Source organism: Manacus vitellinus, unplaced genomic scaffold, assembly GCF_001715985.3.
Source record: "Manacus vitellinus isolate BGI_N305 unplaced genomic scaffold, ASM171598v3 scaffold_1_pilon, whole genome shotgun sequence".
Taxonomy (NCBI): Eukaryota; Metazoa; Chordata; class Aves; order Passeriformes; family Pipridae; genus Manacus; species Manacus vitellinus.
This window is the reverse complement of record NW_021939396.1, coordinates 2,203,882-2,275,970: the sequence shown is the minus strand read 5'-3', so window position 1 is coordinate 2,275,970 and position 72,089 is coordinate 2,203,882.

Genomic DNA, 72,089 nt, shown 5'->3' with positions numbered 1-72,089 from the left:
TGCTCTGTTTGTTCTATTGTTGTTAGGCCAGAGATCTTTTGGGACTATGAAATCCACACTGGCTTTAGATTTGCAAAGTCACAAGTGGAAAGAAAAATCAAACACCCTGTCATTTCACCATATTGCAGCACTGAACTGGTGGTCTGCTTCAAAATTATATAGGCTAAAACCCCTTCTAATATTTGGAACAATCAAGATACAGAAATTTATATCCAGTAACACATTTGTTAGGTTTTTATTGTCACTGCAGTCTAAAAGGATTTAGGATTTATGAAGTCTTAAGGGTAACACTGGTCAGGACACAAAGGCTGTGGAAATTTAACAGTGTTTGGGCACTGACCCAAGCAGGTGAAATATATCATTGACACTTGATCTCAAAAGTCCTTGGCAACCTTTGGGTCTCATCTACTTCACAGTGTTCTAAATAACAGCAAGGCAGAGCTCCAGAGTCAGTCCAGTCCAGGACTATTTGGGAGCTTGGATGTAGGCACCATATTGAAGGCTTGGAGAGTTTAGTATGTGTGCGTGGTAAGACTATTTGGGGGGATATCAGGGCTGGAGGCCAGACCTTGGAAAGTCCTTAGCTGAGGTATAACTAAGGTGAGGACAAACATCTCATTCTATGCACCTTGGACACTCACCTTTAATCATGGAATCATGGAATGGTTTGGGTTGGAAAAGGCCTTCAAGATCATCTTGTTCCAAATCCCTACCATGGGCAGGGACACCTTCCACTGTCCCAGGTTGCTCCAAGCCCTGTCCAACCTGGCCTTAGACACTTCTAGGGATGCTGGGAGTCTCCTCCTTTGGGGAGTGCTTGGCACTGTCACCTGACAGAGGCAGGATCCTCTGTGGTTTGCTCAGTCTACCAGGTGTCTTGGAGGCTGAGGGATAACAAGGCAAGTAATGCCACTTGTAGGATTCCTTGTGTCATCTTGCACAAATTCTTCAGACTTTGTGTCATTCATTTTCCCCAGTTAATGAGAAGGGATAATGTCTGGCAGACTTTGCAAATGTCTGGGTTAGAAGGGTTGTGAAAGGGGGTTTTAGTGTGTCTGTGATCACTGCTTTTTTAATGGTTTGGGTTTTTAAAGCCCTAAGTTCCGGTAGAGATAATTAGAGCTTACCCAGATCTAGTTCAATAGCACTGTACTACAAGTCCTAAAGGCTGTTTTTTCAATGGGGAGGGTATTTTGCCCAAATTTCCTTCAATAGTTCTGAAATCTATATGCAGTCACCTAAAATACGTGTCCTGGTTTTGAAAGGACTGAGCTTTCACCACTGCTGGTTAAATGAACTTCTGAATCCTCCCTGCCATGGGAAATGAGATCATTTGTTTGTCAGGATTTACATTGGCTTTGAAGGATCAATGAAACCAGGATTTCTGGAAGCCATGGGTGATTTTTGTGTCCCTCCATTGTAAAGTGGGGCATTCAGACAGAGATGTGACAAAGGAGTTTGAATTCTGAAAGGTACCACACAGTAGCCCTAAGAAAATCAGGTCTTTTTAAGGTGTTCCAAGTCAGACATGCAAAAAGAAAGGTCACATTTAAAACCCACCAAAGATATCCACAGGTAATTATCACCCTCACAATTCTCCAGTTTTAATTAATAGAGAATGAATTATTCCATAGAGGGTGAGTTTAAAAAAAAAGGAAAAATAGATGCAGGGTGGGAGTGACGGAGGAAATTAAACTAAATTTCAGCAATACACAGATACTAGTTCAGGTCCAGGAAATATAATTATTTCAAATCAAACCCAAAGTTAATGATAACAACACAATGGAATTTGGTTTTCTATAATAATTTCAAACTGAAGGTATTCAGAAGCTTCTTTTCTCTTTCTTCTTTTTAAATTTATTTTTATTTTTAACAAAGTAAATACATGAACTGCATGCTTAACTACCATTGAATGCTGTAAAAAATATTTATGAATTTATTTGACAGTCAACAACATGGCCTGTGGCAATTAATATTTTTTATTTACAGAACTCAGTGCTTATAATGGACAACTAATAGGCATGCTTAATTGGCTTTTAACTACTGGTATCTTGTTAGAGTATTTTCCTGTTTGCCCAATGGCAGCAACATTCCTGAGGATTTCGATGTGAGTTTAATATGTTGCTGGCTTTTAATTACATTTTTATTGCTTATGCAAATGCTGCTCATTTGTATGGCAAGTGAGGGTCAGTAACAAGGACAGTTTGGGCACGTTTCTCTACTCAGTGCCTGCACTCAACAGCATTGGAACTTCTTCGTGTTCAATTTTCCTCAGTGTGGGAGAACTGACCCCTTCTCCAAGTCCTTGTGGAAGAGTTCATGTCAGGAGTGCAGACATCCTCACTGGTGGGTGGTGATCCAAGCTTGGATTGAATTGTCACTCTAAGAATTGTTGTCTTTGCAGGCAGCAGCCATAAAGTAAAGCTGGAATCCCCTGGAGCTACCAGCTTGTGTTTATGGACTGACTTCACTGTTGCTGGTAGATGTGGATTCCCCATCCCTGGAAGTGTCCAAGGTCAGATTGGACAGGGCTTGGAGCAACCTGGGATAGTGGAAGGTGTTCCTACCCAGTGCAGGGGGTTGGAACTGGATGAACTTTCAGGTCCCTTCCGACCAATTCTATATTTCCATGAAAAACGCTGGCCAGGCAGAGGCAGAAACTGCCATTGAGGTTGTATACTCTGTCCTCAGAGCTGAAGGGTCTGGCACCATTATTTTATGGCCTATTTCTCTCTCCTCTTTCCCTGCTTTCTTGGAAATAGCATCTCTGGAAAGGACATAACCCAAACAAACAACTGTGCAGAGTAGGTTCCATAAAATCATTGAGGATGGAAAAAAACTACAAGATCAACAAGTCCAATCTTCTACCAAGTATCTCCATGTCCACTAAATCATCACAAAATGCCACATCTAATCCCCTTTTTTGAAGTCACCAACCAGTGGAAGCTGAGTTATGTCTCCAGAGCATGTTGAAACAACTCAAAAGTTTGGACACAAAGCCAGAAGAGAGAGAAGTAAAGTTTCTTGTGAAGTAGAACAGAGATTTTGGAATCTGAGTCGGGGATCTCCATAGCTATGAAAAGGTTCAAGTGGAATAGTCATCCTGTCTCCCACTCTCTGAAGCAGACAGTCTGTTCCTGAGAACAGAATAGTCAAAAATTCCTCCAAGGGATCCATCAGCAGTGATCCTAAGTAATTGAAGGAGAAGGTGACCTGTTCTGATGTCAGTAGATGGCACTGTTTCTATGAACTACTGACACACACCCCCAGAAATGCAGCTGCATGTCCTTTTTCATGTGTTCTCCACAGGGAGAAAAAAAAAACAAACCAAACAAACCAACCAAAAAGAAAACACAAACCACGCCCTCCCCCAAGCAAAAAAAGAAAAAAGAAAAAAAATCAATAACAAAATAACATTTTTAAAGTTTAAAATTAGTACCCTGAAGTTTGGAAATGCCTGAATTAATCTAAGGTTGCTCATTATATTTTATCTTCCCCTTGCAGGCTGTGTTCAGTGTGATACTGTCTTCACTCATATGCTCATGTTTTCCATTTCCAGGGGACTGCTGCCTTAGTTAATGCAATGAATAGAGTTGATTTGAGGATAAGACAACTGTATAGGATAAAGAAGAATATCCTTTATGGAATTCCAGGCTTCAGTGGTTTTGTGTATCGAGGAATGGATGGAGGCACCGCATTTCTGCCCTGAGAAAGGGTGCGTGGGGATGTTCACTGAGTAACACCTGAAGAGAGGCACCCGTATAGCACCTTCCAGCACCTCCAGGGGACCTACAAGGGGGCTGAAGAGAGACTTTTCCCAAGGGCATGTAGTTATAGGACAAGGGGGAGTAGCTTTAAACTGAAGGAGGGTAGATTTAGATTAGAAATTAGAGCAATTATTTACTATAGGGGTGTCAGTGCAGTCGCCCAGGTTGCCCATAGAGACTGTGGATGCCCCATCCCTGGAAGTGTTCAAAGCCAGGCTGGATGGGGCTTTGAGCAACCTGATATAGTGGAAGGTGTCCCTGCTCATGGCAGGGGGTTGGAACCAGATGATCTTTAAGGTCCCTCCCAACCCAAACTACTCTATGTTTCTGTGATAAGAGCGAACTTGCTGCACTCAAAGTGAGCTGGATGGATTGTTCCCTGGTTATCAGACACACTGATGAATATCTGGAAATACCCATATAACCAAACTCCTAAAATGCCTGCAGGATAGAACTTTCTCACAGGCCAAAAGTGAAGATATATTGGAGGAGCATGTCTTGATCACATGGACATCCCTCACAGCATCAACAAATGAGATCCATCTCATTCAGGTATCTGTGGCATGGCTTTAGAGTGCCTCATTTACAGTAATTTCATGTCTTTTTAGAATGTGAGTCCCTGGTTTGTTTTTGAAGCAATACAGAATTGCAGAGCAAACACATACTGAACATCTGTCCTGCATCTCCCTGATCTTGGGGTTTGGTGATGCTCCTATTTTTGTCAGATTTGTTATTTGTCATTTTTGTCTTTTTTTTCCTAATTAGTCCTTATCTCTCCTTTCTGGCTCAGTTCCTTGTCTCTCTCCTATCCCCCTGCCGAATTCAATGCTCCATTTCCATATCAATGCTTAATCTTTTTTCTCTTCCCAGTGAATTTTCTCAGTTTTTCCCTTCCTCCCCAGCATCCCTCATCCTGTTATCTGCCTGTCTTAGTCCCCTCTGTCCTACCAGATGCTATTTCACCCTGATAATTAGCCTCTGTTGGACCTCTTATTTGCAGCTCATCCTTTCCAAAACTGGGTTCACTTCCAGTGTGTTCCAGCTTTATGTCTCCACCCAGCTCACCATCCCCTTCATCACCATACTGTTGGATGTATTCAGTTTAATTCTTCCCAGTCTTTCTCATCCTCATTTGTTTTGTGTGTTTGTTTGTTTGTTTTCCCCACTCCTATATAACAAATTTTCCTCCTTTCTATGTCTATTCCCTGTATTTCATGAAAATGTGAGAGGACAAATATCAAGAGAATATGAGAAACATGTCATTGGTGTCCCCTGAAATGTCCCTTTTCCTGACTTGAACAAGTGTCTCAGAAATACATGAACAGTTATTTACAAATTTTCTAGGAATATTAAAGGTAGATAAGTTGTAAGAAAAATGTTTCCCAAGTGAGAAACTTAGACAAAATACCAGCAATCTAAAATGCAACTTAAAATGGAACAAGACAAACTACCTTATTATAGGAAGAATTATAATTTTCTAGGGGAAATGATAACTTCTTGAACTTAACAATCTTCATAATTTCTTAGAACAATTTGTGGTGAAAGAGAAGAAGCAAAACCAAGGACGACACAAGGACAGATAGAAGGATTTTCTCCTGCCCTTCCCCAAACCAGTTGTCATTCTGACTCCTGTAAGGAGCAAAATCACTTCAAACTCAACATTTCAGCCTCTGAGGTGTCACACTGGAAATGCCTCCCTGCTTTAACCTGCACAGTGAAAAGGAACTGGAAAGAAATGAGTGACTTCACCTGCTGGTTTCCAACGTTGACATTCAGGGCTTTCTCAGGGACAACAGTTTTTCTAAAGAACATATTTGTCTTTGGCATCCACTTTGTGATTTCTAGACTTGCTTTGAGGTGCTGACAGCCCCTCTGGGAGGTGTTTCTCTGTAGAGCCACTCACAGTGGTCTGGAGTGATCCCAACTGTCCTTGGAGCTGCTGACAGATCCCCTTTGCAGCAGTGCTTGAAAGCTGTCACACCTCTGCTGTCAGCCCCTGTCCCACTGATTTAATGAAATCACAGCAAGCAAAAGAAAGAAAAGATAAGATAAAAGCACTTCACTGGTAACTTTGAATGTGAACTCCTTTGTTTGCCCACAAAACAGGAGCTGAGCCAGTGACACCACACAGGTTTGCACTGCCTGTACTGAGAGAGGATGCCCTCAGGCTCAGTGGAACCCTGGGAGAACCTGAATCCGGCCTCGATAACATGCAGAAGCCACCACACAAAACATCTGATTGAAATTATCAATCCGATTAATTGTCCTAGAAACAGCAGTTTTGACTGTAGGAGATTGAGTACAATCGGGGGAAATGACTTTTCTGCTTTCACGTGAGGGTCCAGCTCTAGTTTTCTCCACTAAACTCAAGGGAAGTTATTGCTTATATTTATATAAAAGTAAATGGTCCAAGGAGTTACCAATCTTTATTAATCTGAGCCCAAATCCTGGTCCCAAAAGAACTCTGGGGCTCCATATATTGTACATATGATGCACAAAATTATTGGGAAAATGTACTTCCAAATCTTCTTAGTTTAAATACTGCTTGAAAGTTTTCTGGGGTTTAATAAGTCCTCCACTAGCAGTGGAATAACAAAAGAAAAACCTTTGGGATCATTGCATTCGAATATTACAGGGACCTTTTTTACATTTTTAATGACAGGCTGAAAGAAGACAAAGCTCTGTATTTTCCTCCTTGCAAAGCACTTTGGAATCTATGGATTTACAGAGCTGCTGCAGAACTGAGTATTGCTGTTGTCACTGTGGGTTGCTACCGGGGAAGATATCATGCAACTGATCCTTTTTTATGATGTTGTACTCAATTACTACCCATTCTAGTCTTTCTCCTTCCTGTGTTTCGACTTCTGTATGTTTTAAAAGAAGGTGGGGTCCAGGGAAAGGGAGAGGCATTTTCTCTGGTAAATCAATTAACTTCTCCAATCCAGCAAACTGTGAAAAAATACAATAACTCTCTTTAAATGTTCCATTAGGGTCCAGTAACAGCTCATTAGATTATACAAGGTATGTGTAATTGCCCAGAAAAGATGCACTACCTTCCTCCAATGCTTAATTTAATCTCCACTCTTTACATACAACTATAACCACCCACTAAACAAGATTCATGGCCTCCTGCCCAATGGTATGTGTGTGTGAGTCTGTGTTTTAAACACAAGAACGTGTTTAAAAGTCAAAACTGGCTTTATTTGCAGTTGCTTGCTAGAATCCTACCAAACAAGTCTGTGGAGGGCAAGCATTGTCCTTACAAGACATTTTCAAGTTGATTGGAAATACCTCACTGCATTTTGTGTTTGCTGCACGAAGAGATTGCCCCCCTGTGTTGGGTACTGGTGAGGCCACACCTCTAATCTTGATTTAAGTTTTGGGGCCCTCACTACAAGAAAGACATTGAGGGGCTGGAACGTGTCCAGAGAAGGGCAATGGAGCTGGGGAAGGGTCTGGAGCACAAGTCTGAGGGAGTTGGAGTGACTCAGCCTGGAGAAAAGGAGGCTCAGGGGAGACCTTCTCACTTTCTATAACTACCTGAGAGGAGGGTGTAGGGAGGGGAATGTTGGTCTCTTCTCCCAGGTAATAAGCGACAGGATGAGAGGAAATAACCTCGAGTTGCACCAGTGGAGGTTTAGATTGGATATTAGGAAAAATATCTTGGCTGAAAGCGTGATCAAGCATTGGAATAGGCTGCCCAGGGAAGCAGTGGAACCACTATTCCTGGAAGTGTTCAGGTGTGTGGGTGTGACACTTGAGGATATGGTTTAGCGGTGGCCTTGGCAGGGCTGGGTTAATGGTTGGACTGGATGATCTTCAAGGTCTTTATCAACCTTAATGATTCTCTGATTCTACATGAGATCTAGAAGATACCAAACTCTACTGGAGAAATCCATGAAAACAAGATAACTGTTTTATGTATAATTCTGCTGTTAGATTTTTATGTAATACATGTAATTTGGATTTGGGTTTTTTTTTGTCTTAGCTGCCATGGTAGATGGAGAGACTTTAATTTCCCCTACACAGCCTTGGCTTTACCTCTTTCTGGGTTCTTCCCCTTAATATTATAACATTAATTGTTAAATGTCCTTCCACTTTCCTCCAACACAGAAATGAGGTCCCCATGATCAGCTCTGCCTCTATTCACCTCTGCAGCCTTCACAGCTGAGTTTCTGAGCACCCTGGAGTCCTCAGGGCCAGGGTAGTTCACACTTCCAGGCTTGAGAGTTACAACACTTCCTGAACCCTAGTCCCTCATTTTGTGCCAGGGAAGATCATTTTCATGGAGAGCATTGAAAGCATTGGAACAGGCTGCCCATGGAAGGAGTGGAGTCACCACCCCTCGGAGTGTTCAAAAATGTGTGGAGATGACATTTGAGGAGATGGCTTAGTGGTGGACACGGCTTAGCAGGGAAGAGGGTGAGGGTTAATGGTTGGACTTGATGAACTTAAAGGTCTTTTCTAACCCTAGCAATAGCATGATTCCATGATTCAATCTGAAAGGGATCCTTGGGATAAATTCCTGATTTTCCAATATTAAGAACTCCATCTCCAGATGAATCAGGATAACAAGTAGTATTTTTTTAATTATCCTTACTATTATTTTCACTTTTCTGCAAATGAAGAGACTCAACCAACTTGCCCAGAGAAGTTGTAGATGCCCCATCCCTGAAACTGTCCAAGGCCAGTTTGGATGGGGCTCTGAGCAACCTGGGATAGTGTAAGGTTCCAAGCCCCTTATGACCTATAAGATCCCTTCCAACTCAAAGCATTCTATGATCCTATAAAATCTCTCACAGGAAAACCTATTTTCCTACGATCAACCAGATAGAAAAGGAGAAACAGCTAAACATCTCTGTTCCAGTAAGAGTTAGACATTGGACTATTTTTTTTTTAAGTAAGCATATTTTACTAAAAAAGAAACTTCTCCTGCACCCCCATGTCTCCTTCATATTTGCTGATAACTATAAAAAAATTATTTCTTTTTCTTTGTAAAATCTGATTGGCAAAATTTTGAGTGGTCAGAACTCCAGGCCAATGCAAGAATTTGGGAGGGATATAACATTGTATTTCAGTCCCAGTTCTCTAAAAAGTGTCTCTTCTGCTACTCTGCTTCATTCCATGTTTTCCCGTTCCTGATTTAAGGCCATTTTTCTTTCTGTGCCAGCCTGTACAGCACATCAATCCTTATTTGGAACTCCTGTGATTTCCAGACTATTGGTTTATAAGAAACAAATAGAGGTTTCAAGTTCTCCCTGATGCAGCATCTGTTGGACAGTCACTGACTTTGCTGGGATGAAAAATGTTAAAAAGGCACTGGGGCAGAAAATACAACACTTTCTGAAGTGGCATGGTGGGCATGTGTCACACATACAGCTGGGGATGGGAAATTAAAACAGGCTGGAAAGTACTGATTTACTCTCTGCAAAAATAATCCTGTGGAAGTTTAAAGTCTTCCTACAGTTTATCGTGTAGTGATTCATCCTATGAAAAGTGGTGTTTCACCATGAAAACTTTCTTCTGGGTGGATGAGATTTGCTGAAACAAAGAGAGGCACCTGGACAGTAATACAGGCTCCAGTTGAATTAAGGCAAAAGGGACTCATCTTGCACCTGGAATAAAAACAAACACTTTCCCAGACTCTAGCTGGGAATATTTTCAGAGATCTCTGACAATTTAATGTGCAGGCTGTATTGAGAGGTAAGACATAAGGGGAAAGCTGACTTATAGAGCCTTATTTTTCTGCCTGGGTGCCTCAAAGATTTCATAGAGTTCAGTGAGAACAAATGTTCTTAATTCTCCAGTCAAGATTAAAATATTGGAAAATGGGGAAACATTGAAATAGACTTATGAAAAGAAAAGGCTTTGCTGTTAAATAGTCTCACAAAATGAGCTTCCTGGTTTCACAGAACATTTTTATTTGCCTCCAATAGAAGCATCTGGTTTAGTGTTGGTTTAGAGTTGGTGAGTCTTTAAGTAAATTTCAGAAGCAAAAATCATTTCAGAAGTAAATTACGGAAGAACTTCATTATGAAAGTTCTTCCCTTCCTGCCTTCTTGTCTCCTTCTCTTCCTTCTCCTCCTTCTCCTCCTCTCCCTTTATTTCTTCCTCATAATTTCTCTTTTACTTTTTCCTTTGCTCTTTCTCTTAATTACTACCAACTTGTAAGATCAGCACAAAACTTTGCAACCAACTAATACGCAACAGTAAAATGCTCTGTAGTGTCTTGTGGAAGAAAATGTACAAACTCACGAGCAAAATCAAAAAATGAGTTGGTAAAATTCACACAGGAAAAAGCAGGGAGGCTCAGTTCTTCCTAATCCCAGGTTTGTATTTTTCTGCTTCTCTTTTTGCCATTTCCACACAACACAATAAAGGACAGAGACCACTGAAGTGGGGCATAATTTTGGAAATCAGTCTTTGCTTGTCTATTCATCTAAACTTCCTAAAAGTTTAGATGAATAGACCAGAGGAGATGGATGTTAGACACTTCTACATGGAAAGTGCTTCTGTACAAAGATGGTAAAGGGTCTAGAGGGGAAACCAAACAAGGAGCTCTCTCTGGTGACAGAACCTGAGGGAGTGGCATGAAACTGCGTCAGAGAGATTTAGGTTGGATATTAAGGAAAAGGTCTTAGTGGCTGGGCACTGGAACAGGCTCCCCAGGGAAGTGGTCACAGCTCCAAGTCTGACAGAGCTCAAGAAGCACTTGGACAATGCTCTCAGGCACACGGTGTGACTTTTGGGGATGGTCCTGTGCAGGGCCAAGAGTTGGACTAGATGATCCTTGTGGGTCTCTTCTAACTCAAGAGTCTATGAATCTATGATTCTGTGTAATTCTTTACTAGAACACTCTTTAGGAGTCATTTGTGCCTAAGAAGTCATCAATCACAGTGGTAGCCCACAAGGCTGTCAGGGAATTTCCATAGGAACCCTTGGAGTGGTTTGGTAGATCATAGAATTATAGAATCCTAGAATCCTAGAATCAACCAGGTTGGAAAAGACCTCTGAGATCATAAAGTCCAACCCTTCATACAACACTGCCATGGTTCCCAGACCATGGCACTGATGCCACATCCAGTCTCATCTTAAAAATCTCCAGGGGCAGAGAATCCACTATTTCCCTGGGCAGCCCATTCCAATGTCTGATCACTCTCTCTGTAAAAAATGTCTTCCTAATATCCAACCTAAACCTCCCCTGGCACAGTTTAAGACTAAGACTTCTTGTCCTACTGCTGGTTCGTGGGAGCAGAGACACCCCCCCCCCTCCCCCGCTTCCCCCTCCTTTCAGGGAGTTGCAGAGAGTAAGGAGGTCTCCCCTGAGCCTCCTCTCCAGGCTGAACAACCCCAGTTCCCTCAGCCTCACATCACTTGCACTCCAGACCCTTCCCCAGCCTTGTTGCTCTTCTCTGCACCTGCTCCAGCCCCTCCATGTCCTTCCTGAGCTGAGGACCCAGAGCTGGACACAGTACTCAAGGTGTGACCTCGCCAGAGCTCAGTACAGGGGTAGAATCACTTCCCTGGACCTGTTGGCCACACCGTTCCTGATCCAGGCCAGAATCCATTGGCCTTCTTGGCCACCTGGGCACACTCTGGCTCTTGTTCAGCTTCCTGTCCATCCACACTCCCAGGTCCCTTCCTGCCTGGTTGCTCTGTCCCAGCCTGGAGCTGCCAGGGGTTGTTGTGGCCAAAGTGCAGGACCCGGCACTTGGCCATGTTGAACCTCATCCCATTGGAATCAGCCCAACTCTCCTGCCTGTCCAGGTCCCTCTGCAGAGCCCTCCTGCCTTCCAGCTGGTCAATGCTCCCCCCCAGCTTAGTGTCATCTGCAAATTTGCTGATGGTTCACTCAATCCCCTCATCCAGATCATCAATAAAGATATTAAATAGAACTGAGCCCAACACTGATCCCTTGGGGACACCACTGGTGACCGGATCCCAGCTGGATACAGCACCCTGCCCCACCACTCTCTGGGCCTGGCCCTCCAGCCAGTTCTTAACCCAGCAGAGAGTGCCCCTGCCCAAGCCACGGGCTGCCAGTGTTATACAGAGACCTTACCTGGGAGGAGTTTAAAAAATAGCAGGAATTTGAAAATTCAAGTAACATGTGCAGAGACATACGAGAAGGTAGTTTCTCTTTTCCCAGATGTTATGACTTTACAAGTTTTAGTAAGGGAAATACAGCTTCCATGAAATGTGCAGATCTGAACATGTTTCTGTCCTTTGAATCCTTGGCCCTGGAGAAGTGAAGTACAACCAATTCTGATTTCTTTTAAAGGTGGAGATACAAATTGATTCAGGAAAGAATTCCTCTTCCAGTCCATGTTTAAGGCCACTCTGGAAATCCAGCAGAATCAAGCAAATGCCTAATTGGTAATTTAGTGAATGAATGTCATAACAAATAACAGGATAAATATTGGGGTTTTTTCCTCATAATTGAGTTATTAATTAATATAATAATGTAAGTCTCTTTAGTAAGGTATAGATATGGCTCTACTTCTTTTAACTGATCTAACTCCCACCTGACTTCTTTGAAAGGCCAAGGCTACTCTTGCCAGGGCCAAGTGTCTCCTGGAGTTTGATACTGGTTAAAAAAATCACTCAATTTAATCCTGGACAAATGTAAATCTAATATCCTGCAGTGGATGTTAGTGAGGTTGCTTCACTCCAGCTCAAGTCTCATCAGAAGTAATCAAGCACAGCAATGGAGAGATTGTTCTCTGTAAGACAAGCGACAAGCAATCTCTGAACCAAAGTTATATTTCCATGCTTGGTATAAAAACACAGCGATGAAAAAAATGATAAATATTGGGAGCACAGTGGTGGCAAATTGAAGAGCATTAGGAATTAAATGGTAGTGAGAAATGGGAGCTGACACAATTTAAATGAAATTTTAAATACGGGTTTATTCACTGCGAGAGGTGTTTGGACATAAACCACTTCTCTCATCTTATTTGACACCCTCTTCCCTCTGAAAATGTTTGAGAGTGCTGTTTTCCAACTCTATGGGAGCATAAAAATGCAAAGGTAGGTGTGTTCATGGGAAAATTTCACATCTGTGTTTGGTCAAAATCTTCTATAACACCTCAGCATCTTTATCATCCCTCAGAGTGTGAATAAGTGATATCTTCCTTTTTTATTTTCCTTATTTTTTTTTCTTGGCAGAAAACAAAGCCCATACATGAAATATGACTTAAAATATTCTGTGACCTGGGATGAATGGACAGATGAACAAACCATCTTATGGAAGCAGTTTTAACAATTACTAAAACTTGTACCAATTTTTCATAATAAACCCCATCATCTACTACTAATAACACTAATACAGGCACTTGTGGTAATAATAACACAAATGTAATAACAAGGCAGCAATCATAGTTTGCTCTGTGTATGTGTTCCAACCACTTTACATACATTATAAAGTCATGGATCATTTGAGAGTGCCTGAGGGAAAATAACGTGGTAAATGCTGTATAAGTATTATCTCCAAGCATTGAACCCGTTCACTATGAGCTGATGCCACGTTCAGCTCATATTAAAGCTTAACTCGTAAAAAAAAAAACAAGAACAAGGAATTTTAAGCAGGACTTGCTTTACTTTGGGTGTGCATCTGCAATTCTCACACATAATTAGAGCACAGAAATGCCACGAGTGACCCCTGTCTCATCAGGAATTCAGACATCACAATGTTGAACATGAAGCCCTCGCAGTATTACTCCCCAGCGAGCCAAGTGCAATATTACAAATCTTGCTAAAGAACATTGTTCCAAGCGTAGAATACCTCTGAGACAATTAAATCACCATTTGTGATGAGAAGAAAGAAAGAAAAAAAAAAAATCTAAGGATCAAATAAACCATTTGAACTGGAACTTCTTGATCTGTTTCATGTGGGCAACTTGTTGCATGGGTGGGAGAGCTCAGGGACATCAGAGAGGAGAGCAGCACTTCCAGGGCTGTGCTCAGGTGACAGCCCTGAAGGGAGATCAGCTGAGGGCTCCCCGAGAAATAAAAATTTCCCTTTTTAGCATCAGTGGAGAGCAGGGAGTTAAATCTCTAAGCAATTTCAAGCATGCAGCTCAGGTCTCTCAGCCCTTTGCTTGGCACATCAATCACGGGAATCAGGTACTTAAGTCAGTCCAATTATTTCCGTTGATGTCCTTGAGCTTGATTAAGATCTGAATTGCGACTTCATGTATTGTCTGCTCAGAGGGGGAGCATTTAAACAATCAAGACTGGCCTCAGAGAACAAATAGATGATATGAGAGTTGAGACTTTGCAAAGCCTTCGGAGTGGTCTTAAGGCTGAGACTCCACAGCACTACCTGCTGAGTACTCTGAGAACTCCTCCAAAGAGGCGGGGATTCAAAGGGAAGAAAACAGAAAACAGAGCATTTCCCACCTTGGCTGTTAGCTGACTTTCTGGAGTGGGGGATATGAGTTTTAAGCCCATGAACTAACAGGAGGATACAGACAGGAGCCTGGGGGAGTGCTCTGGCACAGAGCAGCAGTAGCAGCATGGACTTTGCATTTGAATGTGTTTTTAAAAAGAGCTCATGACTGAATTCGGTGGGGACCTGGTCCTTACTGTGTCTTGGCTGTGTTCTGAGGAACTCTGGGGTGCACAAGTCCTGTTTGGGATCTGACCCTTTCCTTTCCATGAGTAATCCTTCTGTTCCCTTTCTAGGAAAATTATTTGAACCAGAATTTATCTCTGGACTGAGGTGTGGAGGGTATTTGCACTCTTTCTCTCCGCAGTTTAAAACAAACTTTCTCGTTGTTTCTTCTTGAGTGTAGATGAGGACACAGAGGGTAAACAAGATTTGTGAATGGGATTGTGACTTGCTGACTGTTTACACATTTCACATTCTAATTTAACTAAACCTTGCATTTTCTGAATGGTTGCAAAGATGGCCTCTCTCCACTCTATCCAGGTCTTACTCTCATATCCCAGAAAATTTAACTGCTTTGTTTTGGTGTTTTGATTATTTGTTTGTTTCTTTTTAGTTTTGGTTTTGGTTTTGTTTTACATTTATCTGAAGACAATGTCTTGGAGTTCCCTGAAAGTTCCAAGAAACTTCATCCATATCTGGGGTGGAATTCAGATGCCTACACAGAAATGCCTAGAGGCAATTTAAAAGCCCTTGGTATCTGCTGGTAGACATGAGTATGGAAGCTGCAGTGCTGCCTTGAGTTTGAGTTTGCAAGCGGATGTCAGACAGGATACACTGCCATTTTAAATGGCACCAAAAAACAGTGTTTTGGCACTCAAGTTAATTTCTTGGAGGAACGGAGACACAGAGTTGTCATGGTTTGAGATAGCCCCAAAATCCAATTCCCTAGCTCCATTCCCCCTCCCACATCTCAACCTAATGTGAGATGGGTTTTTCCAGACAAAACACATCAGACTCAAAGTGGGGGAAAGGGAATATATTACAATGACTGTACAAATAAATACCATATCACATTATACACATGATCACAACTATTTCTACCATGACATATAATATTTACAGTGGATCAGATCTCTTCTCCCCTCCAAATAAAAGTCCAGGAGGGAAAGAAGGACAGATCCCTTCCAGTCTCTGAACAGCAGCATCTTCTGAGGCAGCAGTCTGTCTGTCTTCTTCACATGCAGCAGCTTTGGCTGGCTTTCTGCCAGCACTCATGAGGGAGGTATCCAACCTCTCTCGGCCCCATCGCCTCCAACCGAGGGGTCTTCCGTGGGCTTCGTAACCCCAGACAAGGTCGTATCACCACGTCATATCACGAAGACACAGGGGGGTCTTCGTGACGGTCTGGTATCTCCAGGAGACTCAAGCTCCTTGCAGGGCCTCTGTGCCCTGTCTTCAGGCTGCCACCGTGGCAGCAGTGCGAGGGGGGAGCCAAGGTCACCCCCTCTGCATTCCTCTCGGAGCTCTCTAGCTCCTTTCTGCAGTGCATGTCGCACTTCAAGGCTCTTTCAAGTAAGAGTCCATCATCTTCCTCCTTCCAGGAGGTCTCAAAGGAGTTTTGGGGGGCTGGTACAGTCTTACCCCCAGAACTCTGTCTCTCAGGCTGCTGGCTCTCTTTTTCCCGGATCTCCTTCCAGGAGTCCTTTCTCTGGTGCTGCATGTTGCTTCTGCTGCTCCTTCAGTTCAGGTGTTATCTGTCCTGGCTCTCTGCCACCGTTTCTCTGGTCAGTGCCGGCTGCTGCTCTGTGCCCATGGAGAAAACATCTCCCGGCTTAACTACAGACACTTAGTCCAGTCTAAGACTGTTCCAAGTCTCTGCAATTTGCCCCAGCCGGGACTGGGAGGGCCCAGAGGCCCCGAGGGGCTCAGAACCCCTTCCTCGTGGCTCACAACATGACCACCTCTCCTACAACCAAACTACAACTCATCTCGTCCGGTGAGCTTGTGGGATGTTGACATTTTTGCAGGAGCGCCCATTGGGCAGAACTCCAAAACTTCCAGGGGTTTCCACCCCTTGGGGTCTACCACTTTTCTTAACCTCTGAGGGAAAACAAAGTCCAAACCACTACAAGAGTATAAATTTCTAGTTGCTTAAGGAAAAATAGAAATTAAACTAGTATTTCCAGCAAAACAGGTGAATTATTCCTGTGGCTGTGTGATTTGTAGGAGTCACAGAGGACATATATTTAAGGAATCCCACAACTTTGCTATTTAAGATGCTCATTTTAAAAGTGGCTAAAGCAGACACAAGGGAAAGGTTTCATTCCCTAAAAACCAAGTAACAACTAGAAGAGTGACCAGAACTACTTACTCCTTTTTTCTTTGTACACATAATCAAGTTTTTCCAACTCAGTGCAAATAAACATCCAATATTTGAGTTCACTAAAGATATCTTGACACAGATACTGCCTCCAGAGTGTGGCATGTCACCTTGGTGTGACCTGTGACCTCAGCTCTGCTCCCTCACTTGCTGTGGGTTTGGGTTCAGGGTCAGAAGCTGTAACCACTACATGATTGTGGCCTTTTTTCCATCAAGTAGAAACATTTCTACCAGGCAGTGAAATACTTATTTGTTGGTTAAAACAAGGCAGGTACGAGAACAGGGTTGTTGGGGAGCTGTATGGTAATTGAAGGAGTTTTTCCCATAGGATTTATTTGTTTCTTTGTTTGTTTACTGTTGCAGAAACCTTTTGCCAGAGAAGAAGTGAAAGCAGCTTGAAACAAAGAGCTGGAGCGGGCTGAGCATTCCTGGAAATGCCACAACCACTTAGGATGACAAGGTCAGTTTATATGTGCTCCCTTTCTTCTGTTTGTGCTCTGATCTAATCAGCCAAATCCAGGCAAGGGGAAGGAAAACATCCCTGCCACAAACACTCAATTTGTAAACTCCTCCACTTTCTCTCAGCCAGCAGGGATGTTCTCTGAACTGATCGGGACTTTTCCAGATGCCAGGATTCATGTTGTCATTGCAAGGCTTTAGTTTTCTTTGGCCCCATTTTGAGGGGGAAAGAGAGGAATGGGGCAGAATGAATGGAAACAAGAGGCAGATAAGGAATACCCTTTGAGAGCCCTCAGTGCTTGACTACAATCTAATTTTCTAGAAGTCAGAAGATATTGAGGTGTCTGTTCAGGTAGTGGTAAAACAGATCTTGCTCCTATTTTCACCTTTGTAAAACAGAGTTCTCAGAGAATTTCATGTCATTAGAAGCAGCCTGGATTCATACTGATTCAGAGCTCAGTTCATGGGAATTTTGGTCCCTATGATGTCTGGTGGAATTGATGTGGTTTCCTTTCCATATGGAACCTACACACCAGGTGAATTTTAGATTGGATATTAAGAAAAATTTATTTACTGAGAGGGTGTTCAGGCATTGGAACAGGCTTCCCAGGGAAGTGTTGGAATCACCATTCTTGGAAATGTTCAAAACATGTGTAGAGTGGCACTTGGGGACATGGTTTAGTGGTGAACATGGTGGTGCTGAGTTTACAGGTGGACTTCTGATCTCAGAGGTCTTTTCCAACTGAAACAATTCTATGATCCTGTATCCAGCAGAGCTGGGATCACAGTCTTTGCCTGAGAAGATCATGATGAACTCCCAGCCTGATATTTGCTATTTTGCTTTAGTCATAACTGGAACAAAATAAGGATATTCTGGGTTGAACATGTCATTTATAACATTTAACAGTAATTTATTTGTATAGGTTCCATAAGTAAAGAGGAGATGAAGTCTCAGACATGTATCTCTTCCTTCAGGTAAGCACTGATTGCATCAACTCACATCCTTTAATACCTCAGCATGAACCTCATAGGCCTCATCATTAACACCATACCATTAGCATATTTTTTGCATGGAAGGGGATACACCTCCCAAATATTTTATCAACATGCTGCAAAAGTTTGAGTATACTTCCACACTATTTTTTCCCCACTCAGGTCTTGGTCCCCTCACCAGATACACATCCTGTATGTGAGTTCACTCTTGGATTATTCTCAGCAGTAAATAATTTTCCCCCAAAAGAAGAGAGGGAAATTCCCCCAAAAGTCCCACTGATTGTGGGAATAGGCAGCTCCATAGGCATTATGGTAAAGGCTGCACCAGCTGGAACTCACAGAACCTTGTACAATCCTCCAAAACCAATCCAACAAGCTACTGGACTCCCAAATACCCAACAGATGCCTTCATGCCCTGCTCTAAGGCAACACCTTAGAACTTAAGTCATGCTTTAATAATGTCTCTCTGGTGGGTTGTGACATCCTTTACACTGTTTCAGGCACTTCAAGCAGGGAAAACACAAAAATTCTATCATTCTATATTACCACTAGAGGTTCTGTAACTACCCAAGGCTCAGAAGAGACACTTGTCTGCATGTCTAGGACTTATTTTGTTAGGAGAGAACCCAAAACCTTGCATTGAAAGGCCACATTTTACCACTAGTACGCTCACCTGAACAGGATAAACTGAGAGAAATTGCTAATGCTGATGTTGGAGAGCATCTCTGCAGAAGATTCCTCTGCCATGCTCTGCTTGTGCTACAGTAAAGAATGAGCATGTCCAGCTCACAGAAACTTTGTGATTACAAACAGTGACAGGCACAGAAACAGTCTTGTGAACAGGAGAGCTGAACGTCCCAGGAAGACCCAGAAACCCTGGATCTGAATGTTGGAGCACCATCTAGTGAACACAGGAGCTCACCTTTATTCTGTGTTGGTCTATCACTCAGCAGAAGAAAAAAGTATGTGGGGAAAGGTCAACATATTCATGTTCTGTGCTGACTGCCATGCTTACACTAACTTCTTGCAAGTTGTAAATATTCAAGAAGAAGAGATTGTCCTAAGGTTTTTTTCTTCTGGATATTGGAATATCTTAAAGAAATCCTCTCTTCTTGCTCTGCAGAAAATATTTAAGAAGGTTGTCTACACTGATGTCAGCTGGTGGCAATAGAGAGGCCTCTGGAAGAAAACTGGTAGGACTCTAATACTGAATGCAGAAGCTAATGTACAAATGCCAAAAGAGTGTTCCCTGAGAGAAGAGAGACCTTTGTACTCATAAAAAATTTCTCTGTAACTCTTAGATGATCAGATTCTGTAATTTCCTGAAAAGTGCTAATCCGCAGGGTTTTCTCCTCTTTTCCCCCTTAACTTGGAGATGTAGAACTTCATTCCTTATTCTATTTAGGCTGGAGGTGAATTAGGCTAATGTCTTCTCAAAATGTGAGCAACTTTGGATTTACAACACTACACTGATCTGGATTTACCTTGTCAATCTTTTAAAAATACCTCCAAACCAATCTGTACCTCAAGAAGAGTATCAGAAGGTTGAGCTTTACAACTTCTTCCAAAATATACAGATTCTACCATCCTAATAATGCACTCTTGTGGCAGGACTTTCTGCCCAAGTCACAAAAGCCAGTGGGTTATGATAAGGAGGTCACCAGAGTTAATCAGGAAAGCAAAGCTGAAAAAAAGCCATAGAGGGTTTTTCTAAAGGAGCCTTTTCCTCACAAGTAATTTATGAATACCTTGTCCTCTCCTATGCAAACATCTTAATGAAAGGTGACAACATTGCACTTAAACCAGTGGAGCAAGAGGTAGGGTATGTGTCTTGTTTGGAAGAAAATAGGAAGCAACTGAGTAGCAGAAAGTTGAGCTTTACAGCCTATCCCAAAACATGAGGATGTGAAAATGTTTGTGCATAAAAATGTGGCTCAGCTACTGTGGGAGGTGAAGAACGTCAGAAATTCTCAAGATGATGATGAAAGAACTCTAGTACAAGGAATGGGGTTCATCTCTTCCTTCAGGGTTGAGATTCTCCTTAATGAAGGCACTGATGGCACAGACTTGAACAGCTCACCTTGGGCTCCCTTGATAGTCAATAAGAGTGCAATCAATAGAATAAATGGAATTTATTATATGATTTGTGTGACCTCATAGGGACATTTAGACTTGGTCAGTTGAAGCCTAAGTAACACAAATCATGCCACCAAGAACAGTACTGGACAACTTGACACTGCATAGACAGATCCTTATATTGGGAACTAATAAAATAATAATAATATTTAACTTAGGCTGTACCTGGATAGAATATCAAGAAATATCTTGGTCTGTATATAAACTGTGCTTCCTTTCTGTGCTTGAAAAAATTTTAAGATCCACACATTTTACAGAATATTTACTAGTTTTTACTAGTTTTCTTTCCTTAAATAAGCCCTTTTTGACCAACTGCTGATGACTTCCCTCTTGTTCATTGATCAAATTTCACTGAATCTGAAGATTTTTTTTGGTCTCCTTCACTACTTTCATCATAACCTCCCAAACTCTTTGCAGTTCAGCCTGGCTCATTCTGCTCTCACTTTGTCTCATGCCCTCTGTCTTGTGAGTTCAGATCATGCTGTGTGAACCTTTTGCCTTTTTATCTTACACTCCTCCATCAGAGAATCACAGAATGGTTTGGGTTCGAAGGGACCCTAAAGAACCTCCCTACCATGGGGAGACCTTCCACTAGATGAGGTTGCTCAGAGCCCCATCCAACCTGGCCTTGAACACTTCCAGGGATGGGGCAGCCACAGCTTCTCTGTAGAACCACACCTGTTCCAGGGCCTCACCACCCTCACAGAAAATAATTTCTTCCTAATATCCAATCTAAACCTGTTCTCTGTCAGTTTGAAGCCATTTCACCTTGTCCTGTCACTCCAGGCCCTTGTAAATAGTCTCTCTCCATCTTCCTCATAGGGTCCCTTCATGTACTGGAAGGCTGCAATTAAATTAATCCTAAACCTTCTCCAGACTGAACAATCCCAATTCTCTCAGCCTTTCCTCACAGCAGAGCTGCTCCATCCCTCTAATCAACTTGGTGGCCTCCTCTGGACTTTCTCCAACAGCTCCATGTGCTTCTGCTTCCTTTGCTGGGGACCCCAGAGCTGAATGCAGTGCTCTGGGTGGGGTCTCACAAGGGAAGAGCAGGGGGGCAGAATCCTCTCTCTCTCCTGCCCACACAGCTTTGGATGCAGCCCAGGACACGGGTGGTTCCTGGGCTGTGAGGGCACGTTGTCGCCTCATGTCCAGCCTCTCATCCACCAGCACCTCAGGTCCTTCTCCTCAGGGCTTCTCTGCCTTTGTTCATTCCCAGCCTGGATCGATATGGGGGGTTGCCCCCAGTTGCACTTGATCTTTTTAAACCTCATGAGATCCCCGTGGCCCACTTCTTGAGCTTGTCCAGGTCCCTGTGGATGGCATCTCAGTCCCTCTGGATCATCCTGAATGACTTCTTTTCCATTTGATTTCATGACAGAGCTTCCAATCCCGAGCTCCTTGTCAGCAAAGAGTCCCACGGCACCACTGACCAGGGCAACTAAATACAACCAGGGATTTCCATTAGCCATTCCAAGTCATCATAAACACATCAGTTCTATTCATAGTTCTAAGGTCTTCATAGCATTGTTGTCCAGATGACTCATGGGATAAACAGGGCCATATTTTAAGCCCTGTCACAGCTCTAAAGAAACTGAAATCTAATTAGAGGACAGTGAGTTATCAGCAATTTAGGCTGATGCTGACAACATATGACAGTAAAGAGATGGTTTTGATTGACCTGACAGAGAAGAGAGGATCTCTTTTATATATATTATGGAAATGCTAGTAGTAAAATGAGAAGGAATAAGAAGAGAGACCTCCCTAATGTCCCAGTTTATAGCAATTCAGAGAGACACACTTATGAGTCACATTCATTGGAGTGGGGTGGAAAGAAACGGCATTTCCTGTGCCATTTGTGTATTTTCAGCTCTCCTCCACAATACTTAAGTTTTCTGCCTGAATAAATCATTTTGGAAGTCCCAATAGCAGGAGAGTGATGAATGGGAAGGCAGAAGGAGAGTGAAAATGAGCTAATCTCCCCAACACATTAGAATAATAATTCTTTGTCAGGTCTAACATTCAATGAAAAATGACTCTTGCTAACACATTAGTCTGGAAAGGAGGTTTTGATAATACAGTAGTGGAAAGCAAAGTTTCATCTCTGAATTGAAGGAAAGTGAGGGGATTAGAGGATCACTCAGAATAATTCAGATGCAATGAAATACAGTTCATGGCAAGAGCTAACACAATAGCCCCAATCAAATCTGATTTAGGCACAGTTAGAAGTAGTGCTCTAATTACCGGCAATTGATTTAACTAAAGAGTTTCCTGCAAATCTGTAAGAGTGAAAAAAGGGATTTATTTGATTTTTTTTGCTTTTACAATGAAAACCATGCTTTTCCAATGGTTTCTACATTCCACGGAAAAGAACTAATAGTTCGACTGGGAAGTTTTTACAGAATAAATCAAAGATATTTTGCCATCAGCAAACCATCAGGAATGGAAATACTTTTCCTAGAAAGTGGCTTGGGATTGTATGTGAACAAATTTGTCCTCAAATACCAAACCAGTGCTACAAAGAACATAAATGGAGTTCCCAGACCGTTTTTAGCTACTTTGGAGTTCTTTATTTTCAGGTAACACAAATTCATGAAACCAGGTTAGGTGTTGAGACAACCTCCCTGAGGCTCAGTGACTTGAGCCTGGATTTTGTCATTGCTGACACAAAGTGCCCTGAGTTGCAGGAATTCCTCTAGGAAATATAAAATATCTACAGGGAGACAGGCAAGAAAACTGGAGGCCTAATTGTCCCCTTGTGTAGATAGTTTAAACAAACATGTCTCCCTCAATTTATGGGAACCAGGCTGATGCTGCTACCTGTCCTCACTGTGAAGGAAAGAGTGAGTCTTCCAGAAAGGAATCAAGTAGCAGACGTGACACTTTCGCCTCCATCCTGAATCAGAAACAGAGTGGCCAGCAGGACCAGGGCAGGGATTGTCCCCCTGTCAGCACTAGTGAGGCCACGCCCCAGGTTCTGGGTTCAGTTGAGGGCCTCTCACGATAAGAAAGAAATTGAGAGGCTGGAGCGTGTCCAGAGAAGGGAACAGAGCTGGGGAAGGGTCTGGAGCACAAGTCTGATGAGGAGCAGCTGAGGGAGTTGGGGGGGCTCAGCCTGGAGAAAAGGAGGCTTCAGGGAGGACCTTATTGCTCTCTACAACAGCCTGAAAGGAGGGTGTAACAAGGTGTGTGTCATTCTCTTCTCACGGGTAACAAATGACAGGATAAGAGGAAATAACCTCGAGTTGCACCAGGAGAGGTTTGGATCAGATATCATAAAAATTTTTTTCATTGAAATGGTGATCGAACATTGGAACTGGCTTCCCAGGGAAGTGGTGGAATCACAGTCCCTGGAAGCGTTCAAATGAATGCAGATGTGGTGCTGAGGAGCATGGTTCACTGATGGCCCAGCAAGTGCTGGGTTAATGGTTGGACTCAATGATCTGAGAGGTCTTTTCCAAACTCTAGTGATTCCATGATTCCATGATTCAATCCCAAATCACCTAAAGACACAGCATATGTATTGTGGGTGCCTAGAGATAAATTATGCCCTTTCCTGTTTTGTCTCTGGATGCATTCAAAGTTCAGAACACTCAGCAATCTGTTGAAGTATATTTTGTTTTTAACCCTAAACCTGGCAGGAGCTGATGTGAATATCCTGAAAGTACTTTGGGCTTTGAAGCAGCAATTTTATATACTTGTAGCATTAGTTGACATGAGCTATGAGAACTCAATAGGACTTTTACACAGGTGTAAAAAGGTGAGGGGACACGTCCTTGTGCATCAGATCATGGTGATAACAGGATGGTCTTCAGGATGTGTCTCCCTGAACTCTGCTTTCACTGTTATTATAAGTTGTATGAATGTTGATGACTTCATCCTTGGGAAAGGCACTTTTTGCTCATCAACCTTCATTCCAGATTGGCCAAGGTTTCTGTCATTGGAAATAATGACAGACAATCTACATTCAAACAGTTGCTTTGTCAAAGTGCCCCCTCCGAATAATCCAACTGCCAGAAGTCACACACAGATGAAATCATTTCAAGGCTTATATTAACCTTAAGTGTTTCCTTTTAAATGAGTAGGAAGGTAGGAAGAAGGGTTGGGCACCTCGACTTTGAGCACAAGATGAAGTAAAGATCAAGATAATTTCTAAATTGTTCTAATCTCATGCCTCAGTGCTTTAAAGGAGCCCTTTAGAGTCAATTTACTCTTTGATCATTGACTAAAATCTAATAACTGTGGCAGCAAATGAGGTGTGAAATGCTGTCAAAATCACTTCAACAATACCTGTGTGGTACTAAACATTTTCATCTCCGTGGTAAGAGTTTGTAGAAAAAGCCAGAGTTTATCAATTGATGGCTTTAGAAATCAACATGATTTTGCATTGAAAAACACTTGCATTGTCCACCAGGCATTTTATTTAGAGTCCAAATCAAGGGAAACTCCGACATGGTGGCAAACACATTGATGGATATGGATATTCATTTTTGCCCTCCAGAATATTATAAATAGTCGATATGGAACAATTACAAAGTTTTGTAAATGTAGTATTCTTTTTTCTTACAGACTTCCAGAGAGATTTTAAAAGTTGATATTAATAGGTCAGAATGTTTGCTTCATTTTTTATCTCAAGTCAATATTTAAGTGCTTTTTTTTTCAAGGAGATACCAGGTAATGGACTGCAAGTAGCAAATTCCAAAATTGGCTGCCGAGTTTCACTCTATAGCTGGAATTATCTCTTGGGGCTGCAGCAAACAGTGTGTGTGTCAGCTTGGATGTAGCATGGAGAGAAGATTGATTTTTGTATTCAGGAGTCCTACATTCTTTGTTCAGCTTTTGCCTCAAATTTAATGTGTGACTTAGTGCATTCTCTGATATATTCAGTCTTCAAAATCTGTGTAACCTGAGGAATAACACTGTCTGACAATGTTCTTTTGTGCATGAATTGGATGATATGTGTAAATACGGATGGTTGCAGACTTTCCAACAAGTAGTGCCTTAAAATTAAAAATTTCATAAAAGTCCTTCAAGTTTAAAATTGCTTTTTTTTTTTATCAAAAGCAAAATCATATTTTTAGTTTCTTTTCCACCCAACTGAAATACTCTATTCTTTCTGAAGAACCAAAATAAAATATGGTTGAAAATTTACTTCCTTTTCCACTCTTTTCTTCATTTTATATTTCCCCTTCTTTTATACAGGTCATTAATACTTTATACCTCTTTCTGAATTACTATGAGATCTTTGAATGTGAGGCACAATGTAAGCATGAAGTACCAGCTCATGTATATCACAATTACAGTCCCAGGCAGAACTCAATAAGCAGAGGGCATATCTGATAATGTCTCATATTCTGTCAGAATAAGGAAAAAGTACACAATAAAAAAGCTTAGAGGTGACCCACAGGGAAAGTAATAACTTCTAACAAATCTGGCATTTGTTCCCAGTAGAAAAATAATGAAGGAAACTGAAAGATGAAGAGAAATTAAAGGAAAAAGTTATGTCTTGTAAAATATTTAGAGAGACAAGTTCAATTGCTAGTGAAGACAGGGGCATTTTACAGGACCAGAATTGTTCTCTTAGTTTTTGGTTTCTATTCAGATAAAGAAAGGAATTACAGGATGTACCAAAGGCATATTTCTCCCTCTTTGTCAGCAAAGGCAACAGAAGTTTTGTGACTGAAATTGAAACACAGCTATTTTTTTTTCCTCTTCTTTAGGTCACCTCCATGTCTGAATGAATTTAAATGGCATTATTTGGAAAATGCTGAACAACGTATTTCTTTTTGTACTGAACATGTTCAAATATGTTTATTCTCTATGTCCAAGTAGAGATTAGAGACCATTGCCACTATATCCTGCCCAGTGCCACTGACACCATGCAGGGTGATGATAGACCAGGCTGCCTTGAGGAATGGCAGTGGCACAATGGGGTGAAACTACCTGTTAATCTTTACAGCTGTCATTATTGCTGTTGTTGTTATTATTATTATTACTATCCTGGAGGAAAGTATACTGAGCTAAGCACCCTGTCATGCTGCTGTTGCTGGTATGACTCTCTGCACACCCAGCACCCCAGGAGAAGGTGGTTGTGACACTGCTGTGACACTCCTGTGACACTGCTGTACAGGCCAACTGCTCATTTTATGGTCTGTATTCCATCCCATGAAGCTCTGCCAGCACTCACCCTGTTTTGTTATTCCTGCTTATATCACCTTGAAATGGGGCTTTGATGTTCTGCTATCCCTGTTGGTGCTTTTTGAGATGGATTCAGCTCGTGCTTTGCTTTTGAGCAGTTGGCAAGTCTGTTCCACAGAGCTGTGGTTGTACTGGGAAGAAAAGATGCTTTAGGTCAGTCTGTGCTTTCCTGTCACCTCCCTGTTGCTCTCAAGAGCAGGTCCTCTCCTGTTTCCCAAGTGGTTACACTGCCACTGCTTCTCCAGTGAAGATACTTTGTGGTCTTCAGATCCCCATCAGGAACAATTCCCAAAATTTAGGTGACATTTTCTCTGTTCTAGATTTCTATTTCTAATTCTATTTCCACTCCCATTTCTATTTTTATTTCTATTTCTATTCCTATTCTTTTTTCTGATGCACGAATTTTATTTTATATTTTAATACAGCTAAAATAATTTGTGTCTGTCTCTGGTGTATTGCCCTTTGATCTGAGTTGTTCTCAGTGATTAATCCATTGCACATACTCAGGTTGTGATCTTGTTAAACAGTTGAGCTATTGTTTACATATGAGAATGAGAATACTTACCAGATCTTGGAATGTGGGTACAGTTTCTTACAAGCCTCTGTAAATATATATTCCAAGGTGGGAACTATTCATTTAATCTTTTCTTGAAAAGACAACCTCTGTTGTTTTCTGATTATTTTCTTTTTTTAAATTTTTTTTCCAAAGTCCCTTTTTTGATCTTTTGATCTTTTTTTTTGGCAGGCAGAGGTATCTACCTTTAATCAAGAAACTCTTTCCTTTTTTTGCAGTCTGTTCAAAAGTTCATAAAATGGTCTTTCCTTAGTCAGATCAAAATTAAAATCTAAAAAAATAGAATGAAAAATACCACATGAGCTCATTCTAATGATGGAAGTAAGATCCACTAACACCATCTGACTGTTGCATGACTCTTATTTTTGTTGCTGCCCTGGGGGCCCATAAACTCCCACATCTGCTCTTTGCTTTCCCTTCTTAGCCTCCTGAATTCCTTGGATGGTTCATCTGTCCTGCTGAAAACTGAGTGTTCACCTCCTGTATATCCATTGATCAACACAATTATCCTGTTTACTCTTCTTTCTCTTCCTCACAAAGTGAAATAGGAAATAAATAAAACAGAAATCACAGAAATTTGTGCATTATTCAATAAATGCCTCCTCATAACCTGACACACAGGATACTTGGCAGTGTGAATATATTTTGACTATAAGGTGATAGTGAGACACTTTATTAAGCATGAAATATGAGTGCTCATCATGCTTCTCTCATGCACGAACATACAGCCAGACAATCCCGTGTCTCTGAATAATTCATCTCTCTCTCCAATAGACATTTAGTCACCCAGCCATGCGTTACTGGCTACTGTTCACATTTGTCACGCGATGGTTGGTCTCTTTCTGAAGGTCTCCTCAAGAAAACCACCAGCCATTGCAGTGTTTCACCTTATTATGATCTTATTTTTGCTTTACCTGTGTGCAGCACTCTGAGATTGCTTCAAAAAGCCTTGCGGGAGGTGAAACTTCCCACAACCTGTTAGGTGACTGAGCTCATTTTTCTACCACGACTGTGCTTTTGTAAAGTTGTCGAGCTCGTCAGAGCATGCGGCGAGGAGCTGGGATGGACTTTAGTTCCTTGGGAATTAATTACCTTGCATTGCCAGTTTCTCTAGCAAGGGTTGCCTCTTCTCTTCTGAGATTAACTCTCACAATAGAATGTCTGCTGTTACAGGTTGAGAATTATTGCCTGAAGAGTTATGGGTGTTGCTCCAGAGGAGCCATGGAAGGGTTAACACAGTGACAGGAAAAGGGGTAGACACTGATAAGTGTGTGGATTAACAATTTAAATTATATTGCTGATAGTTTAACTTGTTCAGTTTGGAAAAGAGAAGGCTGACTTGTGACCTCATCCGAATCTACGTCTTCCTCGAGTGGGGCTGTGGAGGGGAAGGTGCTGATCTCCTCTCTCTGGTGACCAGCAAGAGGACACATGGAAATGTTGTGAAGCAGCTTCAGGGGAAGGTCAATTTGGACACTAGGGAAAGGTTCTTCAATAAGAGGGTGAAGAGAGTCAGTCACTGGAACAAACTCCTCAGGAAAGTGGTTATGGCACTAAGGAGCTTTTAGATGATGCTCTCAGCCCTATGGTTTAGTTTTAGGTATCCTGTAAGGTGCAGGAAGTTGGACTCAGTGATCCTTGTGGGTCCCTTCCGACTTGAGATATTCTATGGTTGTATTATTGTTACCTTCTCTGTACAAAAACACTTAACCCACATCATTATCTTCTTTATTACTAGACTAATAATGATACTTGAGTTAGACTGTTTAGATGAAAACTATACTAATAATAAATTCTTGAATTTACTTAATGTATATGTGAGGTGTGCTTCCCCTCTGCCCATAAACAAAATTTTGAACATAACAACCATGGCTGCCTCTTCAGACCTGCATATGTTGTCATAACTTCCAGGTGACAGCTTGGATTTGGGCTATAAAGCATCTTGGAGATAACCCTATAGACCTCTTGCACTGTTTGGTATTCAGCAAAATATCTGTGTAGTGAGTAGAGGAGAGGTTTGATGCCATCACAGTAGTCTGTGTTCCTACATGAGTGTTTAGTTTGAAGCAGGAGCGAAGTTTTGAGAAGGATCTCACAATAATTCAGATTAGAAGCCTGGGGCTCACCCATACCAGTCAAACTGTAAGTGGGCATTCAGAGCACACCACTGGGTTAGATCCAGTATTAAGTAAAAAACCTGAGTTGTCTATAGTTTAAATACATGGTCTTTAAAATACCCACTGCTGCTGCTGCTCTGAATAATTTCTTAAAGTAGAAACAGCCTTTATTTGTGAGGAAAACTGTGAGCTGGGAATCAGAATTAAATGGCCTGAGTTGGGACAAGGAAGATTTCCCAATATGTCAGCCTGCAAAGTGACATTTGGGGCATCTCTCACCAGCACCTGGAGGTTGTGCTGACACTGGAACCACTGGAGAAAGTGGTATGTCTTCCAAATCATCAGCCATGCCTGGTGCCTCTCCATGTTCCCAGAAAGGTGAATAATTTGGAAGTAACACAGGGTGCTAGTTATGAAGTTTGAGCTCGAAAAACAAAACAATCAGGTTTCTGAGATCACTTTAAGTGCTTCCAAAGCAATATCTGCACTGCAGCACTTTGCAGACCAGTGGTGTATTCTCCATGTAAAATTTCTCATGAAAATATTCTACCAAATACTGTGTCTTTGACCTCAGTCTTATCTGAAAGCATTTTTAAGCTGGAGTATTTTGGAAGGGGAGAATACCACTGTTATGACCTCAGAGATCTAAATTACTGTTTTGCCAGGGGGATAAAGAAAAGAGGAACCATTTCTAAAGAGACAATGGAAGTAGGATGCAAACATTGTTGCTTTACCAGCAATATTCAATCATTTTCAACAAATGCTTAAAAAAGGGAAGAGATTTCTCTGCAATAGAAAGGAAGAGAAATAAGAAGAAAATGCCATAAAGCTTAATTTAATTTTTTACATTTTAAAGGAAAAAAAAATGAAAAGGCAAAATTATGCTAATTCCATAAAATTCTGTGGCATTAATCAGGCCCCACACATTTGGACCCCAGAAAATGGTGCACCTTGAATATACCATTGGGCACAACGTCTTTATTTTCCCAGCTAAAGGCTGGCAGTACTTATACATGTTGAACACCAAACAGCAGTAGGACGTGTTGTTATTTTGTATAATATAGCTTGTAAAATACCTTGAAACTTCCTTTATGAAGAGCAGTTTATAAACATTTCATACTCTGTCCACTCAGAAGCAATGGTTAAATAATAAATGCTATATTTGCTATATTCATCTTGTAATGTGAAATATTAATGCTCATTTTTTTCATCTATAGATGAAAACATTTGCTTACAAATATTTTTCGGGCTTTATATTCCTGAAGCTTTTGAGTACACATGTCAAAGTGGCCAAGAAATCTATTTGCTACAGTTGTGTTTGCATTAGATGTCAGTCAAATTCTCTTAATCCAGCTAAATTGTTGTATGAATGGAGAATGGGAGGTTAAATTGTTGATACGGAGGAGCAAAGCAGAAGACATTAAATATTTAATGCACTGGCAGGAGGACTTTGGTAACATTTCCTTTATTGAACAAACAGGCTGGCTCACCCCATGTGTAATCAAACACACAATTATTTCTGGAAAATCTGTTTCAAACTTCTAAATATCTGCATAGCTGTGGGAAAGAGCTATTTGGGAGATCTTGGGCTACAAATGTCTTCATACTCATGTCTAGAATAAAACCACGTGCTCCTTAAGATGATGATGATGATCAAAGGGACTTCTTAAACACTGTCCATAGTCCAACTTTCATGAACTGGCATTTTCCCTTCAGGTTTCTGGTCACACCATTGTAGTGATGGACATGTTGGGAGACAGGACCCCACATTTCCACCAAGTGAGCTCACTTAGGGGCTCCTGAATTCCATCCTTCTGAGACTCCACATGGCCTGAGGAACCCTGAGCATGTTCAAGACTGAAATACTTTGCATGACACAACATTTTTCAAGTCCTGTGGCAGCAACTACCCATTGACATTAGAAGAAAAGTAATGAATTAATGGTCTGATCTGCTACACAGACCCAGAACACAAATCCCTTGGCTGATGTTTCAACATCTTGGCATTAAAACAGGGATACATGATCTCTTGGGAATTGTAATACAGCTACCTCATATTCTCATTCTCCCCTGACTGAATAATATATAATGATATAGTATTTTATATATATATTATGATATATTATTTTTACATATATTATAATATATATGTTACATATATGTTATAGAATAATATATATCTATAAATATATATAATGAAAATATATAAAGACTAAATCCTCCAGATTATGATTTCTGTAATATTTTAAAGCTTCTTCCTGAAGGACTGTGTGGGAATCCAGTGGCTGCTCTGCACCCAGAAAGAGTTTTGTTGTCCTGCTTTAAGTCACTGCCAGCAAGATCCCAATTTCCATGGTTGTCCAAGCACCTAAGTTGAGACCTTATCAGTTCTATGAGGTTCAATCTTTCTTTCTTTTACTGGTATTTATTATTGAATGAATTTGTGCATGTTCACACAGCTTGCATTATCTCAGCAGTATCATTTTTCCATAAATATACATTATGGACCACTGCTGGTGTCAGGAACTCTGGGCTGAATTAATATTTCATCTAATCCAGTTCTTCTGCAGTTACAGCTCTGAAGTTTCCCTACTCTGACACCTGTCCCTCTCTTCTGAGGGGATGAAGTCACATTGTTATCATAGCTCACAGTCTGTATCTTCTCTGCAACTCTCCCTGCAGCATCAAGGAGTGAAAGGAGAATATTTTCCTTTGGTACGGATTTTCTTTGTGCTGATCTTTGTTACAGGGATGGAATAAACAGAATTATGTTTTATTTGGAGCAGAATATGATAAGTTTCATGTGTGTTTTCTGTCACCAACATGTAACCCTGAAGAAACAAACCATGATTATCGAGTTCTCATGAAGCTGGGTCTCTTGGAAAGGATATTAAAACAGATCTTCATCACAAAGAAGAGTCATACTAGTCCTGAGTGTGGTGGCCTTTAATGACACCGAGAAAAAAGGCAATATTTTTATTTAATTAGACCAAGAAAGCTTGAGTTGCTACACTTGTGTGAACATCTCATAAACTGTGTTCCAGTGAAGGTGTTGGATAAAGTCTTCCCTACTATTTCATTCGGTGCTATAGGAATCCAGAATCAATGGCATTAAACAGTTTGCAGATCAGGAACTAACCTTTCTCCCTTAAATATTTAGGGACATGAGGGTCCTGTCCAACACACCTACATTGGGCACATAAAAACCAGACAGGCATTATGAAAACATCAGAATCAGTAATTCTAATCCCCAGATTGGGTGGACACTCTTATTCTGAAGTCAGTTCTGTTCTTTAATTTTCATTTCTCCTTCAATTCTTTCCTAAATGACATAAACCAAGTTAAAAAAAAAAAAAGACATTTTCATAGCAGAATAAAAGCAGCTACCAGCTAATTATCCTGCTTTCCTGTGACACAAATGCCTGTAAGGGAACATGGAATATTTAAAAGACAGAGAAAAATTATCAGCCATGGATTTGTGAGTATTAATTCTCTTCCTCATTGCAAGCAGGTGAGAGTGCTGCTCTAAACAATAGCACGGGGTAGACCTCAGAATAATTTATATTCAAATTTTTTTTGTTCAAAGATTTCTAGAGGATTATGCAAAGTAGATCTGTGCCTATTCTTCACTCAGTAAATAGGTTATGCAGAATTTCAGTGATATTTCACTATGCATCCCATTCTGCTGACCAATAAGGTGAGTACATATGAATAATATTTCCTTGGAACAGACCTGAGTATAATGTCATCCAAAATAAATTCTGCTTTGCCAGGAAGAGACAGTAGAGAAACATTCCCTTCCTCTGCTGCTGTCTGAACAGGGGGAGGAAGACCCCAGATATCTGTATTGGTTCATCCAAACTAGGGCAATAAATGAACTTGACATTTCTTGCTGTCTACCTTTTTATGTTGGAAGATAGAATTAGAACAAATCTTGCTGCACAAATATATTGAACCAGTGGCAAGACACACAAAACTTGGATTAAAGCAGAATTTCAGAAAGTTTTGAAAGCCAGTCTCTAGATCTGGAATTAAAAACTGTGTCCCACCCCCACTGCCCAGCTGATAGTATCAGGTTGTGGAAAGCAACTTGACCTGAGGTGGGCCTTGCTTTATTGTGTGACATTCTTGATCTTCCCTTAATCACTCGACTGGGTAATGAAATACTTAATATTTTGACAGTGATTGTCTCACTCTCAGTCATTAATTCATCCTCAGCAGTGAGGAGATGTACAGTAGTTTTATTTCCTGGACAGTATTTCAGCCTCTCTTTCAGCAGGCTGCCCAGAGAAGCCGTGGATGCCCCACCTCTGGCAGTGTTCAAGGCCAGGTTGGAAGGGGCTTGGAGTAAACTGGTCTAGTGGAAGGTGTCCCTGCAATATGTGCAGGAGCACAGGAAAGGCAACAGACAGGTATTGAACCAATATGTGAAATTATCTGTGAAAACACTTTGGGATTCTGAGCTGTGGCTGCAGCTCCTGATCCTGCCACAGAAAATTTGTGGGGCCTCGGGCAAGTCTCTCTGTCCTCTCCACATCTTACTGCTGCAGCTTAAAATGAAAGCACTGAAACTTCATTTCCTCACTGTTTGTCTTCTTTCCCTCCACAGAACAGCCGGATTTTTTATGATTCTGCTCCACAATATCTAAAAAGGAGATTAAGGTCTTTCATGGAGTTGCCTGTCTGTTGTGAACTGTAAATAATAAATATGCAATTCTGCTGTATGAAAGAACAAGCTTTATCTTCCATATTATATCACTGTTCAAAAAGTCCTATTGCTATTGCAGCTGAAAAAAGCAAGCATCAATCTTCACCCAATACTGTGACAAGAATTTTTTCTGCATTCTACCAAAAAAAAAGGGGATATGTGACACCCCAGAGCCACCTGCATATTCTGATTACTGAATGACAAGATGTGCATTGACAGTTTCCAAAACACTTTTCTACCTGCTAGTTCAACTATGTGCAAGAAGGACATAAATACTGAGGCTTAGATAAATCCATGGCATTTCCAGCTTAATGGAAGTGTTCAGCTTGCTGTCATTCCCACTGCCAGCAGTACTCCTGTATTTAATTGTTGAAGTGCTTCTGCTGCTGAACAACTGATGTCAAATGAGCCTTAAAATTAGATCATTGCAAATGGGGAAGGTTTCATTTTTTATTTATTTTTTTCCACCACTCAGACTATCATAATGAAAGTGGGACCAAAATTAGAGAACTGTGAATTCACCTCCAGGATTTTCCATCTGGGAAAGGTGACTGCTGGATACACAGCTTTACTTAGAGGACACAGTTCTGCAATTCTACCCCTGGATTCCTCTCCATCCTTTCCCCTGCACACATGTGGCATCAGTTCGTGCTTCCATTCACATCCCTCCTTCCCACCTCCAAGCTTTACTCGAGAGTTTTAAGTGGAAGTTACTCTAAGCCCTTTCACTGCTCAAACCAACAATTAGCTTTTGTTCAGACCTGAGCCTGGATGGAGCTGTTTGGGAACACAGAGCTGGAATCCTGTCATACTCAGGACTGACATAGCAGGAGAGCAGAGGAGCCATCCACTGTCACTTTGGCCATATTGAATTCACTGAGGAATTACATATTTTATATTCCTTACCCAGCAGCTCCCAGGCTTAGTTCCCCTGCATGTTTGATAACAAATTCCCAAGAAATTTCCACGGTAACACTCAGAAATATCACAGGGAATTCAGTAACCACCTCTGCTTGACTTTGGAACAGAAGCAGCATCACTTTACACTGGAGTTCCCTGGCCCTGAACACCTGTGGATCAGAACAGGATGAAGTGGAAATGGAATATATTCCATGCTGCACTCAGAGGGATCTGGACATTGCTCTTGGTTCTGCCAGTGGTTTCTGGGGTAATTGTGACCAAACCTATTTGAACATAGAATAACAAAGGTTGTAAAAGACCTCCAAGATAATTGAGCCCAACCTTTGGAACATCTCCTTGTCAACAAAAACACAGCACCAAATGCCATGTCCAGTCATTTCTTGAACATTTTCAGGAATGGTGACTCCACCAATTCCCTGGGCTGCCCATTCCAATGCTTAATCAACCCCTCAGTGAAGAAATTCATCCTGATATCCATCTTGATAAAACATCCTTTCAGGTAGTTGTAGAGCCTCCTTTTCTCTTAAACTAGAACATAGCAAAAATATGCTAAAACATAGTAAAAATTATTTTATAACAATAACCTAATTTTATGTTAAATTTAGTTTCTTAATTAATTTTGAACAGTATTATTAAAAAATAATAATCAATTCCAATATATTGTTTCATATTATTTCCTATCATGGGTAGCTTGAGAAATCTGAAGTACTCTGGGGTAGTGGCTTCCAGTTCCATATTAGCACATCCTGTAGGGCCTTTGTCATATCTGCCAAACCCATGTGGATGTTTCAAGTGCCTTGGGGTATCTCAAATCGCACTGGATGCATCCAGTTAGGCAACTGAACTGAGCTCTGCATCCCTGTTTTCCCTGCCAGCTCCAGCCTGATCAGCATAATGCCAAGAACCACAAGATGCATATAATAAGGAAAGGATCAAATAAATTTCTTCAGGAAAACTGTGTGCATCAAGCTATCAAACCAGCCTTGCCTCTGTCCATTTAGGATTCATTATTCTCATTTATGTACTTGTCAATGTTACATACAGCATTATTACCTTTCAAATGGGGGCACATAACTGCCTCACCTCATCCCTTCTCCTCTTAATGAAAGCCTTCCCATTCCCTCAAGCTTCAGAAGACAAAATTAATACCACAACTTCTGGATTTTATTGGTAGGAGTGACAACATGCTCTAGTATCTCTTCCCAGTCAATTACTCCTTGACAATTCAAAAAACCCTGGAGCTTCTGCAGTAAATAACCTGAATGTGAACCAAAATGCACTCCTGAAAGAACAAGCTCACCTGGATGATTATCCCCTTCCCAAGAAAAGATGGAATCAGGGCAAAGAGAGCAGAATTTCTTTCCAAAATGAATCAGAGGCGGAACCAAAGCTGAGAATAAATAGAACCTTAAACTCATATTTTAGTGTTGAACACAGGAGTGTGTGTGTTTGTGCCACCTTTTGTACATTTTAGAGAGAATCAAGGTCTGTCTTCCCACATGCTTGAGTTTTTCCATGAATAGTTCCACATAAATAGAAAAAATTGGTGGATTTTACCCCTGAAAAGTCATATCCAACTAAACCAAGCAAAGCTTTTTGTAAATGGATCAATTCCATAGAATCAGAATCATCGGATAGTTTGGGTTGAAAGGGACCTTAAAGATCATCTTGTTTCAACCTTCTGCCTTGGGCAGGGGCACCTTCACTAGACCAGGAGTTCAACTGATTTCTACCTGATTTCAGAGCTGATTTCTCTGAAAGAGAAAAGGTGTTGTCTGAGTCTTAGGAAAAGTTTGCTTTCAGAAGGAGTCCCTGGGGCTCCCAAGAACCCCACCAGGGAAGACAGAAACAGCAATTCAAGAAACAGCAGAACAAGATCTCAGGTCTTACAGAGGATTTTTCTTGATCCTAAGGATGGTTTGGATCTGGATATGCCTCAGTCTCAGTGGTCTAGATAATGTCCAAATTGTCCTTTGAATCTGGGATACTGCCTGTCTCATTTAGAGTGACAAACCTTTTGCTCCATTATTTTTCATGGAAGTATTTGGAACAGTGAGAGAAGATTAACTTATTGATTTTTCTATTTATTAATTTATTTATTGAAAGGTCATGGAAGGTAATTAGGAGAACTTCTTTCAGTTAAAAATTATTTTTATTTTGAAAATAGGGAGAGGAATCCTTCTTGAAAAATGAAATATGTCTCATAAGACTGACATTTCTCCCAAAACCCACCCACCAGCTGGGTATCAGCTGGAGCATGTTGACAGTATCAATCCTAAATGCAGCTGTGGGAGCAATGCAGCATCATAGAGGTGATGCAGGAGAGGAGTTTGGAACTACAGCTTCTTCCATAGTGTCCTTGAGGGATGGGAAGGAAGTATTTGGGTGTGAATGGATGGGAACACACTAGAAAATCCACCCACTCTACAGCAGACAACTCTTCTGTGTGATTCACAGAATGTGTCTCACAGCCCCTCAGATCTTCACATCTCCTTTAAGCCGTGTACAAATCGTCCAAGGACACACACACTGTTATTCCCCTGGGTTTCACAGTGCCCACATAATGACATGACAGTCTTCCAAATCAGGATTTCTTTATTCAGAGTAGAATACAAGGAGTACCTAAACTTAGTGCCAAAGCAGGCTTTCATCTTGTGACAGAGCCTGTCTCTATTTCATGGATGTTGTTGCAAAACCTCCCTTGATTTGATGTGGGAGATGTGGGATTTCACAGTGTGGTGAAAGCAGATAGTCCACATTGCAATTCCTGCTGCTCATTTCTGCTTCCCAGTGAAGATTCACCAGAAGCAAAATGAGTCTCCAAAAGAAACAGCCGTCCCTGGGTTAGATATGAATATTGGGGGTGATTAAGTGCTTCCTAGTAATTCTCTTCCATACCTTGTGAGTTTAAGTAGCTTATGTTCTTCCAATTTGTTCCCACAAAGTCTGGATTTCTGAGTGGTTTTTGAGTACTAGAGCCTTTCCCCTGTACAATAAACCTGTACAGTGAGCACTTTCCTAATTTTTTCTGTAACTGGCAACTGCTCATGTATACACTGTTTCTGCATTATAAAATAAAATTATTGCAAATACTATAAATTTTAATTGAAAATCACTATGGAAAAGTCTTGCAATATGTTGTTTCCCAAAGCAGAAGACTGGACTCAAATAATTCATGTCATTCTGATGAGTGTTATGTTCATATCTGATGCACTTTTTTTTAACACCAGATGGGTTTCTGAAAATATTTTATTATATAAAAATATAATATAAAAATATTATACCAATAATATAGTATAAAATAAATAATATTTAATGTAATATAAATGGTATGATATAAAATTAATGTGATTAATATAAAATTAATATAGAGTACTAACATGCATATAAAATATAATAGTAAATACTAATATATTAATATAAACATAAAAAGTTACTTCCACTTCCAAGGAAGGGCTAATATGTAAATAGAGAGAAGAGAGGACATAACAAGGCTCTGCTTCAGAGACAAATCATCAGGATCAATTATCTTTTCCAAAATTAGTGATTTGGCATTAGCAGTGACAACCCATTGGAATAAATGATCTTTAAGGTCCTTCCAACTATTCCATGATTCTAAGTTCCTGGAGTTGTTTAATCCTAAGAGTACTCAGATGCCGGGATCTAAAAATCACAGATGGAAAGGAAAGACTATTCTTGAGATGATTAGTGGAAGTAAAATGTTCAAATTCAGGTAATTCTGGTCTTGTACAGACTTTGCAGACCCGCAGACCTGAAACCCGGGGGAACTCTGTCCCTTTGACCTGACTTAGACAGCTCAGGGAGCCTGTTTGTGAGTCACTGGCCATCCAAAAGGACTCCTGTCATTGAGCAGTTCTAGACAAGACCCTTCATCATAAAAAGTCTGAGGTAATTCAAATTAATGACAGTCTAAATTTGCTTCTTCATCCATTACAAAAACAAACTGGGGCAACCAGCTCAGACGCAGCTGCTGCTCAGTGTATCTCTCACCTGAGAAAAGGTGTACCCTGTTCTTCATGGGTTTGAAAGCTTTAAAAGCTTTCACTCAGTGACAAATCAGAACCAATGAGACTCTTAATTCCACTTTCAGATATGTTAAAATGGTAGTTTGGCAGTAAGTAATCTCTCAGGTCCCTTCACATACCCAGATATTAGTCTTCATTAAAACAATAAAAATAAGAATAGCATCCAGGAGCAGAAGGGTGCTGTGAAGACAATTACAGTTAAAATTGCAAATTCTACACTGCTGAAATGGAATTATGTCTTGCATCCTTTGGATCATCCGTAAACAATCCATTCCTTAAAAATATCTATGTGTTGTCCTGGAAAATCCTCACTGACATCTAAAATGTGGCATTGCTCTTTTCCCTCTGGTTCTCAGTCTCTTTTAAAGACCACATGTGCTCTGCTTGTTCTCTGCTGATCACTGAACTAATTTATTCCAACCTGCCAGTTCCATCATCATGCCAGTTCCCTTCTCATCCCAACTCCCTTAATTATTTTATGCAAACTGGGGTTCCCCAGTGGAAATACTTCATTGACTCAGGCCACCCAGACATGTCTTCTGCTTTGAATATGCTTTGTTCTACTAGAGAGAGAAAACTGGGGGGAGAATTAGGGGAAAAGGAGAGAAAAAGAAGAGCATTCATATCACATCTGGTTGATTTTTCAATAATGCAAATGAAAAGAAATTAAAAGGGCTTTTTACTGTTGAAGGAGAGAACGTGAGAGAGAGGTCATGTGCTGTTCCACGAGTTTCTGTTTGTCATTATCAATATATTAATTCCTTTTCTCTCTTTTAACTTTTTGTCAGTTCTTTGCTACTCCCTCAGCTCCCCAGACTGTACCAGTGGATGATGGACACATATCCCATTTAGTCATGAAGGACCCATGTCTATCTCCCATTAGATTAATGTTTTCAAATCATGCTGCACAAAGTAATAACCATCAGCCTGCTGGTAGCTTTTACACATTTTAAGTAATTTTTCTCCCTTGTCAAGACATCAAATTAACATTGTAAAGGAGAAATTTAATGCCCATGCATTATTTAGACAGAGAAACAGAGAAATTATGCCTAATCAGTCCTGGTGTGAGTGATTTCATAAATTCCTGTATTAGCAGTTCCAGATATTTTATGTTGTCAATCTTTTTTTTTTTCTGTTAAAAAACAAGTTAATTAGCTCTAGTTTTTTTACCTCTTCCAGGAACTCTGAAGCCTTCAAACTACCCTACTCTCTCTCACTTAGGAAAAAAATAAAATTCTGCTTGAATGAGTCATCCACAATTTTAAGAACTTATTCCAGATAGAGAATGAAAACCACTGTAAATTCATAGAATCACAGAATCACAGAATTATTTGGGTTAAAAGGGACCTTAGATATATATTTTTAATACAATCTTCATATATAAACAGTGCTGATGGAGGCTCACATTTCTGTGGCACATTTTGGTCAAAGCAATTTAGGAAATGTGGCTGTTCACAGCTTTCTAGGAAGGCATTGCTCCTGGATCTTAATGAGGTTTCGGAATCACAGAATCACAGAATCATTCAGGTTGGAAAAGACCTCTAAGATCATCGAGTTCAACCTTTCAAGATGAAAATGAAAGCATAAAATTGTCCTTCCTCATTTAAAAACAACATCTGAAACAATCTGCTGGATGCTCCAGAATTTGTTATTCATTGTGTCTCAAGGTAATAAATTCATGGCAGAGACAGCTGGACTTTTCATTTTTCTTCTTGTATCGGTTCTTTAGTTGTCCATTTCTTCCCTTGAGTCATTTCTTCATTTCTCCCATTATTTCCAAGGTTATCTGAAGGTTTTCTCGACTCATATAGTAAATTAATTCTTTGTTCTATTTGTTCCCTCAAAAATAACCAGAACAAAACTACTACTTCTAGCACTCAACTTGTCTCTTCCTTTATTCAGACTGAGGGTCAGACTTGCTCAACAAATAGCTCCAATTTCTGTCCATCACTCACAGAGTAAGGCAGTTGTCAGAGTGGGAGAATATGATATAATACAGCTCTGTCTGCTCTGTTTCCTGAGCTCCAGGGGCCTTTTTTTTTGTGGTACTGTTGACCTTGGCAGAGCTGAGAAGTTTTATTTAGTGTTGCTGTTTTCTTCACTGAAGTTTACATATTTTAAGTGGCTCACAAGGTGTGTGGGTGTGTGTTTCAGACAATAAATGACTTCAGGCATTCTGATTCTATCAGTCAGTGAGATCTATCCCCTCCTGCTCTGAAGGCTATGACATTTTATAATGAAACAGTTGAAGATATTATATGCTGGTTGTACTACAGAAAATGCATATTATTTCCATTTTTTTAGATTTTATTTTTTAAAAAGTCTTTATCATTTTTTGATGCTTTGAAAGCCTTGCTTTGTACCCAGCTAATAAAGTATTTACTCAGTAAGTTATTAATTTTTAGAGTTGATATTCTGAAATTTATTTTAGTAGTGGATGTTTGCAAAATTAAACACTTCAACCCATAAATATTGTATTTTTTCAAGTATTAGATAAAATAAAAAAATAGATACAGGAAAATAAGTGTTTGTATGAAAGAGCATCTCTACAATTAAAACTAATGAATGCTGGAAGCAATTTGGTAAATGATGCATCCTCCAAGACAATGCCTTAAAGATTCAGCCAATAAGCACTACATGATATCAGTCTATAATAGCACAGTAACTTTAAGAATCTGAGCATGAACAGTGATGAACATACATTCAAAATAAGTAATTACCTAAGTAAATAAATAAAAAGAAGCTGCAATGTCTGGTTATTGTCTTTAGAAAGAGATATCCCAGTCTGAGAAAAGCATAAGAAAGTTATCTACAGATCTTGAATGTCTTTCTACAAAATCTTTTGTGCTCTTAGGGATCAGATCACAGATTTACCAAGTACTGAACACAGCAGGTCTGGAATGACTTTGAGAAAGGAGTTTTTGGCCAGAACAGGAGCATGACTTAATTAACCTTTCCGAATGAAGAAGGGCTGATTTCTCTAGAGCTGTCTGGGAATTATAACCTCCCAAGCTGTTCCCAGACTATGAAATGGACAATGAAAAAATTAGGAAATGAATAGAGAGGAACAAAACATTTCCTTTTGTTTCTTCATGATTTTTCACAGAGAAATGTTTGGTGTGTTCAGGTGTGAGCCACCGAGTGACCAAATACACACAAGCATTTAAGGGTATTTATTTTCCAGTGCAAGTACAATTTCAGACTTTTCTGTGCCCTTGGTTATAATGAGTTTATTCAAAATGGTGGGAAGTAAACATTTTGATGTCCCGTGACAGGTATCATTGGTCACAGCAGAATTGTCAACTTCCCCAAATACTTTATCAGAATATTCACCCCTGGCAATCATTATTTCTGAAGAGGAAAGGTGGCAAAGAGATTGCAAGGAAAAATGACTGTTCTGACACTTCCTACCTCAGGTGCAATGCTGGTCTTTTTGTAGCTGTGAATAGAGGTGAGGCAAGGTCGGGAGAAATAGGAAATATCTTTTATGATATCCTTGAAAAAAAACCACGGGTGCTTTTAAACTCCTTTTTCTCTTTTTCAGACCTCAGATAGAAACAGCAGCCTTCAAAATAAAATCCAGCTTGAAAAGAGTAGCTCTGAATTTCCCTTGATCCTTCATTTTTCAGTATCTCTGAGGCTTTCCTGTGTAATTGTACAACATACCCAGAGAGGGACATGGTGCTCAACAGTTTTTTCGCTGCAAAAACTTTGGGGTGAAGATATATATTTCTTTTGAGACTCAGGGCAAATGGCTTCATGTTTCAGTGCTTGGATCTTTCTCCTACCTTTAGTTTTCTCTGTTTACAAGACATCTGAAAACATATCTTTCTTCACTTTCTATTTCCAGTCCATTGATGTTTCCATCACAGCTGAGTCATCTCACAGACAAAGCAGAAAGAATGAGACTTTAGGGTAAACTGTTCTGCCTTAGATGTTTATTTTAGGATGAGTCACACTTGATGGGTCTTATTTTTCTCCATTTGTTGTAGAGGGACTTCATGGGAATATGTCAGACAGAGGTGTGGAGATGGAAAAGATGATGACTATTACCCTGGGCTGGTAGACTGCCTATCCCTTCACATTTGAGTATCCTGGATTTATTCAGGGATCTCACTGGAGGACTCAAGAAGTCATTGTGCCCATGCTTCACTTTCAGGAGTTGGGAGAAAATAAGATTATTTTTTCAACTTTTACAGATTTGATTTGTTAGAACAAATGATAAAGATTGTTCCACTGTCTGCTTAAAATAAAATACTCATAGAATCATAAAATGATTTGAGTTGGAAGGGACCTTAAAGATCATCCAATTCCAGCCCCTTGACATGAGCAGAGACGCCTTCCACTAGATCAGGTTGCTCCAAGCCCCATCCAACCTGACCTTGGACACTTCCAGGGATGGGGCAGCCATAACTTCTCTGGGAAACCTGTGCCAGGGCCTCACCACCCTCACAGGGAGTAATTTCCTCCTAATATCTAATCTAAATCTACCCTCCTTCAAGGAGACAGAAAGTTTGCTAATGGAAGGTACAAAATATTCCATGCTATATTCAGTTCCATCTGTCAGAGTAGAAGTCTCTGGAGATACTTTCCTAAATAATCTCAGCAATGTTGTGTGGATCATCCATACACAAACGGCAACACAAACCATGAGGCAGTCAAAGGAGTTGCAAGATACCATCCAAATCTGTTTCCTTTCTCTGTCCTTCTCATGTCACTGGTCTTTCTCCATGACCAGTGCCTCACTCGTCCCATGTATCCCACACCAAACTTCTGAAGCATCCAGAGATCAGATGGGATGACAACTCCTGTGTAGCTGCCCAGAGAAGCTGTGGCTGCCCCATCCCTGGAAGTGTTCAAGGCCAGGTTGGATGGGGCTTGCAGCAACCTGGTCTACTGGAAGGTGTCCCTGCCCATGGCAGGGGGGTGGAACTGGATGATCTTTAAGGTCCCTTCCAACCCAGACCATTCTATAATTCTGTGAAATTATTAAATTTGCAATTCAAAAGCAGCTCTTCTGACTACAACTGTTAAACATCGACCAAGTTTTTGAGTCCTCCAGGATGGGCCAAAACAGCAGGAACAGGATCCTTGTTGAGTAACTTGCATATCCTTTACCTCCATTTCCAAGCCTTTATTTCATTCAGATCTTGAGATAATGTTACTCCTCAGCTTAGTGGACTGTCTGTGAGCAACTGCAGGAAATGTTTTGCTATTTGGGCAGCATTTGATGCTTAAACACTGTTTCCAGTCTTTCCTGGGGCAGAACTGGGGATCAGGTGTCAACATCTGCTTTGTTGAACCTGGTCAACATTTTCTTGTTACCCTCTCTTCTTTGTCCCCACTCTGTATTGCAATAACATCCTGCTAGACAAAACCCACAGAACTTCATTCCTCAGTTCTTGTGCTGAAATCAGGACTTGTCAATGGCACAGAGTCTATCTTTAGAACAAAAAGAAAGGAACAACAACGAACACCTCACCTTCAAGTTGGTAAAGTTCAGGTGACAAAAAATATTTCCTTCAGGCATCTGTTCCTCTGGCTGACTTACTATCACTGGTACCTTCCCAAACACGAAAGTAAAATTAAAAAAAAAAAAAAAAAAAAGAGAAAAAAATAATTTTTATCCTGAATTTTTCTGGCTCTGAGTCCCTACAGCCCAGTTTTGCAAAGTAGCTCTGCTCAGTAAAGAGCCCTGCAGCTCCATTTCACAGAATATCTTTCCTAGATCCGGGTTTTGCTCTAAATCTTTTAGAACTGCACACAGCAATGACATGCTTCAGCCCAGATTTTAGCAGCCCACAATCTTGATGTTATGCTTTAATTGAACTGAAATTACATTTAGTCAGAGCTTGAAATTTCTGATTTGATCAGATGCCTTTGTTTTCATACACAAAGCTCTTGCTCTGTACTTTTTTCCCCTCACCCTTTGCCTCTTGAATTATTTAACATTTAGAAAGCTGAGCTTTGCCACTTTTATTTCCATCCCCAGTTTTATTACTATCTAAGTGATTTACAAATCAAGCCTTGCATCTAATGGCACTGTGGTTTTGCATTTCCAGTGCTCTTCTTTACTGTCGGCTCTTGTTGGATGGGGCAAAGCTCAACCACAAATAACTGAAATTAATGTCAAATTGCATCATGTGCAGTTTGAATTTCAATTATGAAATCTGAGTAAAAATGCATATTTTCAGCAAACAGCAGCAGCGCTGTGAATCCCCTGGCCCACAACACACATTACTAGAAAGCATCACAGGCAAGACAAAGATGCAGAATCTCAAAATCTTAAAGCAAATCTGGTTGGCATTTAGTTAAAGCCAATAAACTGTGAGAATGAACATCATTCAGGCCTGCAGCTCCTGCATCCCCTGCCCTATGATATGTCTGTGCCTGTTTAGAGCCTGGAACTCAACCGTTTTCTTCCTGAATAATGTGAAGTGAGCAGGGATTAATCTCGCCTCCTAACCTCTAGTGCATCCTAAATATGTGGTAGTTTGTATGCAAGGCTTGTGTTCAGCTCATTTTTAATTCTGGAGTCAGGGATTTAGGGGTGCTGGTTGAAAGCAGGGGAACATGAACCAGTGTGTGCCCAGGTGAGAGAGAAGGCCAAGGGCACCTGGGCTGTACCAGCAATAGTGTGACCAGCAGGACGAGGGAAGTGATTTTCCCTCTGTGCCCAGCAGTGGTGAGGCCACACTTTGAATTCTGTGTTCATTTTTGGGTCCCTCACTATGAGAAAGATATTGAGGTGCTGGAGGATGCCCAGGGAAGGGCAATGGAGCTGGGCAAGGGTCTGGAGCACAAGTCTGATGAGGAGCAGCTGAGGGAGCTGAGGGTATTTAGCCTGGAGAAAAGTAGGCTCAGGGCAGACCTTATTTCTCCTGACAACTCCCTGAAAAGAGGTTGTAGTGAGGTTCGGGTTGGTCTTTTCTGCCATGTCTCAAGTGAATGAACAAGGGGTTATGATCTTTAGTTGCACCGCAGAGGTTCAGATAATCATTAGGAAAAAAAGAAAATCACTGAAAGAATCATCAGGCATTGAAATAAATTGCCCAGGAAGGTGTTGGAGTCACTGTCTCTGGAAGTTTTCAAGATGTGGCACTCAGGGATATGGTTTAGGGTGATTGTGGAGGTGCTACATTGACAGTTGTACAAATGATCTTGAAGGTCTCTTCCAACCTTGATGGTTCTGTGATTCACTGAAAGGCCCAGTGTACATGAAGACTCAATGGGAAGGTGCTTTTTTCCCATTGTTATTTGTGGTCCATTTGGTGATACAAAGAAGCCAAGTTTTGTTTAGTTTTCGGTAATAGTTGGAGGCAAGAAACAAGCGTATTGAGGACAGACAGGTTTTATCTTCATGCAGATATCTAAATGGGTCAAAAGAATCACATTCTCACATGCCTTTTCCTCTCCATTGTCTTCAAAGTATGTTGAGGAACAAGGTTATATTTAGAGTCTACAGAGGGCAGTTCCCTGGCACTGCTGAATTTGATGTGGCTTCAAACGCTTCAGCCAAGTGAATGACCTACATATCCCCTCCAAACACAGGTATTGCAATGCAGCCACATGTTCTGCCTCTTCAACTTCCTCAAGAAAATAAGTTCCTTCCATTAGAAAGTGATTGCAACTTTTGGATGCTCTACCCAGGAGGAAAAAAAATCATTATATTGCACCCCTGTTGCTCCGTGAGCACTGCTCTCAATGAAAGAAAAAATAACCTTCTATTAGCATAGAAAAAATGAATTTTTCTGAATGCTACATGCCAAAGTGAAGCTAACAAATGTGCCCCACTGGCACTTGAAAAAGCCAGATAAATTCCACTTTATAAATCTATTTGTGAAAAACCATCTAGAACCTGATGTCCTGTTAAAATGACAGCAACCTGGAGCACTGGAAAACTGCTTTCTTGTAATCTGGTGCACGTCTTGCTGTCACAATCAGCTCTAAGCAGACACTGAAGAGCGACCCAGCATATTATTTCATCAGGTGAACTTTAAAAGTGTTATTACTTTAAAACACAGAGAGCTTGTAAAGACATTTTTAATGGGGACTGGGATGTGGGTTTGTGCTAAGACTCGCAGTGATTAAATCTTCCCTTTATCTGCATAAGAGAAATAGCAAAGACAGATTTCTATAATTATTCCTCTGAAAATATATTTTAGGCACAGGAAAGAGATAGCAAGTTATCTTTCCCTCTGTGTGCTGGCTCCCAGCTCAGGGTGTTGGCTTTGGTCAGACACCCAGATCTGAACTGAGGCCACAAACCCCATTTGTTTGCCCCAACAAAAGCTTACACAACTTAATTGTTACTTTGGGCTTTAGAACAGGAATGGATGAGCCAAGCCCAGTGTTTTCCTTTATGCACCACATCACACAGACTTTACCTTACACATGTGCACATTGTGAGTCCCCAAATAACAAAAGATCTGCATCCCCACCCCCTTGCAGGGCACTGAAATTGCTTTGGATGAACTTGGGTGAGCAGCAGCTGCTGCTGTCAGGGCTCTGCTCAGGAAACAGATTCGTTTTCATTTATTGTATCTGCCTAAAAGTAAGGTTCTTAATCCAAGCTGATGATCAGGGCTCCCTCTGTACCTGCTGGACTGGCAGATTCAGCACCAGAAGGTGCTTCATCCCGTTCTGAGGCAGAGCTGTGCTGTCTCTTATAAATATACAGGAAGTTTAGACATCTGGCTCAGATTAAGTATTCAGCTTTTAGATAGTAAAGTTAGGTGAAAGCAAATTCAGCCCCCATATGAGACTGTAAAATTGCCGACAGCCAAGATCAGGCATGTTAAACCTAAAACATACCATTTAAGCAAAGAAGGCCTTATTCTGGAAGTTCTCCTTCAGAAAAAAAAACACAAGATATAGTCCTTTGTGGGGGAAGACAGAGAGGGCAAAGTAATATGTAAGAACTCTTTTCCACAGGCAAATAACACCCAATGACAAAGGCAAAACAAGGTATTTCTATTTCTACCAGGTTTATTGTGGGACAAGAGCTTTTGAAAGTCAACAGAAAGGTCAATCAGAAGGTGGAAATTTTATTAAAATATTTAACCTGGCTTTTATTGCCAAATGTAAAAGAAAAGCAATTAGCTAATCCTACATAAAGTAGGCAGAGGAATGGCATTAACACTCCCAGAATGTGATGATCATCACTAAAGATGTGTATTGTCCGTTTACTTACCTATGGTGGTAGGGGGGAATCAATTATGTTTCACCTTCTAACTGCCTTTTAAAGCCTTGCAAAATGGATTCATACAGCACCAGAGATACAGCAATAAAATAAGGGGGGCAGTAAAGCAAAAAGTGGATAATAGAGAAGGGATGATGTAAAACACCTATAAATGTTGGTCTGAAAAAAAAAAGAATAAAGCAGACCACTTGGGAAGATGGTTTAAATCAGTACTGCTCCATTGCAGCCACGAGTGCAGAACAAAATCATTGTGGTGATGCCTTGTGTCCATGGACAATCCTTGATTCCTGCAGCATGGTCCCCCTGCAGAATATTTGGCCTTTGGTCTTGCTGAGTTTGATTCTCCAGCAAAAAACAATGAGCATCTTCAACTGGTGACAATGTGAGTCTGTCAGGTTGTGATAGAACGATAGAATAGGTTGGAAGGGACCTTAAAGATCATCCAGTTTCAACCCCCTGCCATGGGCGGGGACACCTTCCACTATCCCAGGTTGCTCCAAACCCCCTCCAACCTGGTCTTGGACACTTCCAGGCATGGGACATCCACAACTACTCTGGGTAGCCTGTTCCAGGGCCTCACCATCCTCATAGTCAAGAATATCTTCCTAATATCTAATTTAAACCTTCTCTCTTTCAGATTAAAGCCATGATACACATGCAACAATTGTGTATCTTAGGTTATTCATCTGGGTATCGATATGGTCTCCTCTATCTTGTACAGATAGAGGCAGCCAAAAGAAGTGGGATTAAGGAGCAAGTAGGTTCCTGTCATCCAACTGTGAGCCTGCTGTGACTCTGTGACCACAGGTCCAGCAGCAACAAAGCTGAACATGTATCCCCCAAAATTACACCCACACAAATGCACACATACAAAGAAACAAGCACAATACACACATGAGCAGCCACAAAGATGAACATAGACACAGAGCAGCAGCTTTGCCAGCACCCCATGAACACACACAGCACTCACACAAACACCAGCAGCACAGACAACCACGCTGCCTTCCTCCTCCCCAGCCAAGTGGGACTGAAGTTGCTACAGAAACACACACTGTGGAGATTTTTCCAGCAGCTGGACTGAGACAGGTCATGAAGCAGCTGGTCCCAAGGTCCCAGGCCTTGCCTCAGGCTTGTACCAGGACTCTCAAAGCCCTGGTGCCCCCAGTGTAGCAGCTGGCACCAGACCTCCCATCCTGCTCACAGCCAGCCTGGCTTGCAGCAAATCACATTTATTTGTTGGCTCAGAACAGTGAGTTCACCAGCACAGGAAAGAGCAACAGGGTTTAGGAATAAGACAGAATAGATTATGGGGAAGTGAAGGGCTCAGCCAGACATAGTTACCAGCAATCTGCTTGCCCAGAACCCTTTTCCCTTTATTTTCCCACTCTTTATTTCTTCCTGGTCCATCTTGATCCCTCTCTTCTGATGCTTTTGGTCTTGCTAAACATCCCATCCACAATCTTGCACATTCCTGCATTCTCCTTAAAACCTCCTACAATAACTTTTAAACAATCTCCTATTTCTTTCTCCTTCTGTATCCCATATTAATTCCTAACCCTCTTCATACAAAAACCCCTCCAGTTTTCCAGGCATTCCTGAGAATATGGTTTTCTGGCTGATTCATCCACCTGGAGTGGATTCACTGACTGGGTTAGGAGGACTTGTCCTCGGCCTCCCTGGGTCTCCGTGTGTGTGAAAAAATGAGCCCTTAATCACATAACCCACCAAAGACAACATGACGTTTCTTTCAGATATTTTTCAGTGCTTTATTTCTTCTTTTCACTTGCCCTTTATGTTGTCCTCCAGTCCCTGCCTTGTCTGCCAAATAATAACCACATATCAGCAGTTTCTGCAGCAGGAAGAAGGTTTCCATACTGGTTTACCCATACAGGGGACCTTCCCTCTGTGCCATGGCTCATTGTGACATCCATTTGTGTCCCTTCAGCCCATGCAATAATGCCATTAACCCACATATACCACAAGTTATAGTGAGTCAGTTCACGTTTCTCACAAAAAATATCAGAAATGAGTCTTCAGTGGATCACAGACTCACTCAAATCATAGTATTTGGGATGGAAATATTTTTTGCTGAATTGTTACTGTGGACCTGCAGGAGGGTGGACAAGCTGTCCCCTTTTACATTTGGAATGAGTGCACCTTAGTGGTCCCAAATTGAATGTAAGATTATTCAAGTGTAAAACCATACACATGAACACCAATGCACACATTCATCTTCATTAAACTCCTGGAAGTGTTCAAGAACAGTCTGGACAGGGCTTGGAGCAACCTGGGATAGTGGAAGGTGATCCTGCCCATGGCAGGGAGGTTGGACTAGATGATCTTTAAGGTCCCTTCCAACCCAAACCATTCTGTGCTTCTGTGATTTCTTTAGAACTACTCCACATAACTGTCCACCTTCACTACAGAAATATTTATCAAGGTATTTTTGTGATATGATTTTGGGCCACTTATTTAAACTTTTTTTTTCCCCCAAGTTTACAGCATTTAGTTTATTCTTTCCCTCCCTTTTAATTCTCTATAGGCCTCATATTTGGATGATTATCTTAACCCACAGTGATTTTTGCCCTCTGCAGTGGAAATAAACCATCTTATACATCTCAAATATTTGGTCAGTGTATTGGAAGCTGGATACTTTGTGAGATGCAGATCAAAATCTAGTTTAAGGGCTTTGGATCTTCATGACTCAAGGACAGCAAGAAATACATATTATGTTGAAATATATGATGCAGTCCACAATATTCAAAAACACAGAGAGACTTTCGTTGCACACTCTCAACAGCAAAGACCATTTTGCTCTGGCTTGGGAACCAAGGGAAATATGGCTATGGAAGTGTTTCCCACAAGAGTAACATTTATCTACAGACACATCCTGATGAAATTGGGAAGTTGGAGGGAAGTGTGTGAAATGCCACAGGTTGGTTTGTATGGATCAATGAGATTACCTTGGTCCCTAAACTCTGTCCTTATGAACTGCTGCATATCAGCAAGGCAGCTTCACTGGTAAGACCCCAATTGCACTTCCAACTTTTCCTAAAGAACAAGAAGGGAAAGGAAAATGTCAAACTCTACTTTGTTGTGATTTGGAGCCTGGTCTGGCCTCCAGACCAGGATAATCTGTTCCACTCTATTAAAGGAAAGGGAAAATCCATTCTATCTCTACTGTTACATTCCATATCTTTTAAAAGAAAAAGAAACTGGTTAAACAGAGAGATTTTTGTCTCTGTCTGAAGTTGAGTTCTTAGACCAGATGGTTATTTGGGTCAGAAGGAAACTAAAATGTGGCATCTCTTCTGTTTCCTATGCTTTTTTACCTTATTCTCAGTGTTTGTAGCTCTATGCAAATTCTTTAACTATAATATCATGTGGTTAATGGCAGGAAAAAATATGGGGCACAGAACTAGTGGGGCTTTAAATCATAAAAGTTCTGTCAAAATAAATTACTATCTTTCATTTTTCAGGGTACATATAGTGCCTTGATGAAAAGTAAAGGCAAAGCTTTTAAACCAAACAAAAAATAGATTTAAAGAGAGTGCAACCTTATTCCTTTCTAATTACCTTTTACTTGCTTTATAGGGGACATGAAGGATTCAGGTCACCTCTGCAAGCTGAAAGAGTATTATCGTGTCAGACTCCCTTTCAAACCCTTTCGTTGGTGTAGAGTTACTGAATTTAGCCAAAAAAAGTCCTGTAAAATTGCTGCAAACTGTAAGATTCTTCTACATGAAAAGATGGTCTGTCCCATCCTTCATTACTTGTTGTTCTGTCCAGGTCTCACCAACATTTCCCGTGTGTTTCTCCTGAATGCTCACCCTAAGAAGCAATGAATCTAATTGTCTTCAATGTTTAGGAACTTCATTGCTGCTATTGAACTTTGCCTCTTATTTCTACAGGAACTCAGCTTAGAAACATCACTCTTTTCTTTCCTCATGTCATTACAAGCTGCATTCTTTACAAAACAGGATTCTCGGGGGCAATTAAAATACAAATGCTGAATATTTCCATACATCCACTTTTATTTTCCTGGAGACTGTAGAACATAGCTGCAGCCCAAAGGCTGAGAAGAATTCATTACTGTGCATGTTGTTTTCCTCTAATGTCATCATAAATTAGTCGGAAGACTCTCCTCCCAAAACAAAGATCAGAAAGATCCTTTGAGGTTAAAGTTTTGTTACAGCAAAAAGATGTCCTCAAAGCAGCCTCATTTCAGAGACTCTGCAGGCTTGGAAATGCTCATACCTTGAAGGTCCCTGTTTTGAGTCATACACATTTCCCCAAGCAGTGGTGGGAATAAGCAAATCAGTAATAATGAAAATGTCCTTTCTCACCTTCTTTCTAAGCCTGTTTTTTACTGATCAGAATTTGGAGAGCTCATCTCCTTTCCTTTATGTCTAATACTCATCTATTATAATGCTTTATAACAGTTCAATAATTACAATAACAAAATATTGTGAAATACATTCTTATTACACATTTACTAAGAGCTGATATCACTTTCTGTATCAGATACCTGGCATTGTCTCATTCAGTCAATGTTATTTAAAATTTCTGTTCTATCAGGACACACAGATCCACCCAGGAAAAGAAATTTCATAATAACAGAAAATCCTTTTTCATAAAGGCAAATAATCTCAGAAGAAAGAGGCTGGAAAAAGACTGGACAAGCATTTCCAGGATTCAGGGACCATGGGAGACTCCCAGATAACCTGATGCTATTGGAAGTAGGCTGAGGTGTCCCACCTGAGCTGCAGCCACTGCTCCTGGAAAGAGTGGTTCTCTTGAGGATCCATTGTCATGTTCAATAGCCCTGTGGAGACATCATGGACAGCCTGATGTCTGGAATACAACAGATACCTACAGTTAGGAAGAAGAGCCATGGTGGGTTGCAATTCCATTTAAGACATCTAAATGTAGGTTATAAATGAAGTTACCTCCCCCTGTGTGAGGTGTCCCCCCTCCCATCACAGCAGATGGACATCCAGTCAGTGCAGTCAGTATAACTGAAAGACTAATTCAGCTGACAAACCACTAGGTATTATTTATTTAAAGTTAAGTGCAATTTTCTTTAGTCCTTATTGACTATTTCCATTAATTTTTTTGTTTCTTTGGGCTTTTTGGTTTTTCCCAAATCATGAATGCATTCATTTAAGGCTGTGTCTCAGATACCACTTTGGAGATGGACAAGTTTAAAATGAACACGTGAGTTGTCAGTTTGGGTAATTAGTACATGTAAAAAATATATTGAGTAATTTTTTAGATGTTTAAACAATGCTCATGGTGGTGACAAACACCTCTTTATCAAATTAGAAATTTATCAACTGGATGTGCGAAGGTCATACTGAGGATTTTCAAAGGGCTGATTTGCTGCGCTTCTGATTATTTTTTATATATTTTTAATATGTAATGTAAAGCAATTTAGATAGATCTGATTTTCGGAAAGACTGTGAAATTCATCCATGTCTTCAATTTTGATACCAGCAGTATTATCATGCTGTGGCCTTTGATGGGACCAGCATATCAAAAAGGCACTGAAAGAGTTTCTCATGTTTGCCATTGACTGAGGAAGTTTTACAGTCACTCATGCTGAGGAGTGTTTCTGTTCTGTATTAAGATCTTTTGCCTAGAATTTCAGATATTATCTCCAGCTAAAGATAATCCTTTATCCAAGAAAATGCCTTCGGGATTACAGTTTCAGATCAGGAACTAATAATGAGAATAACGTACTGAAAAAACGAAGATGAGTTTTCTGCACCTCTACCCCTCACATGGACAAGTAACTTCTTCTAGACTTTTACAGTCAGGAATCAGTGGGGTTTGTTTAGTTAAAGAGGCTTATGTTACATTTTTTGCTGTTGATGGTGGGTTTTTTCCCCTCTGAAGTTGTGAGAAACACAATATATTGTGATCAACTTCTAGAGCAGTTGAAATACTGATTTCTTATGAAATACTGATAGGGGAGGTGGTATGTACAAATAGCTCCCTGGTGCTCTAGAAGAAAGAATTGTTAGTGTTCCATGACATCAGACATCTTACCTATCTATGTGCAGAAAACAAGGGGGAGAACACTTTTAATTCTAAAGGTAAAAATCAGGCAGATTCTGCCATGGTTATTCTGCTCTTCACTGCACTTGTGCTTAAATTCAGTGATTTTATTATCACAAAATTCATCCCAGTAAATGTTTTGGAGATGCTTTGTGGTTACAAAACTGGTTCAAGGAAAATGGATCTATCAATATTTTCTGATAACTGGGATTCTCAGAGCAATTAATTCATATTGCCCTCAATCTTCTCTTGTAAAAAGGAAGTGCCGGCCAATTATTTTTGTGCTCTGCATTTTTGCTGCTGAAATAAAAAGTTCTTCCTCTTCTTCTTCTTCTTCTTCTTCTTCTTCCTTTCTTCTCTTCTTCCTCCTTCTCTTATTCTTTCTATTATTATTATTGTTGTTATGATGTAAGGTCTCATTGCAATCACTTTCATATATAAATACGTTGGTCCCCCAAATCCACCTTCAAGCACCAGAAACTTTACTTTCCATATGTCTGGCTACTGATGATCTTGATACTGGTGCCCAAAGTTTGAATGTTTCCATGGCATTAAAAATAAATTATCAGAAGCCTTCATGCATGTTTTTCCTACACCTTTCACCCTGGTACTGCATTTGAAGAAATACCAGTATCTTTGACAGAAACAAGGAATTCAATGTGATTCATCTTCCTGGTAAGGAAAACATGAAGCTTCTGTTTCTTTCCAGAATTCTCTGCTCTATAGATCATTTTGACTCAGAAGCTGCTGATTGTCTGAATCCATTGTCGTCGTATATATAAAATAAATCAACAGGATAAGTTGTTAATACAGCAAAATTACTTGTGAATTAGGAGTGGCCTTTCTTTCTGCTTAAACACAATTGCATATTTCTGAGCTACAAACCCAGATTTATATTCTTTTCCCAGAATTAAAGGAATCAAGATCAAGAAACACACATTTCTGGGATGTGATATATCCAATGTCTAAAATAGATCAGATGTGCCACGTCTATTCCTCTCCACTGGCTCCAGGAAAGGAATGGAGCTGACTGTTCAGATGCAGAGTTCTGCACTGCAGAATTTATTTCAACTAATTTTAGCATTTTGAGACATATTAGGGGTCTGTGGTACCATATCCCAGCAAAGCTGAATCTGTGGGGTAAGGGGAAATCTTATATAAGAACATCAGAGAGGGGAAAGACAAGTCTTTTTGCGTGCTCTCTTTTTTAGGCTTGAAGCAGAAGCAGCAAACTCCAGGCTAAAGAATAAATTGCTGTGACAACTTAATTCTGTTAATCAATTAGACAATTCAAGAGAAAAAAAGGTGATTACTGAGAGCTGACAATGCGTTGCCTGCAGAGGAAGACATAAAAGCAAACAAACAATCCCGCCTGCCAATTTAGCCTGGAGGGAACACTCACATTCTCTCCTGACCCCAAATCTAAGTAGCAGTTGATCTTTGAGCACAGCAGCAAGTCACATCAACCAGCTGTTTTCAATTCCACACAGGATTTCACTGTCCAGCCTACTGTCTCCAGCCTGAAAGATGTGAGGATGTGCTTCCAGCAGTCATTCATCAATTTTTCTACTCTGTTGTAAGGATGCACAAAAGGCTGGAGGTGTGAATTAGTTTATTTTTTTTTATTCCATACCTACCCAAAATAGAGAGAAAGAACAAGCTTTGCTCAGCATTCACCCTGCCAGCCCCTTAACCCGGCACGTCCTCTTGAGAACGGGGGAGGATTATAGAATATCACATTTTCACTGTTGTTTACCAGGTCATAGAAGCCATCCCAGAAAGGGGAAATGCCGAGTGGCACCTCCCTGACAGCTGATCCCTGCCAAGCTGTCACCGCAAACCGTGCGGAGCTTCCGCGGCGCGGGAGCAGGACCAAGGACAGCTCCACATGGCTCGGCAAAAGCCTGACCTGCAGGGCGGGCTCCTCTGCGCTAGTCTGATGGGCGCTAATTGTACACCAAAAGGATTAAATTAGCGAGGCAACCGTCTTCCATTTCCTTTTGCTGCTTTTCTCTCTCTCTTTCCTGATTTGCTTGAATCACGCACTCAAGAGGAATTTTTAGACTAGGAAGCTTGTTAGCTAAAATCTACTTCTCCATTCACTTGATTTCATCTGCCAAAAGCCTCAAGCAAAAGTGCAAGTAAGGACAGATAAAAGGGTAGCAATTAGAGCATATAGTGATTAATTTTTTTTATTTAATCATTTATGTGCTAACGACTATGTTTTCATTGCTACTTTCAGTTTGGAAATTGGGAAAGAATGATCCCATAACTTCTGACCTCAGGTGTATGAAGACTGAAAATCCTCCTCCTTGGTGCATTTCTCCTTGTGATGTTTAAGAAATAATTTTACTCTCAACTGTTCTTCCAATTGTTGTAGTTCCAGCAGTGAGACAAGGCTTCTTGTGGACTTAGGCAAAGTTTTGGAACCTCTTCCATTTTTTCTAGAATAAAATCAGATCAAACAACAGTGTTGTATGTATTTACACAGCAGAGTTTGCATATATATTATATGTAACTTTGCATGCCTATTTGAAGCTAAAATGACTCTTAATTTTGTGGTCTGTCTTAGTTTAAATCCCAGATGGATATAGATTCTTCCACAGATAAATGAAATACGGTGAAACAAGAACATTATATTTAAGCAAAACTAATACAGAGGCTTAAAAATCAAGAAAGGGAGAGGAGGAAAAACTAAATTACATGTGAGTGAATAGGCCTCCTCACACCTATTGATTCACAGTTTCTATTCAGTCTCTTTCTTACGGTTAAAGAGTGATGTTAAAATTCTATATTTTTCCCTTTAATAAAAACAGAAGAAGATGAATGATGTAAAGTCAGAAGGAAAGAATCATTCTACTGACATTTCAGCTATTTTGTCTGTCTCAGATTGGATGAGACACTTGAAGTAAGCAGAGTCTGGAATACTTCAAGCACAAAGACTTTCATTTCCACAGAAAAAGGCTGTGAGACACAGGCAGCTGTCTGAACTGGAAGAGCCTTGTCCCAAACCCTGGCAAGCTGCTCCCTGCCTTGGATCAGGGTTTTTTCACACATCCAACCCTTTGATAGAAAGTCACTGGGAGAACAGTGCAGGGAATTCCTGGATGGTGTTGGTCAGAGTTTATTTATACAAATGGCAGAGGGTCCAATCAAGGGTGATGCTCTCCTTGAGCTGGAAAGAGTAACTGGCAAATGTGGCCACAGCAAAGAACATGAGATGCTTGAGTTGATAGAGTAGAAGTCTGGGGAGGCAAACAAAAGAGCCAGGAGAGGATTTAGAAATGCAGATTACGTATAATTCCTGGCAGAATTCAGTTAGAAACTTCAATGGGAAAAAAGGCAAGAGAGTCAGAAGTTTTTCAAAGAAAGCTGAGGAACAAGTTTCCCATTATGTAGGAAGTGTGGAAATTTCAGCAGAAGACCCTTGTAGCTAAGCCAGACACTTCTCAGTGTGAACAAAATCCATCCTTGAAGGTTTTCAAGGCTTGTCCAGACAATAGCACTTCTATCTCTACCCAATGCTGACATTGTTCCCACTTCCAGTGAGATGCTAGACCAGAGATCTCCACAGGTCCACAGGTAGAAATTTTTAAGGAAACAGAATCATAGAATTATAGAATCATTTAGGTTGGAAAAAACTTTTAAGATCATTAGGTCCAAATGTAAACCTAACACTGTCAAGTCCACCACTAAACCATGTCCCAAAGTGCCCTGTCTGCATTTTTATAAAAACCCTCCAGGGATGATGATTGTACCACTGCCCTGGGCAGCCCATTCCAGTGCTTGACAACCTTTTCAATGAATAAATCTTTCCCAATATCCAACCCTGGTGCCACTTGAGGCCATTTCTTTTATACTATTGCTTGTTACCTGGGAGAAGAGTCTAACGCCTCTTCCCTTCAGCCTCCTTTTCTCCAGGGAAAACACTCCCAGATCCCTCAGCCACTTGTTGTCCAGACTCTTCCCCACCTCCATTGCCCTTCTCTGGACACCCTCCAGCACCTCAAAGTCTTTCTTGCAATGAGGGGTCCAAAACTGAACACAGGATTCAAGGTGCAGTCTCTCCAGTGCCAAGTATAAACAAGAGATGTCATTTGGTTTTCAAGTGCTGGTGTCAGTGACAGCACCAATTCAACATGGAAAGGCAGGAAAACATCCAGAAAATATCATCTATATTGTCATGTTTCTATAGGAACATTAGATTGCTAATAATAATAATTGTGTTGCTTAATATGTAAGAAAAATAGATGTTTAAACAGTTTATACAGATAAAAGTGTATATCCATCTTTTTCATCCTTAATCCTCAGTAAATTGTCCTGTAGTAGAAGCACAGCCTGAACCTGAAAACCCAGGGCACATCTCAGGACAGAGTGTGTTCGGTCAAATTTCTCTCCATCTGCGTAACAAAGATTGTCATTGTACCTGGAATTCTGGTTGCAGACAATTATTTGGTTCAATGAATGTTCATTAGGTTAAAAATCAGGGAAAAACCCTTTAACCAGGCATGGGAGTCATCCCCTGCACTCCCTGCTTTTGGGAGCATGAAATCTCCTTCTGCCCTCACCGCAAGTTTTAAGAATGAGATAGTCAATCATATGTCAAGAATGATTTAGACAAAGTTTGACTCAGCCTTAGGTGGGAAATATGGAAAGGATGAGTCTTTTGATTTCTCCTCCAGAGGGCTGCATCCATGAATCTAAGTTTCTACTATTGGATTTCTATGATTTTCTATTAATATTAAACTGCAGTCCAAGTCCAAGGCGTTTTGAGATAAAAAATTACATTCCTGGAGGGTGATTCGGTCCATCCTAAACAGAGGTGAGCATTTTGCTAAAGGAAGTGGGTGAGGGTGAATAGATCTGAAAAAGATGCTCAGAAAATTGATTTTTCAGTTCATCTTCTTAGCAAGAAGCCATGAAGATGGATTGAATCATTGGGATAAGTTATTTTTTTTGCCAACACAAGTCTTTTGATGTACTGAAGATAAAAAGTGGCCTTGTGACTAAGAAACTTTTCCCAAAACAATGAATTCTCAGACAGCAGTAATTGTGGGCGTTCTGCACAGAAAAATCAGTTTGGCATTTTCAAAATAATGAAATCGTAGATTTGTGAAATTAAAATTACATATTAGCTTGGATTTGTCAGAAACTAATGTTTTATACCACAAGATTTAACAATTTTCCTGGTAATTGATTGTAGATTTCCATAGAAATTCTACACTTGAGAGAGCTGTTCACCTAGGAATTCTTCTTTTTACATTTTTTAATCTCCTAATTAGTTTAATTCATTTAATAATGATTAAAATGGAAAAAAAAAAGGTGACAAACGCACACATACAATTGCATGTCTCAGTGTTTGTTGGTTTGATTATTTTTAACAACAAAAAGGAAAGTCACATGTTGACACCATAAAAGAGAGGTTATATGTCAGAGTAGGAAATGTATCTTGTACACACACAAGACTCATATCAAAATTTATTAAAATTCCCATGGTGATTTTTACTCTCTTCAGCAGTGGAAGATTTGTGTTGCTTTACAAATAATTAAATTCTCCTCCTACACTAAAGTCTTACATTAATTCATGTAAAAGGAGTTTTCAAATCAACCAGTCCATGGTGCCATGGCAGGTTTTACCACCTCTTGGACAGCAATTGAGGGTGACTGTCATTCACCAGCAACATCAGTCAATAAAGGGAATATCTTCACTGAGTTCACCACTGTTGAGAAGGGCAAAGAAATTCTTGCTCTGTTAGTGGTAAAGTATTTTGATTTTTCATGACATTGCAAAGCATAAATATGATGCCACACTTAGTAATTTAATACGCCAACAACAGTATTGAATTAGTTGAACGTACAGTGCAGCTGTTGAAATCTTTGGTGAAGTGACATCTGATCAGAATTTCTGCATTGCAGGGGAGGAATCCAGGGGTTTGTAATTTTTCTTGAGCCCTTGTGCTGTTCTTTGAAACTGTCCCTTCAGGGTTCTTGTGTGAACTAATGTCTTCCACCTCATAAGAGGCTTTATCACATCTGCCACAGATACTCAACCCTGATTTTGTATTTCCACCTCCCTACGGGAGCCTCCAAACCACCTCATCACTAAAATGGGGCTGGAATCCAGTGACAGTCCTTGTTACAAGGTGAGACATCCTCGATTTTGGGCTTTGCAGATCTCAAGGGGGTTGTTTGAGGCGCATGACACTCATCTGAATTGAAATGTCTCTCGTTGACTATGTAAAAAAAATAATTGCATCTTGCAACAAGTTCCAAAAACCTTGTAAGAACTTTAGCTTGCAAATCCAGCTGCTGCCTATCCAGGAGCCATAGGGGTGAATTTTGTGGTGTGGTGACCAAGACAATAATAATTTCTGGAAATCTGCATAATGATCTGTTGCATCTCAAAGATCTATGGATCATTTTTAAAGGGATGACAAATATTTTTCACCAGCTGCAGAGATCTAAACTTCACTGTTTAGTCCATGAGAAATTTCATCAGACTGTCCCTGTCGCCAGAGCAGGAACATCAAGAACTGAATATTTTTGTCCAAAAAGCTCCTGACAAAGAATAGATGAGGAATTGAATAGATGAGGAAAAAGAAAGGCAAAGGCAATTTAGAGGAAGTTCAGCTTTGCACTCAGTTCCACTTAGACTGTATCTACCAAGGAACCAGGTGAAACTGGGAGCAGCTGGATGTGAGTATTTTCTGGTAGAAATGTCCCATCCGAGTGTTAATTCAGGCTCCTCGTGCTCTGGGACTTGTAAACACACCAGAAATAAATCCTCATCTCAGACATTAATCCCCAGCATTATTTTCCTTGTATTATCTTGTCTGTGGTGTAAAACTCAATCCTTGATTTTTTTCTCCCTACTTTGAGAATATCATTAATGCTAATTGTGAACTTGGCTGTGATTGCATATTGCTTAGTCTGATGCTAATGAATTTGAATAGTAATTTGTACTATATTGAATTAGCATCATATCTCAGAGCCCATGGAGAATTGAACCCTAAAGCTTTCATCATCCCTTTCTTCTCCATTTCCCAGCCAGGCCTCGTGGCTTTTCTGCTCTTTGTAAATCATTTAACAGTGCCCAGCTAAGATGAGATCATAACCACTGACAAGAGCACTCTGGTATCTTATTACCAGCTAAATATAGACTGTTTTAAAATCAGAATGAATCAAGTTTAGCACTAATCTTTGGAATATATTAATGTATTAATTATTATTATTTTTTAATTATTATATTCACAGAATCACAGAAGAGTTGGAAGGAACCACAGTGCACAGTGAGTCATCTGATCCAACCCATCTGCTCAAGCAGGGTCATCCCAGAGCACATGGATTGTGCCCAGATGTTTCTGGAATATCTCCAGTGAGGAAGATTTCACACTCTCTCTGGGAAATCCATCCCAGGGCTAAAATACAGATCATATACAGAGCTTAAATACATTCCGAATCCTCTGGAACTCAAGCAGCAACAGCTTTCAAGCTCCTGCTGAAGCAGAGTTAATTATTTGCAAATAAATATGTTTCTAAGATCATAAATACTTTAATTGTCAGAAGATCTTATGATTGAGCCATAGTAGCAAAATGTAGTTATATTTAAATTTCTGAAAGTGAAAATAAGCTTTGATTGCAAATTAAAAACTCAGAAAAAGATTTAAATATTTTGTATTTATTTACTTTCCTCCCTGAATTAATAAAGTAGTGTAATTCATTATAAACAAATTCATGCATTTAAAACTGTAATACTTAAAATATTTTCTACAAAAAATCAAAATATTTTATTATCTTGATATTTCATATTTAAAAAATAATCAAGTGAAAATAATATTTTAAATTCCATTTACAGGTCTCCAAAAAAACTGTGGGGATTTTTTAAAACAAAATGGTAAAGCAAACAAAAAATACTGCATTTTCAGCTGCAATTGTTCAGAATGTTAAACTTACACATTCAAATCACATCATTCTTGCTAAAGCTTTCCAAAAAGTTCCTATAAATTGTTTTGATATCCCAGACCTGGAAGTGGTACTTTTGGAATAGTGAGAGACTGTTTCTGCAGGACTCTCAATCTAATTCATCCTGAAGTTGCTGCGAGAGAGTAACCTGAACCCATCCCACTCCTACTGGTTGGATACCAGGCCAGCAAGAGCTGCCCAGAGCCTGGAGAAGGATTGCAGGTCAGCAGAACACCTGGAGAGCAGCAAAAGGAATTCCAGGCATTTCAGTGTGGCTGGAATAAACAAGAGATTCTTCCCTGTGAGGGTGGGGAGGCCCTGGTACAGGTTGCTCAGAGATGCTGTGGTTGCCCCATCCCTGGAAGTGTCCAAGGCCAGGTTGGATTTGGCTCGGAGCAACCTTGGATAGTGGAAGGTGTCCCTGCCCATGGCAGAGGGGTGGAACTGGATGAGCCCTTTATGGTCCCTTCTCATTCTATGATTCTGTGATGGTTTCTTTAGGTCTTACAATCCTGTTGGAGGCTGATCTGTTCATTGCTGCTTTTGTAGTCAAGGATATGAATATTTTCCAGTCATTCCTTCCTCACTGTTTTCTCGGAGCAACATTTCATACATGAACATTCCAGCGGTTATTCTGATATCCTCTGTAATAAGAGAGGAGGTTGTAAGTAAAACAAAGGAATTTACTGAAGGGGATAAAGCTCTTTTTGGATCATGGATATGCCTGTGTGCATGTGGGCAGATTTGTATGCATTTTTTTCAATTGAAAATAAATATACCTGTGGATAGTAGGTAGATCTGTGCTTATGCCTTTCTAAAAGTAAGATTTATTCCAGAATTAGTGTATTTTCCAGCTTAATTTGCCTTACAAAATGAAGTTCACCCTGATATTCATGCTACATTTTCCCACTATGACTCCTCCATCTGACTCTTTGTTTTATGACCTTGAACCAGTCTAAACAATCCTCTAACAAGCTCATCAGTGAATTGTGATTATTCCAACAGAAGTATAAACAACAGCTGAATAAAAAAGCTGAATTAAATAAGTAATCTATGCAATGTTTTTCCCAGCTTGAATCATAGTTCCAAGCTAGAAATATGCACACTGTTTTGATAATTATTTTTTTCTTAAGTTTTCTACAGAATTTCTGAATTAAACAGCAGAATTCAACACGACCAAAGTACCTGTGATGTTACTGTAAATTACTGCTGCCCAGAACCACATAACTCATTGAACTAAACCTTCAAAGGGTGAAACCTGAATTGTACCATCTGAGAATCTTACTTTAATACCCCATATCAGTTCAAACGTCCTAATTAAACAATGAAATAGCATTTGACTGCTTTAATCACAGTGCTACAAATATTTGATTCTGCTACTGTAAACTTGAAAACTGAAAAGGACCGTGTCAGGGAAGGGAATGGAGTTCAGAGGAGAGAGTATCCAAAAGCAACAGAGGAACAAGTTCCTCAAAGGGTTGATATCAAAAAGATGTCCCCAGGCCATTCTGTCAGAGGGGGGTGTGGAAATGTTATGTATGAGCTCAAGGAACAAAATTGTGAGTGTTGTGAGTGACTTGGAGCCTGGAAACACCTACAAGAAAAAGGAAGTTGCAATGCAGCAACTCCCTGATAAGAGATGGGAGGTGGGAAAGGCTTTGGTCCCTTCAAACTCTACTCCTCCAGGTGGGGTTTCAGACCCCATTGCGGAGGATTTAGCTAAATGTAAACTGATATGTGGACACAAACTGGGTTTCCTGTCCTTATTTACCCCAATTATACCAGGATTCTCTCATACTCCATGTTATAATGTTTGCTTCCCAGAGATTAAAGGCACCCAAGAGAGCAAAGGAGGTGCAGGAAGGCGAGGTAACGTGTGCCCACATCCAGCCCTAACAGGAATTCCCAGCTTGGCTGACACGTGCACCCACAGGAATCAAAGAGGGGTCCTGAATCCCACAGCTCAGGGATATTTCTGTGTGATTCTCAGTACCATTTGTTACTATTCTGATCACTCCTGCTCTCCCCTTTCCTGATTATATGGCACTATGGGCTGAGTTTGAGACATGTGTGGCAATTCTCCTCAATAGACTTGCCTAAATTTTCCAGTATGATGTCTCTTACCTGCTTAATTGCCCCTCAACGATTAGGATTTCTGTTTTTACTTTGTTTGTGTCTCTGTTCTGTCTCAGTAAAACTGGGTGACAGCATTGCCTCACCTCGCAGGATTGTCATGAAGATTCCTCAGCTGAAGGGTGTGAAGACATCTTAAATGTATCATAAATGTGTTCAGGGTTCGTGCTAAGATAGGCTTGGGGAAATTAACCTGAAGTGCAGAGCACATCTTCTGTGCCCTGATCTTCAGTCAGCACAGTTCCTCGAGTCAGAATGAAATATGGTGATAAATATAATCACTGGAGATGTCAAACAGCAAACAGCCATTAGCAACACAAAGATAATGTGCGGTGTCAGTGGAAGCACTTCTAAAATGAACACAGAAAAAAAATAAATTAGATTACTAGAAAGGGCTTAGAAAACAGTAATTCAGCTTCCTCAGTGTGACACTCAGTGAATATGTTGAAGAGGAGATTAGCAAGGAACTTAATTAAGGTCTATATTTATGTGTTAAGATTTTTCCACTGGTAAGAGAACTGATTACTGATAGATGATGGTTTAGTATCATACACGACTCGAGGTCCAATGAAATAGCCAAGTGTAGGAGCTGTTATTTGAACCAAGATAAATGCAGATTATAAATAAAACCCAAATATTCAACAGGGAAAACAATTAACCACATGCAGAGATGCAATCAACTCACCTCGTATTAAGAGATCAGTAATGCACTCACAGGAACAGAATGACTGAATGGAAGTGTTATGGCTTGTGTTAGGCAAGAAAACAAGGTAGGTCAAAATGATCCTGTCTGACTCATAAACATAAATATGCATTGTCTCTCAAGACCGTTTATTGTCACTGGAACACAGAAACCCTGCTCAGAACTGGGATCCCTTCCTTCTGGGCAAGCACCAAACCCATGGCAATGCTCCTGCCACCAAGGAACATACCTTTGGAGTAACATCTTTAAATCCAAGTGGCATCTTTCTGCTGCACATCTCCTGCATGGAAGAGCAAACAAAAAGTTCTTCTCTGATACGTTTCAGACCCAAACACGAAATTAATCTTGGTTGAGTCTCCGTCTCCGGGCGCATTCCAGCGATTTGACCGTGTATGCCTTTTGTCAAATACATTTGTCACAAAATGGTATTTTCCTCAAACCTTCCAGAATAAACAACATATTTTGTTTACAGAAATAGCCTTGGGTTTGAAGTGGGGAAAAAAAATACCCTGATACTTTCTGTTTGCAATATATTTTTAACAAAGAGTTTTAAAATATTGGAATTTTCTGTAAAAAACAGCATTTTAAAAGACAATAAGTGACAATGAAACCTTGTTAACTGCACTTTGAATATATAATAACATAATATTTAACAAATATTATGTATAATATAATAGATATGTATATAATACATATGGATATATATATAAAATATAATATTTAACAAAAATTTAGAAATCCAAGCCACAAAAAGGTGTTTTTTCTCAATGCACATCTCAGTTACTATTACAATTCGGCCCAAGAACAAATTAAACTCCCAAGTTCTTCTATATAATGAAAAGAATAATCAGCATTATTAAAAGATATAAATAATTTTAAAAGGCATTTAAAGAAATGCAAAATAAGAAAATGGAATATGTCTGTAGAATTAGATCTTCTTTCAGAATCAAAGTCAAAATTTCATCTGGGTCTGTGTGGACTAAACTAATAAAATGTGTCATTTCCCACACTCAGGAAGGGGTGTGACCATCTGTTTCACATTCCCAGTGCAAACTCTGGGGTTGACTTGGATGCAAAACTTAGGCTCATGTTTCCACATTTCAGTTGAGGTGTCTAAAAGCCTCTTCAGATGCATCCTCTACTTTCAATAGAGATGCAAAATGTTAATAGCACAGAGACAACTCTTGCCTTTGCATCCATTTATCATGTGCCCAAACTCAATGATCTACTTGTCATTGTCTGCAGAAGGTGAAAGCAAAGCACCAGCTCTTTCAAATTTAAATTAAATATATTCTCTATTATTTTTTTTTACCCCTGGGCAATGTGGTCACACATGAAAGCACCATGTACTCTCAATTAATCAACTGGAGCTAAAGGAAGTTTTCCACAGCTGTAAGACAACATTAAAACTGTTCCTTAGGAGCACACAATTCACACACCTCAGTCTGTGGCTAAGTCATACATCATTACTGAAATGGCTGTGGAGTGCTGTCTCTGTTCAATAGATGTCCAAGATTTCAGATGTTCACTCATGTGCTGTGGACTTTATTATGAGAGCAAAGCATTTATCAACAATGACAAAGAGAAAAAAAATCATTTTCAAGTGGACTTCAAGGCTGGGTATTCACCAGGCAAAAGCAGTTCATAAATCAGCTCTAAAAATATTACCATTCTTCTGCAAAATAATTTCTTTTCCTGACGTATCCAGGGAACTTGTTGACTTCCTTACGCAGAGTTGCAAGAGAAATATTGCACACTCCTTTGTCAAAATGAGGGTTTTTATTGCAATAAGTTTCATGGGAGACACTTGAAGTCAGGACGGTGATTTGTTTCTGACTAAAGATATTTGGACCTCATAAGATATTCCTGCAAACCAACTTCCCATCCAGTGATGCCCTAATGAAAGTCAGCAGTGCAGCTTCCAGGTGACAGACTTTTCTACTGGTAAAACCAAGACAGAAACTTTATAAGGAGAAGGGGTTGGACTGAATCAGTGGGACTGATTAAAGGACTACAAAAGCACTTGCACATTGTAAGGAGAGAAAAAATAAAATGTCACAATAAAAATAAATAATAAAAAAGGCTAAATGCAGTAGGAATTCAGGAAAAAAGTTAATGGCTCAGAGAAGGCAGATGTGATGTTCTGTTCTCATCTCAGACTGAAAAAAGAAAGGGCTGTAGAGTGAAATAAAAATAACAGTTTGTGATTTCCTTTTTGTCTCAGATACTCCCAGAAGTTAAGTCCATTCAATCTCTGCTTCTGCTGTGGAGCTCTCGCTGCAGAAACTCCTTGGGGACAGAAAGTTGCCAGGATTAGACATGCAATTGTAATTTGTAAAACAAATAGCTCGAGCTAATTAATGGCACTAATTCTCAATTGCTGGAGCCATAAAACTCAGGAGACTGTACAAGTTGGTATTTTAATATACCAGATTCACTCTGTTTGGCACTGTTGTGCCGCTGAAGAGACAAGGCTTGTTTTTTTGTTAATGGAATTTCCTTGCCAATATATTTAGTACTAGAAGAATAAGAAATGAGAAATATTGCATCTTTTTTTAAATGTGCTTTTCCTAATTGTTCCTCTGCACTACCAGGAGTGTCTGTCTTACTCTGAGCCACGTTATTGCAGCTCAGAAAGAGTTTGGGTCACATTTATCCAAAAACATGCAGTATGAAATTAGATAGCATTAGGATGGGGTTAATGGTTTATTATTTTCTCTTTTGAACAAAGCAACCTGATAATAACTACTGGTAATAACTGATAATAACTACTATATATGAGTAATAATAGTAATAACTACTCAATGTTAAAGTATGTCTTCCTTACCCTCACTTCATCATGTTTACTCCCATCTTTAGCTGTCTCTCCTCTCATTTTCCTGCAGATTGACCACTGGAATTTTCAACTTCTCTCTGTTAGTGCCATAGCAACTCATGCAACACAATAAAGAATAATTATTCTTGCAATTGAAAGGAAGCACTATTTGCTATGAGTCAAATGGAAAGGTATCACAGATATCCCAGGGGAAGGGTGTGAAACAGAGATTCACAGAGTCATGGAATGGTTTGGGTTGGAAGGGACATTAAAGACCATCCAGTTCCAACCCCCTGCCATGGACAGGGACACCTTCCTCTAGACCAGGTTACTCCAAGCCCTGTCCAACCAACATCTCCAGGGATGGGGCATCCACTGCTTCTCTGGGCAATAAAGTGGGAGAGGAATTGAATCCCTGGCTCTTTTTTCCCCCTTTGTCCTGCATGTCACAGTGCAAACAGGTCCTGGTTGGCAGAATGTGCTGCAGAATGGAGTTGGATTCAGACACTACATTTCCTCATCCAAAATCAATGAGGATAATTAGCAGATGAAAGATCTGCTGGAAATGGCTAATTTTCCATGTCAGCAGGTAGATGAGGAATCAATGAGTCTTGTTCCTCTCATTTCAATGAATTTGTTTCCATTAGAGGATGTAACACAGCTCACTTAATGCAAAACATGTTTGTCTGTTGGGGATGCTTGTGTCTGTCTCCTGGACAAAAACAAACAGAATAAAATATCTGGAACCAATAAGAGAATTTCCTGTGTATAAATGTCCATCCTTTAATTTATCTCAGACCAAGGATCTGACCCAACTCTCAGGCACATCCAGCTGCCTCAAAAGTGGATATAATACAGACAAATTGGGTAGTGCCTTTATTTATTCAGCAGGATCTCAATCCAGACTGGATCTACAAAAGACTCATTCTGAACTCACAACTAGGTATCTAAGAGAAAAAATCCCATTGTTCCCAAAAGATGAATATTTATTAGCCCTCTTCTCTGGAAAACTGGAATGGAATGGTCACAGGATGGCAAAACACGTAGTTTATCTGGGCTGCAGAGAAACTTTGGCAACAGTGGGTTTGAGAGACTTTGATTCAGTGAACTCAATGAACCCAATGAATGTGGGCAGCTGATGCCTCAGTGAGAGGGAGAGAGGCAGGAGAAAAGGAGCTGGAGATCTCAGTGTGGGATGAACAGGAATTCATCCCTAAAATGAGGGATGGGGAAACTTGAGAATGTGGCACAGACTGGGTGAGCAGGGCCTGTCTCCTCCTCCCTGCTCTGCCTGGCTGGGTCAGGGCCTGCCAGAGAACTTCTTACCATTTGTGACTGCTTTGGTACCTCCTCCCTTCCTTCCCCTTCTCTTCTCAATCCTCTTCCTTATCTGACACACATTTAAATAGGAAGTTTAACATCTATGAATCCAAGCACTCTGTGTTTCCAGTTATTAAACTATGCCTCGAAACAAATCTGCTCAACTAATTTGCGTAGGTTTTAATCCCTTTTGTGACTACAATTCAATTTGCAGTACGAATTTTGTTAGTTAACACTAAGAGAAGATCTTATCTTCCTGCATCACTGCTTTAAATGCTGTTTTCTTTCATTGGCCAAAGAAGATTCAACTTATCATTAGTTATAAATCAACTTATAATAGATAAATAATTAAAACACTGGAAGATGTTTTGTTTTCACAGTTAATCTTTGTGAATAGATTTCTTGGATATTTAATCCCTCTTCAGCCTCCTCCAGGGCAATACATAAATACCTTAATAAATGCATTTGTTTATTAAAACATTAACAAAATCAGATTTCTTAAAAGATCGATTTTGCAGTTCACTCAAAAGATTTTAGAAAGGTCACAGGAGACATAATTTATCATTATTTATTTATTTTTGTTCTGTCTTATTGCTACTGCCAAAAGAACAGAGAGAGTTTAATTGCAATTGTCATCATTATAAACAGTCAAATTAAACATGCATCTGTAATATATTTAAATTTACATAAATTGATTATTAAAAGCAATAGAAAATCTGAGTGAGCATGTGTCATTTACTTAAAGTAAGCCCTGCCCTACCATACTTCAGCAAGGACTTTGCAAATAATTATGAACCACTTCTTATAACAAGTCTGCGATCACAATTCGATCTCCCTCTCCCAACTGTGACCTAAAGGCAGAAGATATTTCCTGGTCAATAAAACCATTTCCTCAGTTAAAAGAGGAGGTAGCTGGCTCTGGCCCTCTGTCTTTCCAGGCTAACATTCCCCTTTCTCTTCCCCTTTCCCTTCCCCTGATTCATCCAGGAGGGAATTAGAAAACAGAGAGGTCTCCACTCACTTCACTCTGTCGATTTTGTTGCTGTTGTTTTGCCAAAATCAAAATAACTGAAACAAATTCTGGCAGTCACTGTGTCAATTGTTTCTCTTAGAAAAGCAATGTTCATTTGTGCCTGTGGACATGGACTAAGGGCTGCTCAAGTAAAGCTCATCTGAATATCAGATGTGATGTTGGAAATGCAGCAGGTCTCTCACAAATTTACATCTGAATATCAGATATGATGTGGAAATGCAGCAAGTCTCTCACATACTTACATCTGAACATCAGATGCAATGCTGGAAATGCAGTAGGTCTCTCACATATTTCCATCTGACTATCAGATGTGATTCTGGAAATGCAGTAGGTCTCTTGCTTATTTATAACGCGACCTCCTTTACTTTAAAAGTAACAAAACAAAAAAAAATACCCGAAAGAAATTCCAGGGAGAGGAGTCTATTTGCCCACAGCACAAACATGGCACATCTGCAGCAGGTGCCATGGGATGTCTGCTGGCAGCAGTGGCTGAGATGTGGCAGAGCAGCACAGTCACCACTGACTCCCACACAAATAAAGCGGGAATTAATGCTCTCCAGATGAAGGACGCGTGTGTTGGGAGGAGGCCACCAGCAGCAGGAGGGCTGAGATATCCGTGGATGGGGTTTGCTGGAGATGGAAAAGCTTGGGTGTGTCCAGGATGGGACTGTGAAATTGTGCTTTGGAAACACAGGTCTGTTTTCAGCTCTGCTCGGTGGCGTGAGAGCTGGGGTGAGTCCCGGTGTCAGCGCTGCCTCAGCCACCATCTGTGCCTGTCTGTTTGCGTTGAACAACCTTTGGGGACAGAGCTGCCTTTTTGCTTTTTTTCTTTTCTCCTTTGTGCTGCACTTATCAGAAAAAAAAGCCCAGAAGCTCAAAGAGGATTCTGGGGGAGCGTCTGTGCTGTAAGAGCGAGCACATTCCTTGTAAAAGGCAAGCAAGGCACAGCAATGCTGTCTGACAACCTACACAGACCTGTCACTGAGTCTTTTCAGCCCTCTGGGGCAGCAAATATTATCTTAGGAGAGTCTTTTCTCAGTCAGAGAGACACACAGGCATTTCCCAGGTCCCTGGATCTCTCCCTCACAGGGACACAGAGCCTGGCACAGTTTGGACACTGCTGAGCCCACGCGGTGCCCAAATAGTTTCTGGTGAAATGTTGCTGTTACTGCAGGGAGTCCTCTGACAAATTTTGTCCCCAGTAACTCAATACAAGTATAGGAACAAGATGGGCTTTTTCAGAATAATGACTGACAGCTCCAGCAACACATTTATGAGTTCTTGACATGAATGTGGAAGGGGATAGAGGGAGAGAAACACAAAACAGCACAATGGGTGTGTTAGCAAAGAAAGTGCCAAGCACCCCATCAGGAAACAAAGTTTTGACAACCTGAGCTGATGGCAGGAATGTAGAGACAAATGTGTCTGTATTTGTGAAGGGTGATAGCTGCTATAAACAGAGAAGCAAACCTAAGCAGGCTTCATTCAATGGCCAAAAGAGCTTTTCCTTTCTGCTCTGCATATATGAGTACAGCTGCATGCTTTCATGGTCAACAAGGCAGTGCACTAAATCCTGAAGCTGTTAGAAAATAAATACTTCGATAATTCTAATTATTTTTCTTTTGTTCCATTTTCTCATTTCCATAGTGCAACTCCCTCAGTTGGAAGTTTTAAACAAGACACAGTTTGGTTGGCTTTGGGTTTTTTTTGTGTCTAGTTTCACTTTCTGGTCCTCAAACCTCCACTGTGCAGAATTGAGTTGTCAAGGCTGAGAAAACTGTATAACTAATCCTTAATCCTTGGTCTACCTTGAATAGAAACACTCAGACTGATTTAATTTGCTGAATTTTCCAATTAAAGTTTAATTTTATAGAAACCAGTTTTCTAGCCATTAGTCTCTACTGGAGGTAATGCCAAAGGCTCAGTTTAGGTTAGTTCAGCTCTCTGCAATAACAGAACTTTGTTAGAGCCACCTTGGGACTTATAACATTTATCAGAATTGCAGAATTTCTCCCACTCGGCCAAAATTTACCACCTTTAAAGCAGGATTCATAGCTCATATTCCCAGTCAAAGGGCAAAATCCCACAAGGGGAAAACAAGAAAAAATGACTGATTTTAAATGAAGTGTATTCTGTACTTGTTGGGTTCTAAATTACATTAAAAAAAATA